The sequence below is a fragment of the Pongo abelii genome, chromosome 13 (assembly GCF_028885655.2).
Source record: "Pongo abelii isolate AG06213 chromosome 13, NHGRI_mPonAbe1-v2.0_pri, whole genome shotgun sequence".
In the NCBI taxonomy this organism is placed as follows: domain Eukaryota; kingdom Metazoa; phylum Chordata; class Mammalia; order Primates; family Hominidae; genus Pongo; species Pongo abelii.
Window position 1 is genome coordinate 75,011,609 of NC_071998.2, and position 72,089 is coordinate 75,083,697.

The 72,089-nt window shown below is 39.4% G+C and overlaps 1 long non-coding RNA gene across 1 annotated transcript; it reads left to right on the top strand.

Moving 5' to 3' along the window:
• The first annotated feature begins 5,277 nt into the window (after window positions 1-5,277).
• LOC129047896 (uncharacterized) lies at window positions 5,278-47,508 on the top strand. Its single transcript, XR_008509763.1, has 10 exons — window positions 5,278-5,436; window positions 31,295-31,363; window positions 31,464-31,602; window positions 32,372-32,493; window positions 33,019-33,075; window positions 34,017-34,106; window positions 39,238-39,410; window positions 39,718-39,859; window positions 44,123-44,209; window positions 45,530-47,508. It is a non-coding gene; the product is annotated as an uncharacterized LOC129047896 (long non-coding RNA).
• The last annotated feature ends 24,581 nt before the right edge of the window (window positions 47,509-72,089 follow it).

Consider the following 72,089-nt stretch of genomic DNA (forward strand, 5'->3'; position numbering starts at 1 on the left):
TTTTGTTTTTGAGACAGGGTCTTGTTCTGTCATTCAGGCTGGAGTGCAGTTACATGAACGTGGCTCATTGCAGCCTCAGTCTTCTGGGCTCAAGTGATCCTCCTGCCTCAGCCTCCCAAGTAGCTGGGACCACAGGCACATGCCACCATACTGGGCTGATTTTTAAATTTTTTGTAGAGACAGAATTTCATCACATTGTCCAGGATAGTCTCGAACTACTGGGCTCAAGTGATTTTCTTGCTTCAGCCTTCCAACTTGCTGGTATTACAGGTGTGAGCCACTGCATCCAGCAGTAAACTATTACTTTGAAGATTCTAACTGTATCTTAGAGGAATTAAGGAGAAAGAGTTTTGTTGCTCCTATGTCAGGAGAGCATGGAGGAATTCAGGGCAAGGGCGGGGAGGGCTTGGCCTTACAGGTTCTTGGCTTAGAGAAGGTGAGACTGGGGCTGATGGAAGAGCAGGATAACTCTTCTCTAGATCTCTTTCCTGTAGATGGTTTGTATGTACAAATAAGGCAGATTGTGAGATTTCTGTATTGGGGCAGTCATTCAGGCTGTTGAGATGAGCTGCATTTACTTCAGAGAGAATCACATTTGCAGCATTACCTGTTAAAGCTCTTCATTAATTCTCTGTCTGTCTCTGCCTCTTTTCATATGTGCTGACAAGATGCACTGTTGATATTTTAAAAAGTTAAAAGGCTGGCAGAGTGGCTCATGCCTGTAATCCCAGCATTTTTTGAGGTGAGGCAGGAGGATCACTTGAGGCCAGGAGTTCAAGACAAGTCTGGGCAACATAGCCAGACCCTGTCTCTACAAAAAAAAAAAAAAAAAAAAATTAGCCAGGCGTGGTGGGCATGGTGACACACACACCTGTAGTTCCAGCTACTTGAGAGGCTGAGGCAGGAGTATTGCATGAGCCTAGGAATTAGCGGTTATAGTGAGCTATGATCGCATCACTGCACTCCAGCCTGGGCAACAGACCAAGATCCTGTCTCTAAAAAAAAAATAAGTAAAAAAAACTTAAAAACACAACTTTCATACAAATATAGAGTAAGTATATGTAAAAGATTTAACTAATTAATGAGGGCACCAGAAGGATGACAAAGAGGATATTAAGGCAGATATGAGAAGCTGATATCTATATTGTTATTCATATCTATCTATATCCATATCTATAGCTACATGTACATACATACATATATAGTGAGGAGGAAAGATTGCTGGGATAGTGTCACACAAAGTTAATACAAAAGTAGTTAATAAAAAACTGGTTCCTATCCTGCTGGGCAATAAAGCTGTAAGTTTTGGGGTTACAGTCTCTACCAGTTAGAAATCACTTGCCATTTATCAATCTACAAGGTAACATCTAACTTTACCCAGTCTGGGACTTTATCAATCGTAAATGAGGAGTCAAAGAGAAGTTACATGCCCTAGAGCAGGATTGATGGTTGAGAGCTGGAGCCCCAGCCTGCTCTGTGGAGCCCAGGAACACAGCACGCCTATTCATCTGTGGCCGCTTTTGTGCTACTGTGGCAGAGTGAGTAGTAGTGACAGGGACCATATGTCCCACACAGCCAAAAATATTTACTATCTGGCCCTTTACAGAAACAGTTTGCTGGCCCCTGCTCTAGAGACATAAGTCAGATACTCTGTAGGTAGCCTGTAAAGAAATCCTCTAGGATAATCCCAAAGGCCTGAAGATGCTTTTGCCTTGTTTTCATGTTTGGTATAATTTTTTTCAACAATATTATGCACATGTACAAAGATGTGTGTTTAATCTTAAAAAACAGTTAAACCCTCAATGAGTGAATATTCAAACTAGAGAGAATCTCACAGCTCTGGCTAATTCTTACTGCTCTTCAACAATTACTTTGCTCCAGGAAATACTCCTTGACCTCAAGCTGCACCCCACCCTGGCTGGGGGCTCCCAGTGTTTGTTTCTTTGTTTGCACTCTCTCTTTCTTCATATTCATGTGTCCTGCAGGACTGGCTATGTAACTTGTGGGGCTGCAGTGCACAATGAAACTGCAGAGCCCTTGTTCAAAAATTATTAAGAATTTTAGGACAGTGATGTAGAGAATTAAAGCAAGCACTGTCTGAGACTGCCCAGGTCACATATCTATAGCCCTGCCCTGGACCCACTCATTGGAATTTGACCTCTCTGTAGTATTTACCTTTGCCTCTCCACTGTACAATAATAACACAGTAGGCACTGAACAAATATATTTTGTGGAATGTTATTAATTATTCAGGTGCTGTAAAAAGTGACCCCTTTGATGATTGCATTTTTGAAATTCTATTAATTTTTGAGAATTTAGTGCAAAAAATACTTGTATGCACATATTTAAATGGAAGAGCAGATTATGATGTGTATTCAGTATATTCTCTGCATATGTTCACTTTTCACTTTTCTTCAATTTTTTCTTTCTGTTTCTCAGACTCAATAATTTCAACTGTCCTGTCTTCCAGTTCACTGATTCTTTCTTTTACTTGCTTGACTCTGCTGCTGAACTCCTCTCCTGGCTATTGTTCTACTGGGTGAAGCAGGATCTTCATCCTCTGACAATGCTGTGTCAGTGTCTCTTCTGTTCTCTTGAGTCATTCTGTGTCTGGAGCTGGTTCCTTCCAGTGGGTTTGTGGTCTCGCTGACTTTGAGAATGAAGCTGTGGACCTTTGCGGTGAGTGTTACAGCTCTTAAAGGTGTGCCACCCTTAAGAGTGAGCAGCAGCAAGATTTATTGTGAAGAGTGAAAGAACAAAGCTTCCATGGTGTGGAAGGGGACCCGAGTGGGTTGCCACTGCTGGCTGGGGTGGCCAGCTTTTATTCCTTTGTCCCTGCCCATGTCCTGCTGATTGGTCCACTTTACAGAGTGCTGATTGGTCCATTTTACAGAGTGCTGATTGGTCCATTTTGCAAACCTCTAGCTAGCCACAGAGTACTGATTGGTGCATTTTTACAGAGCACTGATTGGTGCATTTTGCAAACCTCTAGCTAGCCACAGAGCACTGATTGGTGCATTTTACAAACCTCTTGTAAGACAGAAAAGTTTTTCAAGTCCCCACCCGACCCAGGAGCCCAGCTGGCTTCACCTCTCAATTCTTCCAAGCCTATCTGTGGGACAAGACTACTTTTTCTGGGTCCTTCTGCCTGGTTTTGCTAAATGCTGTCCTGCACATCACAGGCTGCCTCATGATTTCTCCCTTGCATCTGCCAGGAGCTACCCCTCATCCTGGTACAGATACTTCAAGCTGCCCAAGTGGATGTTATTGTGTGGAGGGGGGGAAAAACAGACTCCACGTCCTCATGTTAAATTTGTTAGGGATGTACGGAAGCTGAGAGCCTCATGTCTCAGTCTTTCACAATGCTTGGTAGAACAGCATTTGTAGTATTCACTTTTCTTTGATTTCCCCCCTTCAGCCCCACACTCATATGCCCACATAGAATTTGGACACAGATTAAGGTTTGGAGATACAGTTTTTATAACATAGCACTTGGCTTTTCTGCCAACTCGAGGTTGTCTCACTGTTCCTTTCTTGTAAGTCCTTTCCTGTAAACATTTTTAGGCCCTTATGGAATAGACTTTTCTGTAAGGCCACACCTGACTGGTTTATCAGATAGGATCTTACAGTCCTCCCCCAGCATGGGACATGCTGAACTATAGCTCCCCGTGTGGCTCCATTCTCCTCAGCTCCATGAATATCTGAGGACATACTTTGTTTTCTCTTAATGTTGCTTGAACCCTATTCAGACCATCTGGGAGAACCAATGACTCGTTTAGTGCAGTGGAGAGCTTGTTTGTATTGTAATTAACCAGACTTACTTAAAATGTTTTATGTATTCAAGGTTTCATATATTTGTCATGTTTGCTCAGAGTCCATATTTAGGAACGTAATATAGCTGTGTATGCATATTTGTCGTGTCTTGACGGGTCAGATTGGTCAAAATAAGAGGGAATAGCAGATCATGTTTAGGCAGAGATTTGGTTCCAGGCCATCACCCACATAGTTGTGGAAAAACAAAAAAGCCCATAAGTAAGTACGAATAGGTTGTGAGTTTTAATCCATGATGATTAATTCACAGGTTTTACATTTGAAAAGCAGAAAAGTGTTTTACATCAAAAAATAAACTTTAAATGAAACTTCTGACAAGTTTTTCAAAAGACTTTTGAAAAGAAAGTTAACAATTCTATCTTAAAGCCAACACTGCTAACAGTATTTGTATAGCATTTACTATGTGCCAGGCACTGTTTTAAGCACATTGCAAATATAACCTCAGTGAACCCACAGAACAGCCTTAGAATATAGGTCCTTTTCGTTATTATGGTTCTGTAGTTCACAGCTGGATAGGGTTCATCTGCTCTTTTGCAAATATACACTACTGTTCAGAGAAATGGGCCGTAACATACATAAGACTATTGATTTTCATTAAAATATGTGTATAATTTTAAGATGTGTCTGATGATCATCATAATTTTATCCATTAGCAATTAGTACAATATTGCCCTAATCACAATTGTCTACCTAATGGTTTATTTATATACTAGTTCTCATGAGTCTTTTAGCAGAGTTCAAACATTTTAACGAATAATTTTATATTTGTCTTAGAGAAGAGGTAATATAAGGATACATGATAATTTTGTCAGATTAACTAACCTAATGAAGATAGTTGATATGAATTAAATAAGCACCTGGAAAGAAGAACAAAATCAACATAGCAACTCAATTAGTTGACCTCTGAAAGACTGTTCATGTACATTGGCTGGTACAAAGATACTAGCCAGCCTGTACATCTATATATTATTCATGCAGATCATTCTTTATATATAGTTAATGGCATGCATGTGGCCTGGATTTTCTGGTTGGCTAACTATTCTGTCCCCATAAATATACTCCTGACTGTCAAACCAAATGTCCTGATATTTGTTTCAAAAGCTGTGGCCACTATATGATATAACAAGTACCCATAAACACTATTGGGATATCAGTGTGACTGAGTGAAACTAGAATTTTTTCCCCAGTAATCAGTAAGGTGTACCATTTTAAGAACACAAAACATGAATCAAAATCTCCTTTGAAGTCTAATCCACAGTGTGAAAATGTTTAGGGTCAGATTTTCAAAATGTGACCCTATGGGACACGAGAAGATGTTCCCTGGTGAGGGTAAGTTGGCAACAATGATAAAACGTGCACATGTAACTGCCTTCACTGAATTTCAGGCAGCGGGTATGGGGCTGCTTTTATTTTTAAAAGATAATTTGGTATTTTTTTTTCAGATCCACTTCTTTATTACCTTTTTGAAGAACAGGAACCTTTGTCTGGAAATTCCACAATATGCCTTCTGCAAGATTAAAAGTGCCACAAAGAACAAAAATGAGCCCAGGACCAGATGCATGTTAGAAGCCATCAGACACGTTAAGTTTCATTTCCATTGACCTGGTAAGCCCGCTAATATAAATATACTTTTACCTCTTTACATATTATCAGCAGTAGAAAGTACATAGCAGGTTTAGGGGAGCCAGGTGGAATGTGGGTTTGAGTTCTGACTCCACCAGCTCAACAGCCTTGTGACCTGCGTGTTAGTTAATGAGTGTTTAGAAAGTGAACGTTTACATTTTATGCTTAGGACAAGTAGCTGAGGGGAGGAGGAGTTGGAACGATGGGAGAAACTCCCCTTGAGCACTTGCCATTAGAGCCTGAGGGCCTTCATAATAATTGGAAGCTAATAGGCCGATGTGGCCATGGTGAAGCCCTGGTGCAATCCTTGCTATTGTGGGTGGGGAGACTGGGACCCACGTGGGAAATGGTAACATAACAGCAAACGTGGAGCACTTCCAGTGTTCACCTTACATACACTCATCCTCATCCGTGGCAGCAGGCTATTAAGGTAGATACTATCTTCATCATCTTTATTTTACAGATCTAGAAATGCAATCACTGCTAGGTAAAGTAATTTGCCTGAGATGATGCAGCCATGGTGACAGAGCTGGGATTCGAAGAGAGCCTGGCTTTAGCCTCTGTTTAATAAACTTCACACCAAATATTTCTCCCAGATCAGGAAGCCACAGCGTGCTGCTTTTTTGGGCTTCCTCTGCAACATGCTCTGGGGTACAGGTCCTGCTCTCTTATTAGTCCCAGACTGCTTTCTTCTGGATGAAATGGGAATGTTGATGTCTGCTTTAAATTGTTAGTGGGATGAATGTCTGCAAAGAGTTGCTGCTCAGTGAAAGAGAAAAAGGAAACAAACAAAAATCTTTTGAGCTACTTTGAGATACTTTAAGAGATATTAAAAAAAAAGTTAATAGGCTAAATAAATTTGGTAGCAAAACCCAGAAGTTTCCAAACCTAGAATTTCTTTGCTTAAACTTCATCTTTCTTGCTTTTATTCTCCTCAATATAAATTATTTTAAGTTTTTTTTCTGATTCTGTGGTATGCAAAGTCTCACTAATGCAGGTCTCCATAACAACGATTTTAGTACTGACCAAGTGGTTAAGTTAAAAGCCAGTGCCCTTATACAAAGGCTAGGATGTAACAAAAGCCAATCAAGTTTTGCCTATGCCTTTCCTGGGCCTTAGAGCATGACAAAATAACAAAGGAATTCTTAACAGGACCCATTTAGGGTTAAACAAGTTTTATTGTGGGTCTGAAGAAACTCCCCAGGCCTCCACAAAAGTTTATTGGGGGTCTGAAAGAACTCCCCAAACCTCCGTGATTTAGCAGGAGACAAGATAAGGACAATTACCCCAACACCTGGGCCCATTTAGATTAAGTAAATTTACAGAGGCTCCAGAGGAAGGTCTTCAGGACTCAGACCTTAGTTATAGCTTAAAAGAAGTTAATCACTTCTGAATGCACACTTACACGTAGACATGTAGCTTAGAAGGTATATAAGCTCTGGAAAACTTTGTAATTTTGAGTTGTTCTGGTGATAACTTCCAGGCCTTCTCCCTATTACCGGTTGCAGAAATAAAAACTCTCTTCCTCCCCAGTTCATCTGCATTTCGTTATTGGGCCATGAGAAATAGCAGCCCGACCCTCAGTTTGGTCTGGGAACAATTCCTAAAGTAAAATATTTTCATTGTAAAAAAAAATCAGATAATCAGAAAAATATAAAGAAGTGGAAATTCCCTGTAATTCTACTGCTGAGAGAAAAAGGCTGTGAAAATTTCACTGTATATCCCTTAGACTTTTCCCCATGCATTTATACATTTATAGGCATACACACACACACACACGTAAAACTGGGAGAAAATGGACAAGCTGCATTTTTCACTTAATATAATGTGGACATTTTCCCATGCCAATGAATATAGTTCTATGTCTTCTTTTTTAAAATTTTTAATTTTTATGAGTACATAGTAGGTGTATATATTTATGGGGTACATGAGATACTTTGATACAGGTATGCAATGCATAATAATCACATCAGGGTAAATGGGATATCCATTACCTCAAGCATTTATCATTTGTGTTACAAAAAATTCAATTTTACTTAGTTATTTTAAAATGTACAGTTAAATAATGATTGACTGTGGTCACCCTATTGTGCTATCAAATACTAGATCTTATTTATTTTTTCTATTTTTTTGTACCCATTAGCCATCCTCACTTTCCCTGCCCCCAACTGCCCCACTACCCTTCTCAGCCTCTGGCAACCATCATTATACTCTCTATCTCCATGGGTTCAAATATTTCAATTTTTAGCTCCCACAAATATGTGAGAACATGGAAAGTTTGTCTTTCTGTGCCTGGCTTATTTTGCTTAACATAATTACCTCCAGTTCCATCCATGTTGCTGAAAATGACAGGATCCCATTCTTTTTTATGACTGAATAGTACTCCACTGTGTGTATGTGAAAAATTTTCTTTATCCATTTATCTGTTGATGGACATTTAGGTTGCTTCCAAATCTTGGCTATTGTGAATAGCACTGTAATAAATATGGGAGTGCAGACATCTCTTCAACATACCGATTGCCTTTGTTATGGATATACACCTAGCAGTGGCACTGCTCGATCATATGATAGCTCTATTTTTAGTTTTTTTGAGGAATCTTCAAACTGTTCACTATTGTGGCTGTACTAATTTACATTCCCATTAACAGTGTACAAGGGTTCCCTTTTCTCCACATCCTTACTAGCATTTGTTATTGCCTGTCTTTTGGATAAAAGGCATTTTGACTTCGATGAAATGATATCTCATTGTAGTTTTGATTTGCATTTCTCTGATGATCTATTGATCATGTTGAGCACTTTTTCATATACCAGCCTGCCCTTTGTATATCTTTTTTTTGAGAAATGTCTATTCAGATCTTTTGTCCTTTTTTTTTTTTTTTAGATTTTTTTAAAAATTATACTTTAAGTTTTAGGGTACATGTGCACAACATGCAGGTTAGTTACATATGTATACATGTGCCATGTTGGTGTGCTGCACCCATTAACTCATCATTTAACATTAGGTATATCTCCTAATGCTATCCCTCCCCCCTCCCCCCACCCCACAACAGGCCCCATTGTGTGATGTTCCCCTTCCTGTGTCCATGTGTTCTCATTGTTCAATTCCCACCTATGAGTGAGAACATGCGGTGTTTGGATTTTGTCCTTGCAATAGTTTGCTGAGAATGATGGTTTCGGATTATTAGATTTTTTCATATAGAGTTGCTAGAGCTCCTTATATATTCTGGTTATTAATCCCTTATCAGATAGATAGTTTGCAAATATTTTCTCCCATTCTGTGGGTTGTCTCTTCACGTTGTTGATTGTTTCCTTTCCTGTGCAGAAGCTTTTTAATTTGATGTAATCCCATGTGACCATTTTTGCTTTGGTTGCCTGTGCTTGTGGGGTATTACTTAAGAACTCTTTGTCCAGTCCAATGTCCTGGAGAGTTTCTCCAATATTTTCTTTTAGTAGTTTCACAGTTTGAGGTCTCGGGTTTAAGTCTTTAGTCAATTTTGATTTGATTTTTTTATATAGCAAGAGATAGGGATCTAGTTTCATGCTTCTGCATATGTATATCCGGTTTTCCCAGCACCATCTATAAAAGAGACTGTCCCCTCCCCAATGCATGTTGTTGGCACCTTTGTTGATAATGAGTTCATTGCAGACATATGAATTTGTTTCTGGGTTCTCTATTCTGTTCCATTGGTCTGGGTGTCTGCTTTTATGCCAGTACCGTGCTATTTTGGTTACTATATCTCTGTTGTATAATTTGAAGTTAGGTAATGTGATTCCTCCAGTTTTGTTCTTTTTGCTTAGGATAGCTTTGGCTATTCTGAGTCTTTTGTGTGTTCATATAAATTTTGGAATTGTTTTTTCTATTTTTGTGAAGAATATCATTGATATTTTGATAGTGATTGCATTAAATCTGTAGCTTTCTTTGGGTATTATGGATATTTTTAAAATATTAATTATTCCAATCCATGAATATAAAATATCTTTCCAATTTTTGTGTCCTCTTCAATTTCTTACATCAATATTTTATAGTTTTCACTGTAAAGATCCTTCACTTCTTTGGTTAATTCCTAGGTATTTAATTTTATTTGTGGCTATTATGAGTGGAATTTCTCTTTAAGTTTCTTTTTCAGATTGTTCATTGCCGGCATATAGAAATGCTGCTGATTTTTGTGTGTTGCTTTTGTATCCTGCAAATTTAATTTGTTTAAGTTCTAACAGTTTTTTAGTGGAGTCTTTAGGTTTTTCCAGATGTAAGATATCATCTGCAAATAAGGATAATTTGTCTTCTTCCTTTTCAATTTGGATACGCTTTATTTCATTTTCTTTTATCATTACTCTAGCAGGATTTTGAGTACTATGTTGAATAGCAGTGGTGACAGTGTGTATCCTTGTCATGTTCCAGATCTTAGAGGAAACGATTTCAGTTTTTTCCCATTAAGTATGATACTAGCTGTTGGTTTCTCATATATGGCTTTTATTATGTTGAGGTATGTTATGTCTATACCCAGTTTTATTTCAAATCATAAAGTGATGTTGAATTTTATCAAATGCTTTTTCCACATCAGTTGAAAGGATTATATGGTTTTTGTCCTTCATTCTGTTGACATAATGTATCACATTGATTGATTTACGTATACTGAACCCTCCTTGCATCCGTGGAATAAATTCCACTTGATCATCATAAATGATCATTTTAAGGTGTTGTGGAATTTGGTTTGCTAGTATTTTGTTGAAGATTTTTGCATCAAAGTTCATCAGGGATACTGGCCTGTAGCTTTCCCTTTTTAATATGTGTTTGGTTTTGGTATCAGGGCAATACTGGCCTCTTAGAATGTATTTTGAAAGCATTAATTCTTCTTTAAATGTTTGGTAGAATTCAGCAGTGAAGCCACTGAGGTCAGGGCTTTTCTTTACTGGGAGACTTTTTATTATGTCTTCGATCTCGTTACTTGTTGCTGGTCTATTCAGGTTTGGGATTTTTTTTTTCTTTATGGTTCAGTCTTTGTAGGTTGTATGTATCTAGGGATTTATCTACTTCTTCTAGCTTTTCCAATTTATTGGCATATAGTTCCTCACAGTAGCCTCTAATGATCCTTTGAATTTCTGTGGTATCAGTTATAATGTCTCATTTTTCATCTCTGATTCTATTTATTTATTCTTTTTTTTCCCTCAGTCTGGGTAATGGTTTGCCAATTTTGTTTATCTTTTCGAAATACCAACTTTTTGTTTCACTGATCTTTTTTGTTGTTTTCTTCATTTCAATTTCATTTATTTCCACTTTGATCTTTACTATTTCTTTTGTTCTACTAATTTTGAGTTTGGTTTGCTCTTGCTTTTCTAGTTCCTTAAGATGCCTTGTTAGGTTGTTTATTTAAGGTTTTTCTACTTTTTTGATGTAGGCACTTATAGCTAAGAACTTCTCTCTTAGTACTGCTTTCATTGCATCCCATATGTTTTGGTATGTAGTGTTTTAATTATAATTTGTTTCAAGAAATTTTTCAATTTTTTTCTTCATTGACCCACTGGTCATTCAGAAGCATATTGCTTAATTCATACCTGTGGGTATGGTTTCCGAAATTTCCCGTTATTGATTTATTCCACTGTGGTCAGAGAAGACACTTACTGTTATTTCTTGGTATGTTTTAAGACTTGTTTTATGGCCTGACATATAGTCTGCCCTTGAGAATGATCCCTGTGCTTGAGAAGATCATGTATTCTGTAGCTATTGGAGGAAACGTTCTGTAAATGTCAATTTAGTCTATAGGACAGATTAAGTCTAATGTTTCTTAGTTGATTTTCTTTCTGGATGATCTGTCCAATGCTGCAAGTCTCCAGCTATTATTGTATTGGGGTCTCTCTCTCTCTTTGGCTCTAATAATATTTATTTTATATATCTGAGTGCTCCAAGGTGCATATATAGTTACAATTGTTATATCCGCTTACTGAATCGATCTCTTTATAATTATATAGAGATGCTGTCTCTTTTTATGGTTTTGTATTGAAGTCCATTTTGTCTGATGTAAGTATAGCTACTCCTGCTTTTGTTGGTTCTCATTGGTATGGAATATCTTTTTCCATCCCTTTATTTTCAGTCTCTGTGTGTCTTTATAGGTGAAGTGTGTTTTTTGTAGGCAACAGATTATTGCATCTTGTTTTTAAAATACATTCAGCCAGTCTATATCTTTTGATTGGAAAGCTTAGTTTATTTACATTCAATGTCATTATTGACAGGTAATGGCTTACTTCTCCCATTTTGTTGTTTTCTTGTTTTGTGGTCTTTTCTTGCTTTTTTTCTTTCTTCCTGTCTTCCTTTTAGTGAAGGTGATTATCTGAGATGGTGTGTTTTAATTTTCTGCTTTTTATTTGTTTTTATTTATTTTATTTTATTTTTACTATACTTTTAAGTTCTAGGGTACATGTGCACAATGTGCAGTTTTGTTACATATGTATACATGTGCCATGTTGGTGTGCTGCACCCATTAATTCGTCATTTACATTAGGTATATCTCCTAATGCTATCCCTCCCTCCTCCTCCCACCCCATGACCGGCCCCAGTGTGTGATGTTCCCCTTCCTGTGTCCAAGTGTTCTCATTGTTCAATTCCCACCTATGAGTGAGAACATGTGGTGTTTGGTTTTTTGTCCTTGTGATAGTTTGCTGAGAATGATGGTTTCCAGCTTCATCCATGTCCCTACAAAGGACATGAACTCATCATTTTTTATGGCTGCATAGTATTCCATGGTGTATATGTGCCACATTTTCTTAATCCAGTCTATCATTGATGGACATTTGGGTTGGTTCCAAGTCTTTGCTATTGTGAATAGTGCTGCAATAAACATACGTGTGCATGTGTCTTTATAGCAGCATGATTTATAATCCTTTGGATATATACCCAGTAATGGGATCGCTGGGTCAAATGGTATTTCTTGTTCTAGATCCTTGAGGAATCGCCACACTGTCTTCCACAATGGTTGAACTAGTTTACAGTCCCACCAACAGTGTAAAAGTGTTCCTGTTTCTCCACATCCTCTCCAGCACCTGTTGTTTCCTAACTTTTTAATGATCACCATTCTAACTAGTGTGAGGTGGTATCTCATTGTGCTTTTGATTTGCATTTCTCTGATGGCCAGTGATGATGAGTATTTTTTCATGTGTCTGTTTGCTGCATAAATGTCTTCTTTTGAGAAGCATCTGTTCATATCCTTTGCCCACTTTTTGATGGGGTTGTTTTTTTTTTTGCTTGTAAATTTGTTTAAGTTCTTTGTAGATTCTGGATATTAGCCCTTTGTCAGATGAGTAGATTGCAAAAATTTTCTCCCATTCTGTAGGTTGCCTGTTCACTCTGATGGTGGTTTCTTTTGCTGTGCAGAAGCTCTTTAGTTTAATTAGATCCCATTTGTCAATTTTGGCTTTTGTTGCCATTGCTTTTGGTGTTTTAGTCATGAAGTCCTTGCCCCTGCCTAGGTCCTGAATGGTATTGCCTAGGGTTTCTTCTAGGGTTTTTATGCTTTTAGATCTAACATTTAAGTCTTTAATCCATCTTGAATTAATTTTTGTATAAGGTGTAAGGAAGGAATCCAGTTTCAGTTTTCTACATGTGGCTAGCCAGTTTTCCCAGCACCATTTATTAAATAGGGAATCCTTTCCCCATTTCTTGTTTTTGTCAGTTTTGTCAAAGATCAGATGGTTGTAGATGTGTGGTATTATTTCTGAGGGCTCTGTTCTGTTCCATTGGTCTATATCTCTGTTTTGGTATCAGTACCATGCTGTTTTGCTTACTGTAGCCTTGTAGTATAGTTTGAAGTCAGGTAGCGTGATGCCTCCAGCTTTGTTCTTTTGGCTTAGGATTGTCTTGGCGATGCGGGCTCTTTTTTGGTTCCATATGAACTTTGAAGTAGTTTTTTCCAATTCTGTGAAGAATGTCATTGGTAGCTTAATGGGGATGGCACTGAATCTATTAATTACCTTGGGTGGTATGGCCATTTTCATGATATTGATTCTTCCTATCCATGAGTATGGAATGTTCTTCCATTTGTTTGGGTCCTCTTTTATTTCATTAAGCAGTGGCTTGTAGTTCTCCCTGAGAGGTCCTTCACATCCCTTGTAAGTTGGATTCCTAGGTCTTTTATTCTCTTTGAAGCAATTGTGAATGGGAGTTCACTCATGATTTGGCTCTCTGTTTGTCTGTTATTGGTGTATAGGAATGCTCGTGATTTTTGCACATTGATTTTTGTATCCTGAGACTTTGCTGAAGTTGGTTCTCAGCTTAAGGAGATTTTGGGCTGAGACGATGGGGTTTTCTAAATATACAATCATGTCATCTGCAGACAGGGACAATTTGACTTCCTCTTTTCCTAATTGAATACCTGTTATTTCTTTCTCCTGCCTGATTGCCCTGGCCAGAACTTCCAACACTATGTTGAATAGGAGTGGTGAGAGAGGGCATCCCTGTCTTGTGCCCGTTTTCAAAGGGAATGCTTCCAGTTTTTGCCCATTGAGTATGATATTGGCTGTGGGTTTGTCATAAATAGCTCTTATCATTTTGAGATACGTCCCATCAATACCTAATTTATTGAGAGTTTTTAGTATGAAGGGCTGTTGAATTTTGTTGAAGGCCTTTTCTGCATCTATTGAGATAATCATGTGGTTTTTGTTTTTGGTTTTGTTTATATGCTGGATTATATTTATTGATTTGCATGTGTTGAACCAGCCTTGCATCCCAAGGATGAAGCCCACTTGATCATGGTGGATAAGCTTTTTGATGTGCTGCTGGATTTGGTTTGCCAGTATTTTATTGAGGATTTTTCCATCGATGTTCATCAAGAATATTGGTCTAAAATTCTCTTTTTCTGTTGTGTCTCTGCCAGGCTTTGGTATCAGGATGATGTTGGCCTCATAAAATGAGTTAGGGAGGATTCCCTCTTTTTCTATTGATTGGAATAGTTTCAGAAGGAATGGTACCAGCTCCTCCTTGTACCTTTGGTAGAATTTGGCTGTGAATCCATCTGGTCCTGGGCTTTTTTTGGTTGGTAGGCTATTAATTATTGCCTCAGTTTCAGAGCCTGTTTTTGGACTATTCAGGGATTCACCTTCTTCCTGGTTTAGTCTTGGGTGGGTGTATGTGTCCAGGAATGTATCCATTTCTTCTAGATTTTCTAGTTTATTTGCATAGAGGTGTTTATAGTATTCTCTGATGGTAGTTTGTATTTCTGTGGGATCGGTGGTGATATCCCCTTTATCATTTTTTATTGTGCCTATTTGGTTCTTCTCTCTTTTCTTCTTTATTAGTCTTGCTAGTGGTCTATCAATTTTGTTGATCTTTTCAAAAAACCAGCTCCTGGATTCATTGATTTTTTGAAGGGTTTTTTATGTCTCTATCTCCTTCAGTTCTGCTCTGATTTTAGTTATTTCTTGCCTTCTGCTAGCTTTTGAATGTGTTTGCTCTTGCTTCTCTAGTTCTTTTAATTGTGATGTTAGGGTGTCAATTTTAGATCTTTCCTGCTTTCTCTTGTGGGCATTTAGGGCTATAAATTTCCCTCCACACACTGCTTTAAACGTGTCCCAGAGATTCTGGTACGTTGTGTCTTTGTTCTCGTTGGTTTCAAAGAACATCTGTATTTCTGCCTTCATTTTGTTATGTACCCAGTAGTCATTCAGGAACAGGTTGTTCAGTTTCCATGTAGTTGAGTGGTTTTGAGTGAGTTTCTTAATCCTGAGTTCTAGTTTGATTGCACTGTGGTCTGAGAGACAGTTTGTTGTAATTTCTATTATTTTACATTTGCTGAGGAGTGCTTTACTTTCAACTATGTGGTCAATTTTGGAATAAGTGCGATGTGGTGCTGAGAAGAATGTATATTCTGTTGATTTGGGGTGGAGAGTTCTGTAGATGTCTATTAGGTCCGCTTGGTGCAGAGCTGAGTTCAATTCCTGGATATCCTTGTTAACTTTCTGTCTTGTTAATCTGTCTAAAGTTGACAGTGGGGTGTTAAAGTCTCCCATTATTATTGTGTGGGAGTGTAAGTCTCTTTGTAGGTCTCTAAGGACTTGCTTTATGAATCTGGGTGCTCCTGTATTGGGTGCATATATATTTAAGATAGTTAGCTCTTCTTGTTGAATTGATCCCTTTACCATTATGTAATGGCCTTCTTTGTCTCTTTTGATCTTTGTTGGTTTAAAGTCTGTTTTATCAGAGACTAGGATTGCAATCCATGCCTTTTTTTATTTTCCATTTGCTTGGTAGGTCTTCCTCCATCTCTTTATTTTGAGCCTATGTGTGTCTCTGCACGTGAGATGGGTCTCCTGAATACAGCACACTGATGGGTCTTGATTCTTTATCCAATTTGCAAGTCTGTGTCTTTTAATTGGAGCATTTAGCCCATTTACATTTAAGGTTAATATTGTTATGTGTGAATTTGATCCTGTCATTATGACGTTGGCTGGTTATTTTGCTCATTAGTTGATGCAGTTTCTTCCTAACATCGATGGTCTTTACAATTTGGCATGTTTTTGCAGTGGCTGGTACTGGTTGTTCCTTTCCATGTTTAGTGCTTCCTTCAGGAGCTCTTTTAGGGCAGCCTGGTGGTGACAAAATCTCTCAGCATTTGCTTGTCTGTAAAGGATTTTATTTCTCCTTCACTTATGAAGCTTAGTTTGGCTGGATATGAAATTCTGGGTTGAAAATTCTTTTCTTTAAGAATGTTGAATATTGGCCCCCACTCTCTTCTGGCTTGTAGAGTTTCTGCCGAGAGATCTGCTGTTAGTCTGATGGGCTTCCCTTTGTGGGTAGCCCTACCTTTCTCTCTGGCTGCCCTTAAGATTTTTTCCTTCATTTCAACTTTGGTGAATCTGACAATTATGTGTCTTGGAGTGGCTCTTCTCGAGGAGTATCTTTGTGGCATTCTCTGTATTTCCTGAATCTGAGTGTTGGCCTGCCTTGCTAAATTGGGGAAGTTCTCCTGCATAATATCCTGCAGAGTGTTTTCCAACTTGGTTCCATTCTCCCCATCGCTTTCAGGTACACCAATCAGACGTAGATTTGGTCTTTTCACATAGTCCCATTTTTTTTTTTTTTTTTTTGAGACAGAGTCTTGCTCTATCGTCCAGGCTGGAGTGCAGTGGCATGAACTGGGCTCACTGCAAGCTCTGCCTCCTGGGTTCACGCCGTTCTTCTGCCTCAGTCTCTCGAGTAGCTGGGACTACAGGCGCCCGCCACCACGCCCAGCTAATTTTTTTGTATTTTCAGTAGGGACAGGGTTTCGCCGTGTTAGCCAGGATGGTCTCGATCTCCTGACCTCCTGATCTGCGTGCCTTGGCCTCCCAAAGTGCTGGGATTACAGGCGTGAGCCACTGTGCCCAGCCTATAGTCCCATATTTCTTGGAGGCTTTGTTCGTTTCTTTTACTCTTTTTTCTCTAAACTTCTCTTCTTGCTTCATTTCATTCATTTGATCTTCATTCACTGATACCCTTTCTTCCAGTTGATCGAATCGGCTACTGAAGCTTGTGCATTCGTCACGTAGTTCTTGTGCCATGGTTTTCAGCTCCATCAGGTCATTTAAGGACTTCTCTACACTGGTTATTCTAGTTAGCCATTCATCTAATCTTTTTTCAAGATTTTTAGCTTCTTTGCGATGGGTTCAAACTTCCTCCTTTAGCTCAGAGAAGTTTGATCGTCTGAAGCCTTCTTCTCAACTCATCAAAGTCATTCTCCGTCTAGCTTTGTTCCGTTGCTGGCGAGGAGCTGCGTTCTTTTGGAGGGGGAGAGGCACTCTGATTTTTAGAATTTTCATCTTTTCTGCTCTGTTTTTTCTCCATCTTTGTGATTTTATCTAGCTTTGGTCTTTGATGATGGTGATGTACAGAAGGGGTTTTGGTGTGGATGTCCTTTCTGTTTGTTAGTTTTCCTTCTAACAGTCAGGACCCTCAGCTGCACGTCTGTTGGAGTTTGCTGGAGGTCCAGTCCAGACACTGTTTGCCTGAGTATCAGCAGCGGAGGCTGCAGAACAGTGAATACTGCTGAACAGCCAATGTTGCTGCCTGATTGTTCCTCTGGAAGCTTCATCTCAGAGGGGTACCCGGCCATGTGAGATGTCAGTCTGCCCCTACTGGAGGGTGTCTCCCAGTTAGGCTACTCAGGGGTCAGGGACCCACTTGAGGGGGCAGTCTGTCCATTCTCAGATCTCAAGCTGCATGATGGGAGAACCACCACTCTTCAAAACTGTCAGACAGGGACATTTAAGTCTGCAGAGGTTTCTGCTGCCTTTTGTTTGGCTTTGCCCTGCCCCCAGAGGTGGAGTCTACAGAGGCAGGCAGGCCTCCTTGAGCTGTGGTGTGCCCCACCCAGTTCGAGCTTCCTGGCGGTTTTGTTTACCTACTCAAGCCTCAGCAATGGCGGGCACCCCTCCCTCAGCCTCGCTGCTGCCTTGCAGTTCGATCTGAGACTGCTGTGCTAGCAATGAGCGAGGCTCCGTGGGCGTGGGACCCTCCAAGCCAGGCGTGGGATATGATCTCCTGTGTGCCGTTTGCTAAGACCGTTGGAAAAGCGCAGTATTAGGGTGGGGGTGACCCGATTTTCCAGGTGTCTGCTTTTTATTTTTAATGAACTTGTTGTATGTTTTTTGATTTGAGGTTATCATGAGGGCTGCAAATAATATCTTATATCCATTGTTTTAAACTGATGACATGTTAACACTGATTGCATAAACAAAGAAGCAAGCAAAGAGAAAACTGATAAAAACTCTATACTTTAACTTCATCCGCCTACTCTTTAACTTTTGTTATTTCTATTTATATCTTATCATATCCTGTTATCTATGTTTTAAAAAGTTGTAGTTATTTTTGATCAGTTGATCTTTTAGTCTTCTACTCAGGATATGAGTAGTTTCCACATCATACACATCATAATGACAGTGTTATAATATTCTTTTTTTCTGTGTATTTTGAGGTGTTTTGTTTTGTTTTAACATGGAGTCTCCCTCTGTCACTCAGGAGTACAGTGGCACCATCTTAGCTCACTGCAACGTCTGCCTCCCTGGTTCAAGCAATTCTTCTGCCTCAGCCTTCCAAGTAGCTGAGATTACAGGCTGATTTTTGTATTTTTAGTAGAGATGGGGTTTCTCCATGTTGGTCAGGCTGGTCTTGAACTCCTGACCTCAGGTGATCTGCCCGCCTGGGCCTGATCCCAAGTGCTGGGATTACAGGCGTGAGCCACCATGCCTGGCCTGTACTTTGAGTTTTATAACTTCAGATGATTTCTTACTGCTCATTAATGTCTTTTCAGATTATTATTCTTTCATATTGAAGAACTCTTTTTAGCATTTCTTGACGGACGAGTCTGGTGTTGATAAAATCCCCCAGCTTTTGTTTGTGAAAATCTTTATTTTATATAGACATACTATTCTAGGGTAAAAGTTTTTTTCCTTTAGCACTTCAAATATGTCATACCCTCTCACCCGGCCTCTCACCCGAAAATCTAAGATTTCCACTGAAAAGTCTGCTGCCAGATGTACTGGAGCTCCTTTGTACATTATTTGTTTCTTTTCTCTTACTGCTTTTAGGGTCCTTTCTTTAACCTTGACCCTTGGTAATTTGATTATTAAATGCCTTGAGGTTATCTTTTTTGGGTTAAATGTGCTTGGTGTTCTATAACCTTCTTATACTTGAATATTGACGTATTTCTCTAGGCTTGGGAAGTTCTCTGTCATTATCCCTTTGAATAACCTTTCTACCCCTATTTCTTTCTCTACCTCCTCTTTAAGGCCAGCAACTCTAAGAAGATTTGCCCTTTTGAGGCTATTTTCTAGATCTTGTAGACAGGCTGCATTCTCTTAAATTCTTTTTTTTCTTTTGTCTTTGACTGTGTTTTCAAATAGCCTGTCTTCAAGCTCACTAGTTTTTTCTTCTGCTTGATCAATTCTGGTATTAAGAGACTCTGATGCATTCTTTAGTATGTCAGTTGCATTTTTCAACTCCAGAATTTCTGCTTCATCCTTTTTAATTATTTCAATCTTTTTGTTAAATTTATCTGATATGATTCTGAGTTCCTTCTCTACTATCTTGGAAATTTCATTGAGTTTCCTCAACACAGCTATTTTGAATTCTCTATCTGAAAGGTCTTTGTTTTTCTGGGGTTAGCCCCTTGTGTCTTATTTAGTTCGTTTGGTGAGGTGATGTTTTCCTGGATAGTTTTAATGCTTGTGAATGTTCTTCAGTGTTTGGGCATTAAAGAGTTAGGTATTTATTGCAGTCCTGAAAAGGTATTTATTGCAGTTTCCCAACTGTAAAGTTGGGAAAACTTTACTGGTATTCAAAGAGACTTGGGTGTTGTGATCTACATTTTTGGTCACTGCAGCCATATCTACATTTAGGGGGAACTTCAAGCCCAGTAATGCTGTGGCTGTCACAGACTTGTAGAGGTATTGCCTTGGTGGTCTTGGGTACAATTCAGAAGATTTCTCTGGATTACCAGGGAGAGACTCTTGTTCTTTTCTCTTACTTACTTCCAAATAAATAGACTCACTCTCTTTGGGCTGAGCTGCCTGGAGCAGGAGGGGTGGTACAAGCTCCCCTGTGGCCACCACCACTGGGACTGTGCCGGGTCAGACCTGAAGCCATCAGAGCACTGGATCTCAACCAAGGCTCACTGTAACTGTTACCTGACTACTGCTTATGTTCACTCAATGCCTAGGGCTCTACAGTCAGGTAGTGGTGAAGCCAGCCTGGTTTGTGTCTTTCTCTTCAGGGTGGTGAGCTCCCCCTGGCTCCAGGTGGGTCTAGAGATATTGTCTGGGAGCCAGGGTCTGGAGTTAGAAATCTTAGGAATCTACCTGCTACTCTATTCTACTGCAGCTGAGCTGGCACCCGAGCCACAAGATAAAGTCCTTCCCACTCTTCTGTACCCTTTCCTCAAGCAGAAGGGTCTCTCCCCATGGTCACCACCACCACAGGCCCATGGAGAGCACTGCCAGGCCACTACTGATGTTGATGTAAGGCCCAAGGGCTCTTTAGTCAGCTTCTGGTGAATGCTTATATGCCTGGGATTCACCCTTCAGGGCTGTGGGTTCCCCTCTGGCCCAGGGCTGGTTCAGAAGTGCTAACCAAGAGCCAAGGCTGGGAATCAGGGTCCCCAAAAGCCCACTTTGTGCTCTACCTCACTGTGGCTGAGCTGGTACCTAAGCTGCAAGACAAAGTCCCCTTTACTCTTCCCTTTGCTGTTCTCAAGCAGAAGGAATCTCTCACCACAGCCACCCCATCTATGCATGTGCTGAGTCACATGTGAAGCCAGCACATCTCAGAGTCTCACCAAAAGCTCATGGTATGTACTACCTGTCTACTGCTATTGATTATTCAGTGCCCAAGGGCTCTTTAGTCAGCAAGTCATGGGTCCTGCGAGGACTAGGTCCTTCCCTTCCTGACAGTAGGTTCCCCTTCTGGCCCAGAGTGGGTCTAAAAGTGTTGTCCAGGAGGTAGGGCCCAGAATGAGGACGTTATGACCCTGCCTAGTGCCCTATTCTACTGTGGCTGAGCTGGTATCCAAGTTGCAGGACAAAACCCCTCTCCTCTCCTCAAGTGGAATGAAAAAGTCTTTTTCAGAGTTGCAAGCTGTTCTGCCTGGGGTTGGTGGGAGAGTTGGAACAAGCACTTGTTTGGCTACCCCGACTGGTGTCTCCCTAGGTCATGTGTTCCCCGAGTCCACGGGCTTTGAGCCCAGCACAGCACTCAGACTTGTCTAGGAGTTGCAGTACTTGTGGCCTAGACTGCCCTTCAAGGTTTTTTAGACCCATAGAGCACTTTAGTCCGTGGTGGCGAGGCTTACCAGAACTCAGGTTCTGACCACTGGGATGGATGATTCCCCTCTTGCTAGGGCTTTTCTAAATGTCTCCATGGGCGACGCCCGAGTTTTGCCCAGTGTTGCTTTCTGCTGTGACAGGGCAGCACCAAGTTCCAATGCAAAGTCCCACAATCACTGTGTTCTCCCTCCCCAAGTTGCACAGATTCTCTCTCCATGCCATGTGGCCACTAACAGGAGAGAGGGGAAGGGTAGCTTTGGCAACTTAAGCCAAACTACCCTCTTTGCTGCTGCTTTCGGTGCTATGAGGTTAAAACCAAGTACTATGATTGCTCATCCGATTTTTGGTTCTTGTGAATGTGCAATTTTGTGTAGATAGTTGTTAAAGTTGGTATTCCTGTGAGAAAGATGATAGGTGGAGGCTTCTATTTAGCTATGTTGCTTTGCCTCTTTGTATGCCTTCATTTTTAATTATTCCAGAGTGCTTTATTGGGTGTGTCTCACGATTTCCTTAGAAGTTCCACTATTGAATAACACTTCCATTGTTTGATTTATAGCTATTATAAACAAGCCTGAGACGATTAAAGGTAAATTCAGGCATTCCTGCTTGATTATTTTCTTAGGATAAATCCTAGAAATGAAATTCTTTGATCGAAAAGTATTCTTGTTTTTAGGGATTTTAATATATTAATGGATTTTGTCAATTCTTTCCCCCATCCCAATTGCATTGCTCTTTCACTTTCATCACCCAGTAAAAGAGTGCTTGTTTCCCCAAATACATAGCAATGTTGGATCAGTGACATTGAGTGGTCACTCAAATTTTTACCCATGTGTTAAGTAAAATTAAAAAAAAATAAAAATAATAAATTTATATTTTATTCTTTTAATTTGCATTTCTTTGTTTACTATCAAAGTAGTACTTTTCTCAGTTGTGTTTACTAGTCATTTGTATGTCTTCCTTTGGGAAGTGACTATGCCCATTTTCCATTTTTTTTAAATTAATTCATTTTAAATTTTATTTTATTGTAGTTTCAGTGGGTACATGTAGATGTTTGTTACATGGATATATTATGTAACAGCCGAGTTGGGCTTCTAGTGTACCCATTACGCAAATAGTGACCATTGTTCCCAATAGGAAATTTTTTAACCCTTACCCTCCTCTCAGCCTCCCTCACTTTTGGAGTCCCCATTGTCTATTGTTTCCACTTTTATGTTCATGTGTACCCATTGTTTAGCTCCCACTTGAGAGCAGGTGGCATTTTGCTTTCTGCTTCTGAGTTATTTCATGTAGGATAATGGCCTCCAGCTCCATCCATGTTGCTGTAAAAAACATGATTTTTTTATGGCTGCATAGTATTCCATGGTGTATATACCACATTTTCTTTATCCAATCACCTACCGATGGACACTTAGGTTGAGTCTATGACTTTGCTATTGTGAATAGTGTTTTGACAAACTTATGAGTGCAATTGTGTTTTCTTTGTATAGTAATTTCTTTTCCTTTGGGTAGATACCCAGTAATAGGATTGCTAGGTTGAACGGTAGTTCTGTTTTTTTTTTTTTTTTTTTTTTTTTTTGAGATGGAGTCTTGCTCTGTCGCCCAGGCTGGAGAACCATGGCGTGATCTTGGCTCACTGCAACCTCCACCTCCTGGGTTCAAGCGATTCTCCTGCCTCAGCCTCCCAAGTAGCTGGGACTATAGGCACGTGCCACCATGCCTGGCTAATTTTTTGTATTTTTAGTACAGACGGGGTTTCACCATGTTAGCCAGGATGTTTTTGATCTCCTGACCTCATGATCTGCCTGCTTGGCCTCCCAAAGTGCTGGGATTACAGGCGTGAGCCACTGTGCCTGGCTAGTTCTATTTTTAGTTCTATGAGAAATGTCCATTCTGTTTTCCATAGAGATAAAACTAATTTACATTTCTACTAACAGCTTATAAGTATACTCTTTTCTGTGCATCCACAGCAACATCTGTTGTTTCTTGATTTCATAATAATGGCCATTCTGACTGGTATAAGATGATACCTCATTGTGGTTTTAATTTGCATTTTTCTGATGATTAGTGGTGAGCATTTTTTCATATGTTTGTTGGCCACTTGTATGTCTTCTTTTAAGAAATGTCTATGCATGTCCTTTACCCACTTTTTAATGGGGTTGCTTTTTTCTTGTGTTGTTTGTGTTCCTTATAGATTCTGGATATTAGTCCTTTGTCAGAGGCATAATTTGGAAATATTTTTTTCCATTCTGTAGGTTGCCTGTTTACTCTGTTGATTTTTTTTCTTTTTTTTTTGCTATGTAGACGCTTTCAAGTTTAATTAAGTACCATTTGTTTATTTTTGTTTTTCTTGCATTTTGCTTTTGAAGCCTTATTCATAAATTTTTCATTTTCTTTTTGGTTATAAGTGCTTTTTATATGTTAAAAATATGAACTGTTTGTCATAGATGTTAAAACTATTTTTTCTATTTGTTGTCTTTGATTTTATGTATGATTTTTCTAACTGTACAAATGTTTAGAATTTAATGTTTTTAAACATGTCAGTTTTTCCCTTAGATTCTTCGTTTGATCTTAAGCTTATGAAGTTCTTTTCTACATTAAGAATATAAAAGCATTTACCTATATTAATTTTATATTCAATGTTTAAATCTACCTTAAATTTATTTTGGTATAAGGTTGATTTAGCCAGTCCTAATTTTTCTCCCACATTAGGCCATATTTTCTGATGCTTCAGAAATATTTAGGATTTTTAGTGGGAATAAAAAAAACAAGATGTCGTGCTTTTCAGGTAAATATGAAATATGAGCATTCATAGCTTATAAATCATGTTTTCCTGGTAGTAGTGCTGAATTCCTGAAATGTTCATCCTGTTATTGTCAGCTTTGTCACCAAGGCCATGTTTCACTGTCATCTGGAAACACTTTTCCCTTTGACCAAAGTCTTGAGATTGGCCTTGGGGACATCATGCTTCATATAAGAATTAAATTGAAAAGTCCTTGGCACTAGTGACACAATGAAGAGTGCAGAAAATCTTTCTTCTGAGTCCCATAGAAATGAAGCAACCAAACTACACTGAACACATGTTGAAAACCTTCTAGGGAGGGGAGCCAACAAGAGTATAGAGAGCGATGAAGGCTGTCTATGTGCTATACCCCTGCACACACCTCATTAACTATCACAGCTGCATGATGGGTGGATCTTAGCTTTCTACATAGCCTGTATCAAGTTCAGGACGTCTGGAAATGTCACACGTGGAAGGAGATCACACAAACCCCTGCCTGATGCAATGGAGTGGTAACTTACTGTCGAAAAAATTCTCTCTTCTATCTAGCTGATTTATGCTCATTGAAATGTGTTGGGTCCCCTTCAAATTTTGTTGGGTCTCTTGAAAACAGCTGGTAATGCGGCCCACAAGATACTAGGCATTGCCCTCTAAGCTTCTCTTCTTTCACAAGTGAAGCCTCTTTTTATTTGGACAAAGTGACCTCATGCTCTGAAGCGATTATAAAAATTAACATGAGAGGGACAAACAGGATGTGGCATCAGATTTTCCAGACGTCCAGACAAAATCTTTTCTTTCTTTTCGAATCAGAGGATAATTAGAAACATAGAATGTGCCATATTTTTCCTTCTCTCTGTTTAAAATAGGACCTTGTGGATTAATTAAATTTATTATATATTCTGTTTGCAAAAGAATGTATATTTATCTCCACTTGGTATTCATTTATTAATTCAATTGATATTTATTAAACACACATTATGTACAAGGACTGAAACTAGTATTTGAGTTTCTGCCAAGTACTGCGCTAGGTGCTTTTACAGATTATTTCCTCCTTTAATCTGTGTGAGAGAGATATTACAATCATATAGCATATGAAGAAACCAAGGCCCAGAGAGGTTAAGTGATTTGTTCAAGGACTTTCAGCAGGCGAGTGTTAGACCTGGGATTCAACTGTCTATATCTTAGAGTGCATGGCCCATTTTTTCCTTCCTACTCTAGGGGTGATTCTTTTTGTTTTAAATTATCTTTTTATTTCTCTCTAATTTAACCGCCTTATTGTGAGAGAACATTGCTTATATGACATCTGTTCTTTGAATTTGTTGAGGTCTTCTTTGTTACCTTGTACATGGTATGTTTCCGTAAATATTCCATGTTTACTTGAAGAGATTGTATGTTTTCTGCTAGTGCAGAGTTATATATCCTTTAGATCAGGCATGTTAATTTGGTCATTTAAATTTTCTGTACCTTTAATAACCTTTGGTCTGCTGTATCTATCACAGAGTGTTAAGATCACCTACCGTGATTATATATTTGCCAAATTCTTCTTGACATTCTATTGACATTCTATTAGTTTTGCTATATATATACATATATATATGTATATATGTATATATATGTATATATGTATATATATAAAACTATGAATTTGTATGCAACTAATAGTATAGCCTAATGTGTGTGTATATGCGTGTACATATATACATATATGTACATGTATAACTAATAGCATAGCCTAATGTGTGTGTATATGTGTGTATATATGTATATACACATATATAAATGGAAAACATAAAAACTATGAATTTGTGTGCAACTAATAGCATAGCCTAATGTGTGTGCGTGTGTGTATATGTGTGTATATATGTGTATATATGTATATATATGTATATGTATGTATATACACATATACACACATAATACACACACATTAGGCTATGCTGTTAGTTGCATACAAATTCATAGTTTTTATATTTTGCTGGTAAATTGTTCTAGTCACTATTATGTAAGGTTCCTCTTTATCCCTCTCAATGCTTTTTCTCTTAACTTCTATTTATCTTATCCAAATATTGTTATATTAGCTTTATTTTGGCTAGATATTTTCTTGGAAAAATATATATTCCTTCACCTAATTTTATGCTTTTCCATGTGATTTTGTTTCAGATATGCTTTTGGTAACCAGCTCATATTTTTATTTTAAATGCATTCAGATAAATGCTGTCTTTTAATAGCAAGTTTAATTGCAAGCACTGCTGAGGCTGGACTTATTTTTTTATACTTGATTTTGTGCTTATTCACATTCTTCTAATGTGTTCCTTTTTGCTCTTTCTCTGCCTTCAGATGGACTGATAAACTTTTCTATATTCCCTTTTCACTCCTCTTCTGGTTGGCAAGTTAAAATATTACACTTCTTTTAGTGGTTACGCCTAACATTTTAACATACATATTTAACAAAATAGTTTTCTAACAATATGGCAAGTTATATAAAATTTCTATCCTTCTGCCAGAAGTGACATGAACCTCCTTGTGCTGGAAGAACTCAGTGACTGTCATTCTGTCTTGCCATTTTGTGGAGGATTCTGGTTTTTTTCTTTTGTAGCATCTCCCTACTCGCCATCCATGGCTGCAGATCTACCCCTGTCCGCTCCCTGGCTGTCCATCCGTTTTTCTCTCTCATTTTGCGCTCACCCTTCTTGCTCACTCCTTTGCCAGGGCTCTGGCTCTGCTTGTCAGTTTGTATTTTTCTTCTGTTTTTAGTCTACAGACATGTTTGTCTTGTGTTAGAATCAGGCTGTGGCTTCTTTTTACTTTTTAAAAAAGTCTATCATTGTTATGTATTTGGAGGAGCAGAAATGTGTCAGATCAGAGCTCGCAGTAAGAGAGCTGTCCTGGCTGGAATTCTCAAGAATGATTTTTACAGTGTTCTAACTAGTTTGTAGGGGTCTCAAGAGAAGCCTCCTGATTGAAAAGTGCACGTCTTTTGTTTTTGTTTATTGATCTTATATTTGAATGACTCCCATTCTACAGTCCTTTATTTATTATATATATATATATTTTTTTTTCTGAGGCAGAGTTTTGCTCTTGTTGCACAGGCTGAAGTGCAATGGCGTGCTCTCGGCTCACTGCAACCTCCACTTCCTGGGTTCAAGCGATTCTCCTGCCTCAGCCTCCTGAGTAGCTGGGATTTACAGGCACCTGCCACCACGCCTGGCTAACGTTTTGTATTTTTAGTAGAGATGGGGTTTCATCATGTTGGCCGGTCTCGAACTCCTGACCTCAGGTGATCCACCCACCTCAGCCTCCCAAAGTGCTGGGATTACAGGCATGAGCTACCGCGCCTAGGCCAGTCCTTTATTTTTAACTATAACCAAGGGCTATTTGCTATCAGGTTAGTCCTTAGTACATAACACACTTTTGTCAATTTGTGTGATACTAGGTGGCTGTAGCCTGGCAGCTTGCAAGTGGAGGGCAGATTGCACTTCAGTCCCTGCTTGCCTCTTTGGCAGGTGCACATACACCAAATCCCCCACACAGTGGCTCTGTTTACCAGCAACCTTACTAAATGAATTACTAAGGTTAACTAATGATTGCTACTTACAAACTACAATTGGCATGTTCTTAGTATTTCTCAATGACACTTTCAGAATTCTTTCCAAAACACTTCATTGTTATGCATCACTGCAGTTTTTCCTGTTCTTGTTAATGCACTAGAGCCAGGATTTCCATGGCACTTGGTCTCTGGTCAGAGAAGTTTGATATTTCTTGTACTGTGTGTTATAAGCAGCCTCCTTTAGGTGTGGATGTCTCTCTAGATAGTAGAGGTAGCCCACATCTTTTATCATAACTTTTATCCCTGCATGTTGTATCTTAAATGTAAATCTAGGTACAAGTATCAGAGCCTTAATATTTTAATGAAAACTAATATTAGCTATCAATAATCAAAAGAATTCCAGAACACTGATAGTTATTACCAGACTTATGCTGACAAGTTATTACCAGAGTCGTGCTGACAATCAATTATCTGAAAAGATAAAACCTTGATTTCTGGTGTTTGTCAATTTCTGTAGTGTAAAAACTAGCACCCCAGCTTGATTTCAAGCCATCTCTGCATTGATGTCACTGAACATGGAGTTGGGAAAACATACATACAATTGTCTTCAGTATAGCCCTGGATCACAATGTATGGCTATCACATAAAATAGGACGTTGATACTTTTATTTCACATTTCGTGATAATCTTGAAACTTGATTTTCAAAGTTCAAAGAATAAATAGTCCAAAAGAGTATCTAGTAGGCAAACAATGATCACAATCTTGAGGTCTGTCTGTAAATTATTTTTATTATAATTATTATTTTGAGACAGGGTCTCACTCTATTTCCAGGCTGGAGTGCAGTGATGTGATAATGGCTCACTGCAATCTTCATCTCCCAGGCTCAGGTGATCCTCCCACCTCAGCCTCTTGGGCAGCTGGACTACAGGTGTGCGCCACCATGCCCAGCCGATTTTTATATTTTTTGTAGGGACAGGGTTTCACCATGTTGCCCAGGCTTGTCTTGAACTCTTGGCCGCAAGTGATCTGCTTACCTTTGCCACCGGGAGTGCTGGGATTACAGCCATGAGCCACCATATCCAGCCTGTATGTTATTTTATGTGCAGTCTATGAAGATGAATGGCTCCTACTCCAGGGATGTTATTTTTTATTTTTTTGAGACAAGAGTTTTGCTCTTGTAGCCCAGACTGGTGTCCAATGGCGCGATCTCGGCTCACTGCAAACTCCACCTCCGGGTTCGAGTGAATTTCCTGCCTCAGCCTCCCAAGTAGCTGGGATTACAGGCACCCACCAACACACCTGGCTAATTGTGTGTGTGTGTGTGTGTGTGTGTGTGTGTGTGTGTGTGTGTTTAGTAGAGACGAGGTTTTACCACGTTGGCCAGGTTGGTCTTGAATTCCTGGCCTCAGGTGATCCTCCTGCCTCAGCCTTCCAAAGTGCTGGGATTACAGGCGTGAGCCACTGTGCCCGGCCCAGGGATGTTATTTTGAAAAGGATACCTTTTATTTAGAAAATAGTAAGTGGTTTTCTTAATAAAGATATCACTGTGGGCACTTGCATATTTTCCATCTTTTCAATGTGCAATGTCCTTTTTCTACTGGAATTTTGGTTATCTTTGCTACTTCCAGCTGGTATTTGCCTTTCAAGAACTGTGGTGCCAACCAAGTATATCTCATTTGTATGCTTCATATCTTGAGTATCACATTCACTCTTTGTAATCTGGAATAATACTTTGGACCTCCATGGCAGCTTTAATTTATCAGTGTATTTTTTCTGTAGTTACGATGGAATGATACATTTTACTTTTTTTCTTTTCATTTGAGAATGTGATGTTTTCCTGAACATTAAATTGATATTGTTGACAGTATTTTGTGTTATTTGACAAAGCAATAGCCTGGGAGCATGACCCAGCCTCTCATTGACTCTTTTGAGTTTTATATTTCTAATAACAATTTGGAGAAAGAAATGTAAATTCTTTTCCATCTGCTTTCCTTTAGCATGTTATTGCTGTTTACTTGAAAGGAGTAGGTAACTGGTACACATGCATTTTTACTGAACATATTTGTGAACTCATCTTTTATAATTTTATCTTGAAGATTTTAATAATTTGCTTCCACAGTTACCTTTCTCCCCCACCTCCTTTTTAATAGGTTTCCACAGTGACTGCCCTGGGGGGCTTAATTGTTTTCCTGTGTTGCAATGTTCCAGATTGAATTATGCTAAAAATATAAATATGGAATTTGCCTTTAAGCAAAGGTAAACCAGCTCCCAAATAGCAATGGTTTGTTTAAATTTCAGTGTTGACAGATGACAAATATTTTCAATGATCCCAAATACCACACTTCATACAATACACATATTCTATGAAGAATCAGAATCTAACTCAACATTTTTCCAAATGGTGGTCTTCAAAATGTTCATTTAGGGACTTCAATAGCTATAGGAAGAAAAATTTGCTCCATGATCAAATATATTTGAGAAATGCAGCATACTCTGTTTTCTTTTGAAAAGGTACAACACTTGTTTACCCACTAAAGTCAGTAGTCCAGTAGTTTTTAAAAAGCTGACAAATCCTCTCCTCTCTCTCTCTCTCTCTCTCACACACACACCCACACCCACACACACACAACTTATTTGACCCAGTGTTTAGCAAATATTTAAGAAAATTTGTTTCCACACCATATCCATAAATACCATTTGAAAGAATGTTCTGTGTAATACCAGTTTGGGAAATTTGCTGTAAACTCATTGACTCGCGATGACCATATGTGGACTCTTGTAGGTTTCATTGTTGTATTCATGATGGGAATGTGCAGCATTTTAATACTATTTAAGCAACAGACTCTAAAACTCATTCTAAGAGTAAATAAAATTATTCTTGGATTCATCCATGTACATAAATATGATTGTGTTTCCTGAAAGAAAAGTTGAGGGCCATTTTACTTCTGTTAACTTGTCACACATATGTCAGAGGAGAAAGTTTGGCATATAGATTTATCTTTTAATCAGTAAGAATTGTGGCAGTATGTCAGGAAGTCTTATCCTTATCATCGCATATTGTTGGTTATCAATGAAGTTGTAAGTATTGCAACTCTATATGTTCAACTATGCAGTGTTTTAGAGAAGACTTGGTGGAGCAGTTATAGCTTGTGAATAAACTATTCAGAAGACTGGAAATGTCTTATTAAAGGGAAGAAATTCTTTGGGAGCTAAAACATCTTTCATGATCGTTATCTGATAAAAAATAAATCAAAGATTACAGCTTGTGTAATATGGAGAAAGCCAGAAATATCACTTAAACTAATTTAATCATTTTAACGCCAAAGCAAAAGATAGTCTTTCAAAGAAATTTTGATAATAACAGAAAAGTAGACAAAAAATAAAATCCACCCACAGTTATATCACCTAAATATAAACATTGCTAATACTTTAGGGGTACTTCCTTTCAGCCCTTTTTTGTACATTAGCTTTTTTTGTGTGTTTGTTTTGCTTTGCTTTGTTTTTAAACAGAGTACAGAGACATATTTACTGTGAAAGTCATAGATCTGCAACTTCAGTGCCCCTCACTTGCAAAAAACCCTCTTAAGGCTCGGGAGAGACACTAACAATGTATTATCATGGTCACATGTTTTTATAAACTTTGCAGAAGTAAGGTCAATTAACTGAACTTGTTAAGACTGCTGTCTTTATCCACTCAGACTTTCATCCGTTATGCTTCTTCTCACATCAGGTGATAATGAAGTGGCAGCAGGCATTTTGGGTATCTGGCTAAGAGAAGATGAGTTGTGGATGCATTTCGGTAGGTTTTGTTTAAATGGTTCACAGTCGCTTCTGTGGAAATGACATCCAAGAAGACTTCTTTCTGCTGACCTGGCTAGTGTTCTGACTTGATGTTGCAGGGCCAGAAGTTGTATTGCAGTATGCACATGTCCTTTGATGCCTGGCACAGAAAATTGTGAGTAGCAAACAAGATCTGATGTTTTTGGAACCAAAAGTTAACATGGGGAAAAGTCTTTCGGTCAGCCAACATGAACAATTGTAAGTGCATGATTCAATTCTTATTTATGCCTAGTCAAATCGTCAGAGAACTGCAGAGAATTGCAATTCACCAGAATTATAATGACACTGAATATGTAATTCAAAATTCTGTCATTTTCACTTAAAAATTATATCACTAGAATTTTCCATGTTAAAGTGGCCTTTATAAATCTTTTATATGCTGCCATAATATTGAATTTAGCTTAAGTCAGCTCAGAGTTTTTTGTTGATATCCTATCTGTGTGATGAACTGTACTCCACAACATAATTCTATTCTGGACCAACTCTAACACAACTTTTCCTCTCTTGGTGCACTTTCTCTGGCTTTGCTTTTATCTCTCAAGTTCAATGATTCCCTTTTCCTAGAATACCTTTCCTTTCTGTTTCTGCCTGGTAAATTACTCTCTGTCTTTTAAGATCTAGCTCATCTCTCATCCTTTTGATCCACAAGGCTTCCTTGACTCCATGAATATTAGTGTTCCCATAACACGCATCTGTGATTGCCCTCGTAGTGCATGATGATTTTAATTTATCCATGAGTCCGACTCTCCAGTTTGTGAGTACATAAGTGAAAAAAAAAATCTTCTCTTATGCTTCACTCCACTGAAAATGTTGCCTTCCACACTGCCTGAAATATAGGGTTATAATAAAATTTTATTTAAACAAAGAAGAGGGAAAGCACCACATAAATATTACAGTTGTGTCCAAGAATATATTAAACAGCAACCATCTTCTAATAATAAGAACTTTTTTTTTTTTTTTTAATTAGGCGGAGTCTTGCTTTGTCACCTAGGCTGGAGTGCAGTGGCATGATCTTGGCTCATTGCAACCTCTGCCTCCCAGGTTGAAGAGATTCTCGTGCCTCAGCCTCCCAAGTAGCTGGAATTACAGGTGTGTGCCACCACACCTGGCTAACTTTTGTATTTTTGGTAGAGACAGGGTTTTTCCATGTTGGCTAGGCTGGTCTCGAACTCCTGGTCTCAAGCAAGGAGGCCTGCCTCGGCCTCCCAAAATGCTTGAATTACAGGCATGAGCCACTGCACCTGGCCTAATAATAGGAACATTTTAAAGATCTTACCTTGTTCTTATTTGGATAAAGATTAATTGTAAACCCTATTTTACTCTACAATTATTTCAAAGTTTCTTAGAAGAAATATAAAAGAGAAAAATATATGTTTCAAAATAACAAAAATTAGTCAGTATATTAATTTTGTTAGATTTGGCTACAAATTTCTCTTTGTCTAAACCAAATAATGATGGCTTAGACAAGATATGTTTACTTTTTGCTAAGTTCTGGTTGGCATCAGAGACCCAGGCTCTTTCTATCTGTTGTTTTACGCTTATATGCTTATGTGGCTTTCATTCCTGAGGTCACCTTATGGTCTAAGATGGCTTTTTTTTTTTTGCTTTTTCCAGCAATCATGTCCCAGGTAGTAGGAAGGAGAAAAGGGGAGGAAAAGCTACGCTGTCCCTGTAAGTGCACTTTTCAGACTTAGTTCACATTTATTTATTTATTCCAGTTGCACTTCAGTGACCAGTATTTAAATATGTGGCCGTGTCCAGCTGCAATAAAAACTAGAAACAATAGTCTTTGTTCTAGACAACTGGGTACAATTTGGGGGTTCTTTTCCTGAGGAGGAAGGGAAGAGTGAATACTGGAGGACAAATAGGCTGTTTGCATTTATGATTGGGAATTTTACTGATACATCTTCAAGCTTACTGATTCTTTTCTTGGGCTGTGTCCTGTCTATTGATAAGCCCATCACTTCATTTCTGCTGTAGTATTTTTTATTTTTAGCATTTTTTAATTCTTTCTTAGAGTTTTCATCTTGCTTATACTATTCATCTGTTCTTGCATGTTGTCCACTTTTTCCATTAGAGCCTTTAAAATATTAATGATAGTTTTTAAAAAAATTCCTGGTTTGGATAATTCTAAAATATCTGCCTATCTGAATCTGATGTGATGCTTGCTTTGTTTCTTTAGACTGTGTTTTTCTTGCCTTTTTGTATGCCTTGTAATTTTTGTTTGAAAACTTGAAATCATATATTGAGTAATAACAACTGAGTTAAGTAAACCTTTCATGTGAAATTTTATATTAACCTGGCTAGAAGTTGTGTTGCATTTAATATTGCTGTAGCTGTAGGTTTCAGAGGTTTCATTTTCCTCTAATGTCCTCATTTTGGCTCCTCTCTTGTGTTTGATATTCCCTGAAAACTCCCTAAATAGGGTTGTGTCTTGTAGCTCTTTTAGCTGTAACCCATTTTTATTATACTGGAGTCCTGTTGATATAGTGGTAAGGTGAGGGGTGAAAGGTAATGTTCTATAATCCTATCACTAAGCATCACTCTTTTATTGGGCCTGTGTCCCTGGACTGTGAACTTCACAAATGTTTCTCAACATTTTTTACCCTTAGGTGAGACAAAGAGACTAGAAGGGGTAGAGTCAGCTAATTTCTCTCCTCCTACCACTGATGAGGTTTTGGTGAATTCTCTTCCCTTGCTCAGTAAGTCATTATTATGGGGAATGCTTTGGGTTTATTCAAAATGTTTTACTTTTCCTTTCTCCCTGACAGAAACAAAAGCTTTACTTGACTCTTTACTATGAAAGCCTGGTTGGGTTCCTGAAAGTAATACTCATAAAAGTGTAGGGTCCCCTATGACTGCAGCCCTCAGGAGTTTCTCATTGTTAACAGTAATCTAAACTCTGCCCCCCATGATTTGTCAAAGTTCCTATTTAAATGTTCCCACCAGTTTATGGCTCCAACTGCTGTTGCTTCAGGTAAGTTGATCTTGATTGTGATTCTCTCTGTTCACCTGTGTCTTGTAATTTCAAGTGGTGGTTTTTCATGTGACCTCAGTTCTATAGTGGGTCCAAGAACAGTTGTTAATATTCAGTTTGCTCAGCTTTTTCTTGTTGTAGAGGTGGGAGTGATGACTTCTGAACTATTTTTTTTTTTTTGAGACTGAAGTGTCTTGCTCTGTCACCCAGGCTGGAGTGTAGTGGCATGATCTCAGAGAATAGGGTGAAGTAGTTCTCCATTTAATTTTTTTATATAGATAATTGTCCCAACACCATTTATTAAATATTCCTCCTTTTTTCCATTGATATTTCTTATATGTCTTACCACGTTCTATATAGTTGGTTTGTTTCTGGTCTCTTTATTCTGCTTTATTAACTATTTATCTACATCTGGCCAGTAACACACTTTTAAAAATTACTGTATCTGTTAAGGTCAACCCTCTCACCTAATTCTTCTTTAACACTATTAAAGAAGAAATCTTGGCCTTTTGCAATAAGGATTAATTTATGTCTATTTATCTTCCTTGCATTTAAGAGGAGTTTTCAGTCTTTTGCAATAATGTTTTTCTTTAATTTTGGAAATTTTTCTATCATTATTTCTTTGAATATTTCCTCATAAACTTTTTTTCTCAACCTTTCTCCCTGTTTGCTAGTTAGGTTATTATTTCTACATTGTCATTATTGTTGATATTTATATTATATAATGTAACAATAATTTTCACATGTATTTACACTTACTTTTACATTTATATTGATTTAGTAGTCACTGCCATACTTTATAATGATGTTCTTTATTATTTTCTTGGATGGCTGCAATTTGTACCATAATACTTCTTCCTAGAAAGGTTTATGAAACTGTCTTGTATTAAATTGTTTTCCTGGGACTTGAAAATTAATCATCATTTAAATTAATCAACAATTAAATTTATTTAAATTAATCATTAATTAATTAGTTACTTAAACTGCTGTTATGGGAGACTTCTATTTTATCTTTGAATTTTTCTGTTTGACTTTTTTTTAAATCTTCTTCAGAATACAGTGAGTGCTCTTCTTTAACTGTCTTCCATAATTAACATTTATCCTTTGTTAATTAACAAAACTAGTTTTTTCTTTCAATATGCTCAATTTTCTTAAGCTTTCTTCTACATGCCTTTGACGTTTTAGTAATTTCTGTGTCTAATGTGACTTTCACGTTTTTATGCTTTTATTTTCTCTATCACTTCATGTCCTTTATAAAAAAAAAAGTCATTTCCCCTTGAGCCTTTATGCTTTTTCTTTCTGCTCTCCTTTTTTTTCTCCCCAGTGAGGCCATGCTTCATTTAATTTCTTTGATTTTCATTAAGATGTTTGATTATAATCTGAAACTGATTTTACCATAATTTTCTGATGTATATTCTTTATTGACCTTGTTTCATTATGTTACTTTTCTCTCTGTTCCTTTAAGTATGTTTACATAAATTGCATGATTTTGCCCCTTATTGAATGCTGGAAGTTTTCATGCACCAGCTGTTGGTAGAAAAAAAGTGTAGGGAGAAGCTGAGATAAGCTGGGATATTAGGAGAATTTGCTAAATGGCCTCTGAATACCTTGTCACAGCATCCTGCTGGGTTGGTATGATTCTGTTCCCTAATAAGGAAAAATAATTCTGGCTCTTTGGTCACATACATTGGTTGACAATTTACATTTTATTTACCTTCACTTATCCAAGGTCACAGCTCTGCATGTCATCCAGGTTTATTGTAAATCCAGCCTCAGTCACACCCTATTTCTTGCAAAATTAACTGCTCTCCCTGTCTGTGGGAAGCTCCCTCTACTTGCCCACACATCCTGACCTTTTTCTGCCAGTTAAGGCATTTCAGTTTACCCCTCCAGTGGGCCATCTAGTCTGGAGAAGTTCATGTTAGTTCAAGGTTTGCAGAGCTCAAGTTTCTCTTTCTGAATCCTCCCTTCCCTGTGCACTATTTCCAGTGCAGTCAGCAGCCCTTCTTTATAGACTGTGTTTTCCTTGTTAGTTTAAAGGAAAAGAGGGAATAGATGTGTCTTGTCGGTACTATCTTAAATAAGGAATTAACATAATACATTGTTGATAAAAATAGTCAAGTTTGCCAACCATCAGTCAACAGTATTACATAGGTTAACTGATGACAGTACTTAAATAACCAGATGTACTCTTTTTTTTTCCTTACCACTTTAAAGTTTGGATTTTTTTTTCTCTTCTAATTAAATCCAACAGGTCAAAACCTAATATTAGAATTGATCAGCAAAGCTAATGCTTTATGGTGTGTCTAACGCCTACATCCGAAGAGCCTGCATCTTAACAATTCCCTTGCTTTTTTCAGGAAAAGTTTTGTTTTTATTCCAAAGACTAAATGTAAATATTAAAATTATTTTTCTTGGATTTACCTACACAGAAATAAATTGTTAGACTAAGACCTGAGTTCTGTCTAAATAATAAAAACTAATTGATATGGGGCTTTGATGCTACCTGTAGGTCTATTTAAAACATTGACCTGAAAATAAATGACTCTAAATGTTTATTTCTTCACCAATCATCAGAACCATCCAGGCTCCAGAGAATTAAATAATGTAAAAGTGGCACATTTTATAACAGCTGGTGGGATTTTTATTGACACCTTCACATGATCAATTCATGGTTGTCACCTTGCTTAAGTTGATCAACATAATGTGTACGTGCAATGTTATAATTACCTTTCCTTTTGACAAGGATGCATTAAGTGTGGCTGTAATATGGGAACTCCTTTCAGCTTTCATTAACTCAATATAAATCCAAAGCTTGCAGATTCAGCAGGGTTGTCTATAGTGGCTTAATTGGAATTGCTGGACAAGAACATTGATTCTGCTTCACTCAGGTAAAGATGAAAGTAACTGCAACAATGGATGTTGCATTTGAAGGTCATTGAGTTGTAGTCAGGCAAGGGGAGCAGATATTAAAACATACATGCACAAAATAATGGGATTTTTATTTAGCTTCTTGCAAGTCTTGAGTAACATAGTATTAATTGACCTTGAGATTTCATTCTTTTGTGACTCATTGCATTTGCTTTTGTGTTTCAGATTAATATAGAATATTTTAAAGAGTAATACAGCCAATTTTAATCTCTGGGAAGTTTATGCAAGACATAATTTATTTGTAAACTTTATAATAATATGTGAATTAAAGACCCTTGTTAGTTTGGGATGAATCTGACATAAGGGCTAAAATCACTTTTTCATTAGCCTTCTCCTGATCTCAGGTTTACACCTAAGAGATTCTTCACTCCAAAGTCTTCATTTCCAAGCACAACCTGCTGGGTGCTGCGCTTTTCTGAGGTCTCCTCCCTAGCTCTGCATCTAGCAGTGCTCATGATGCAATGATTTCCTGTCTGACTATCCCATTCCTATCCTTTGCAAAGTTCACATAGACCCATTTGAGCACACTTTTAGTGGCATACCAAGTTTAAGTGCCAAAGTTGTGTTTTAGTTCTTTCATCCAGAAAGAAAACATCAGCTGTTTCAAATTTTAGAGTCCAGCTTGGGCAACAAGAGAATTGTCATATCGTCGATTGTGTAGTAAGACACAGTGAGTGTCCAGCAATGTAAAATCAGTCTATAAATGAGAAGATTAAGACCAAAAGCATCGGGTTACAAACATCTCACTAAAGCCCATTAGCAGGCAGAGAGCTCTCTGCGGAGCTAGAAAATGAGACTTTTCCCTCCTTTCTGCCGCATACATTAATGCTGATCTCAGGAGCTCATTTTTGCACCCTTTGTGGCAGACAACCATATAATCAAAGGGTTCCCATTGCTAAATCATTTGAAAAGACAAGTAGAAATTAGCTTTAGCTAATTTAACTAGCCTTTGCCCCTCCTCCTGACCCTGAGGGTGAAGCACATTTTATCATTCATCCTTTGCGGGCTGGCTTATGCTGGCTCCCTTTCCTTTGGCAGTGATTTTAAGCAACCAAGTTCTTATTACAATTCTCAAATTTAAAATTAAGTTCTGATCACATCTTCTCAGGGCATACCTAAGAGGCACTGTTTATCCCCAGCCAAATAAATTGTTTCCTCAAGTGACTCATTCCTGAAAATGTTATTGTTTCTAATAACCAGCTCAAATATGTATTTTCATTAATCTTTTCTTTTACCTCCATTTCACACGTGTTGCTGCATGTCAGGCAGTTTCCACAAGGATCTGCCATGACATCATTGTGTGAGGTATGAAATTTTTTTTTTTTTTTTTCTAATTTAAGAATTACTTTTACTCAGATGGTGGCTGGGCTGGGAAATGTTCCCCGTTGCCCTGGGAGTTTTAAGCCAAGGCTTGTGTGTGTGTGTGTGTGTGTGTGTGTGTGTGTGTGTGTGTGTGTGTTGGAAGGGTCTCTCATTGCCTGTTTCTGCTTATATAACACACACTGGTTTAGGTAGGTGGAGTCAGAATGGGAAGAGGAAGTTCCCTAAGTGTTTCTTGCATGCAAAGGTAAGCGGAGAATGCCCATCTGGGCACACAGGGCAAGGATGCAGTGGAGTGACCTCTCCTTTCCCCTCCAACTCACATGCTGGAGTTTAAAAACTGTATCAGGATGACAGAAACCAAGGGGCAAGACCACAGCTTCCTCCGGGGATCTTCTATAAACTGTAAGAACAAACACAGGTATTTTGTAGTTCTTTATCACAACGGGTCCTTTGCTGATGATTCTAGGTTTTATGACTGCTGTTTTATGTCCTACAAATAGTAACAGGCATTTCCCTTTGCCCTACACCACAGTAAGCCACTGGCCTAGACAAGAAGCAACTCTGCACTGCTTTTCAAACATCATCCTCCCTCTCGACCACAGGGACTATTTGGTTTCTATTCTACTTCTGGCCTTTCATATTCCTGATGGTGCGTTGGATGAAACCCAGCAGCCAGGCGTGTGAACGTGGTTGAAAAGACCCATGGAGGACCAGCAACGCTTCCCCACAGCATGGGATGGTCCCCTCCTGAGATGGCCCACTGTCAGCGGGACTGGTACATGAGTTGTTTTCCCAGCTGAGGGGATGGGTCATAAGACCCACTTATACTTTTTGTCCTGGTCTCTTTTTAACTAACTACACAATTGTACAATCCCTGGCCAGGGTCCACGACTGAGGACAGAGTTTCCCTGTGTAGATTTTTTTTCTGCAGCAAACATTTGCACTGAGCTGTAGGAATAGACCGGGCTTGGCCACCATTTTTCCAATTCCAGTGGGATTATCCAGGCAAAAACTTCAGAAAACATGTGTGGGATTCTAGAGTAGGCCGAACAGGCTCATGACACATTCCCTGTCCTTACCAGATGCCAAGCACTGCATCCTGTCTGCTTCTTGAACAGCCCCTTCATTGTTTGTTCAGCTATTCTGCTGCATCTGCAGATAGCCCCGCCTGAGAAACAGCCTCAAACCAGAGGGAGAGGATGACGGCAAGCCTTAGAGAAACATGTAAGTCAAGGGTGGTGGTGGATGACTGTGAGGCATTTTCTTTTGCAAAAAATACCCAAACCAAAACAAGCAAAAAAACTACCAAATAACAATGATAGGTATTCATTACTAGGTTAAAAAATTGACTTATTGCAAATTCAAAGCACTATAAACAATCCCCATGTTTCTGTCTCTTTGGCTATAGTCAATATAGTTTGAAATGAGTCTGCTGAGACAAATGCTGATTTGGTGAATAAAAAAGATAATCTGAGTTTTAGAAGTGGGGATATTCAGCCACATAGGGCACGGAAAATAAGGAAGATTGAACTTGACATGTATCATCATCATGATCAAGACCAGGGAGATGCTGTCTCAAGGTCTTTCCAGCTTTTTAATCTATGCAAAAGTGTATACGATTTTTAGGGGGAGATGTTGGTCAAAGGATACAATATTTCAGTTAGACAGGAGGGATAAGTTCAAGAGATCTATTGTGCAATATGGTGACTATAGTTAATAACAATACATTGTATTTTTGAAAAAAACGCTGAGTAGATTTTAAATGTTCTCACCACAAAAATGATAACTTTGTGAGGTAATGCATGTGTTAATTAGCTAGATTTAGCCATTTCTTCACTCTGCAAAGTGAGGGGCATCATTGCAATTTGGGAGCCAGGACTTTGAGAGGCTAGTAAAGGGCAGAACTTGGATTTGGATCAGGAGCCACCTTCTATCAGCCTTGCTTGGGCTACTGTCCTGCCTTGAGTGGCTGCAGGTGGGAGCCTGGACCTCATGGATGAGGCATTTGTATCCAAGCAGAACTTGGTGGAAAGGTAGAAGGAAAGAAGTGAACCTTCTATGGCCTTAAACTTAAGATAGTACATGGGCAGGAATTCTATCTACTCTCTCCCACTTTTTTAATAATTGGAGGAGAGAGAATAGAGAAGCTGTAACTAGGTGCCCATGTGGTAAAACAGCATGTTGAAATGGACATTTTGGCTAAGGCCCTAGGATGACAGATGTAAGAGACCAAATAATGTGCCAGATGGAGAAGCAGATGTCGAAAGCAGGTAGCTGAGCACCAGTTAAAAGCCTACCTTCCACCCCCACATTGAGCAGTGAAGAAGGAAGGAATTAAGAAAGAGATTTCTTTGGCAAGAATCATTGGTATACTATGAATCCTAGTGCTACCCCCCAACAGAAAGGGGAGATACAGGCGCAACAAGTCCAATCAGTGAGCTTGATGTAGAGCCCCCACAGCTGGCTAGACAAGTGCCTGATTTATACCCAAAGAAAACAAAGCTTGCTGCCTGCCCTGGTGGTGGGAGTGACGGAGGGGCTGCTGGTGCCCTGGGCATGTCCTCCTAGAATTTATGGTGGTGAAGGGTACATGAGTCCTCAGGACCAGATGTAGCCACACCAGAGACAGGGCTGGCATTTTAGACCTTGTCCAAGAGGGCCATTAAAAAGGAAAACAGACTAATTGTTGATTTAGGTGGTAGTCACAGAGGCTTACTCACTTGAGACATTTCTAGTAACACGCTTATGATTTCTGCATTTAGAAGTTTGTTATATTTCAGCAAAATTTGCTATTAAGAAAATAGTGAAGAAGTGTCATGAGAGAGAAGTTAAAAGCATACATAGTGGATTCCTTGGGGCTGCAGAAAGAGTAGCAAAAAGTTGGAGAAGACATCAACTACACCAAAGGAATTTTAGGAGCTTGGTCCCCAGCAAAGCTCACGGAATCTCTCTCTGCGAGGAAGAGTCAGTTTTAAAAGCCCCCAGCCTGCTCTCAATGGGTCCTGCCTCCTTCCCTGCCTGCACCCCAACACTGGGGAAAGGAGAAACCTCTGTTAGCAAGTTGGAGAAAAGGAGTTGAGAAAGGAAGAGGATAGCCCGGCCCCCTTGCTGACTGCAGGTTTTTCTTTTTCTTTTTCTTTTTAACAGTAGATTCTAGCGAGGGGAGGGCAAATCCCTGAAACCTTGAATGAAGTTGGAAGCTTTTACTAGTTTGTGTGTTTGGAATTCTAAGTAGAAATTGAGACTGTGTTTTGTGACTCAAATGACTCTAAGATTTTCTATTACCTACGAGTGGCCAAAATGTCAAATCTTCATCCGGGGGCAGGGTGAAAACTAGACCTACTGAGAAAGTTAAAAGACAAGGGGAAAACACAATAAACCTGCTGTATTTTTACCTCCAAAATGTCCATTTATTCAATTTACTGGCTGTAGTAGTTTGAAAGCAAGGTTCTGTGATATCATTCCAGAGTTGAGAGTAACAAAAGCTGATAATTGTAAATGCAGCACTATCCAATGGAAATATAATGCAAATTATATGCGTGACTTAACAATTTTTTCTGGTAGATTCATTTAAAAAGTAAAATAAACAGATAAAATTAATTTTAATAATCTATTTTATTTAACCTAATAATATATTTTCATTTCACATTGTAATCAATATAAATGTTTTTAATGAAATATATTACATTCACTTTTTATTTTTTGTGCTTACCTTTTGAAATCTGGGGGAAATTTTATACTTTCAGCACATCTCAGTTGGACTAGCCACACATAAGGAACTCAGTAGCCTCGTGTGGCTGATGGCTGCCATATTGGACAGTGCACTTAGAGGGTTTGGATGGGGTGGAAAATTATCTCAGATTATGATAGGATTTCATGCTTGACAAACATTGAGGCAGTATCTCCAAAGTGAGCAAGAGGATGAGCTAAGATTTAGTCTTCACCTGTATTGGGTCTGATGAGTATACATCCAGATGGCTATTGGGCAGAAAAATAATGGGTGATGGAGGAGAGCTGAGAAGAGTCTTCATGAGCTGTGATGCCACCTTACACATTGCCACTGGAAACTGACCCTAAGCTAAACAGGAAGAGAAGAAATTGAAAGAAGACCTGATCCAAGGGAGTAAAAATAAATTCAGGACACTTTTCTGCAGAAATAACTACTGAGTTTAAGCATACATTAAAATGAACACAATATGCCCTCAAGGAGTTGTTACGGTCTGCACAAACCAGCATGCTTATCTGAAATAAGTGTCCTGTACTGGGCTTAGCATTATAAACAGAGTAAGTCCTACTGTTGTTCTGGTTTTGCTGATGAGGAAATTGAGACTGAGATAATATGAACCAAACAACCAACTTCTTGTTGATTAAAACATTATCCCTGAGGAAACCCTGAGAATCACTGGGTACAAGAGTCCCCCTGCACAGACGAGGAATCTGGGCTGCAGAGAGGAGAAGCAGTTGCCCAAAGGTTATACATAATCAGAGAGAGCTTCCTATGTTGTGTGTTAAGATTTCAGGGGCACCAAGATAGATTATTTGTCTCTTTAAAAAACTTACTAGAAAACAGAAGAACATGTTTTGTGTGTCAGTAACCTCCCTATAACTGGACCTTGACTACGGACAAGTAACCTGGACAGTGCATCCAGATTACTACAAAGAAGTTCACAGAATTGGGTTCAGGTTGAGCTAGAAGATTTCTGAGCTTTTTTTTTTTTTTTTCCAACATAAGGATTGATGGTTTGATGGTATGAAGTTTTTAGCATTATGTGATCTCCGACTTGTACTATAGATCTAACTACAGGTGATGGTGAGAGTTGTGAGAATATTATATAGGCAAGGAAAATCGAGGCAGAGGCCAGAAGAATGGAGGTCTCAGCCTGACCCTCAGCAAGCTCTGAGGGTAATTTGGGCTTTAATTGGGTTCTTAATCCCTGATTCCCATGTACAAGGAAAATTCCAATGACAAGGAAAACTCCAATATGTGGGATCATCCTAAGCCCATCCCAAAGGCTTCATGATTCATCATGGCTAAATGGAGTTTGAACACTTTAAAATAAATGAAAATACTTCATTACATCTGAGCAAGTGGTATTTGAGTCAGGTATATGAGGGAGTAAAGAGATCACTTTTCATTTGTTTTTCTTTTTGCCTTTTTTTCTGAATCTGATTTTTATAAAATGGCTTTGAAGATAAATGATTTCTAAGGACTATTGCCCTCATGTGGGCTATGCAAATGCGTTAATAATTTGATCCTCTGTTTCCTCTCTATAAAATCGTAGAATGCGATGAGATGAGCTTGAAATCACTTCTTGATTTAGTACAGTATGAACTTTCTATGCACATATGAATGCAAAGAATGGAAACATCTTACAAAATGCAAAAATAAAGATGAAATTTTTTTCAGAAAAAAATAATTTGCTAGAGAACAGAAGTGACAATGAGGCTTTTTGGTTTACCTTTTGTTCTGTTTTGCTTTGTTTTAAGATGTCAAGCCTTTTTTTGTATGGAGAGTGAAAAGTCTTGTTGGGATGGTGATGTGGCTGTGACTGATACTGCCGTGATCTCGCACACGTGAGCCAAAGTCTCGGGATGGTTTTGATGAGAAAATTGGGTGAAGGTTGGGGAGCAAGACCCGAGGTGCAGGAACACAGGTGTGCTGTGGCCAGAAGTGAGGCACGAGGAAAGAAGGGAAGGTGGAGGAATTGGAGGGTGAGAACACTGGTCATTTGCCAAGGGCATTGAGAAATTGGTACATATTCATTTTGGTTGATGGGTAGGGAGTTTTAAGAGAGAAATGTAGGGGTGTGAGAGGTGCTTTGTAAGGTGAGGAATTAGACTAAGAGGAGTTACTCAAAATGGAACCAAAATACAACAACAGGAAAATAATTGGCTTGAAATAGAGGTCCAATAATTCTCAAATGTTGTTTAAAATTGCAGTTCTGTAGGAATTTTGAATACCAAAAATTCAGAAAGGTTGCATACCAGAGCTGTCCAATAAGGATATAGTATGAGCCACGTGTATAACTTAAAATTTTCTAGAAGCCACTATTAAAAAGTAAAAAAAAAAAAAAGTTGGAATTAATATTAATAGTATATTTAATTGAAAATAATATATAAAAATACTATTATCTAAATACATCATCTACATACAAGTATTAATGAGATATTTTACATTCCTTTTCTTATAGTAAAATATGTCTTCAAAATCTGGTGTGCACTTTGTACTTACAGCTCATCTTAATTTGTACTGGACACATTTCAAGTTCTCAATAGCTACATGTGGTTGGTGGCTGTTACATTGAACAGTGTAATTCTAGACAGCTTCCTCTGCATCATCACATTTTTGTCCTTTATTTAATAAACTTTAAAACAAAATATGATTACCTCTATGTAAAATTTCAAAATGGGCAATGCTAAACAGTTGCTTGCTTAGGGATGTATAAGTAGGTGGTAGAATCAGAACAAAATGCAAGGAAACAATGATCACAAAGGTAAGGAGAGTGTTTCCTTTATTCCATGGAAGTAAAGAAGAAGAAAATTAAAATCTTCCCCAAATCTCATCAAGTAGAGACAACAACTGCTAACTTCCACTTGCACCTTTTTAGGAAGGGAAGAGCCTGGAAGGAAATGATGAGCAGGTTGCATAGAGGGTGACAGTGTGGTGCCTGCTGCGCTGGGGGCCCTGGGCATTGCCCATTGAATGGAGTTTTTCGAAGTCAGACTTGTACTACATCAAGGTCTCAGACAAAAGAAAGTGGGAGCATTTGAAATAGGAGAGAAAGGCAGACAATAACAGACCCTTGGCCAAATCTGATGATGAGCATTCCCATGGGACAACACCCTAAAAGAAAATAAAACAATTAAAGACATTGACTTTTTTTTCTCTTTCAGACATGAACTTAACTAATTTCCTGGAATTTTCAAAAGAATTTACTGGAAAAGAAAAGCAACAAAACAAGCCAATAACCTCACAAAACCATTAGGTACTCAGGGTTTCTGGAAGGGCAGCTCTAAGTGCACAGTCTATATCCAATTTGCGCTGTCATCTTGGAATGGGAAGAACGTTGGAATGACAAGTTAGATTGAAAAGCTGTTAAAAGCCAGAAAAATAACGAGTGTCTAATCCATAAATGGAAAACTGTCAGTCCCTTATGTCTTTCTAAGACTTGGCTTCATGGTAATTCAAGCACAACTCCTGAGTTTTCAACCACCCCTTAATTGCAAAGAAAATAAACCATTCAGAGAAGAGGAACAATGGACCTCACTTTGGTGTCTGCAGTGGGTAAATTTGGATAATATAATTTATTTAGGAGATCTGTACAGAGGTATGCATCTACAGATGTAAAACCTGGCTGGTGATTTTGGAAGTTAAATCCCTTTGCTTTATGATGATGACCTTCAATGACCTTGCTCTGGGCATCACACTGGAACGTGTATCCCTGGATAACAAAAAGATCCCTGGGAAAATTATCACTCTGCTGCCTGTATCCCACCCTCCCCTGCTTACTATCAAGGATTTGTGTCTGAGTAGTTGGCCTCCTAGGCTAAGAGAGCTGTCTCAAAGCTTGGGGTTTCCATGGCTTCTCTTTCTCCATGCTGAGATCTGGGAACCCCAATGAAGTCTAAATGGCAGCTGGTGGTTGTTGGTTACGTTAAGGGAAAGCCTCAGAGAAACGTGGAATGTATAAAAGCTACTACAGCATGGAAGCCAGCGGATCCCCTCTGATTCTGGACTCAAACACTGTAGGAGCCCTCTGTCATGCCATAAAAACAGCTGTGAGCAGCAAGCCTGGGGACACAGATTTGCATCGACAACTCACGCACTCACAGCAGTCTTAGGAACGCCGGCTTTTGATATCTCGGTAAAGGCTTCTTGCTGAGAAGTTTCCAGTGCTATGCCAAGTAGATCAGAGAGGTGTTTTCTTCTCTGCCTATCTCACTGCAGCCTTGACCATGTAGCTGAGGATGGTTAGACCTCAGAAATGAGGTCTGCTCCATCAAGTCTCCATCAATGCCCTGCTCTATTTATCCTCCCCCTGCTGGGCATCCTGGCTTCTTTTATTGCTGCCCATGTAGATGCACTCAGAAAGGCACACACTATTGCCTGCTGCAGAAATATTCACAGTTCCTGGAAAACCAAGTCAACAGAGCATGCAGTGGGGATGTCAAAAGAGCATCAGGGAGGACTTAGAGCTTGGACTCTGACCTTGACTCTGGCATGACCTCACTGAATGACCTTGGGCAAGACTCATCACCTCTCAAGGGTTCAGAGAAACTGGGGTGAACTAGTATGATGGCTTCAAAACTGGGCTCTTGGGGAACATAGTGGCATGTGACTGTGGTCCCAGCTACTTGGAGGCTGAAGCAGGAGGATTGCTTGAGCCCGGGAGTTTGAGGCTGCAGTGAGCTATGATTGCACCACTGCGTTCTAGCCTGGGTGACAAAGTGAGACCCTGTCTCAAAAAAAACCAAAACACAAAAACAAAAGCAAAAACAACCCCTGGTCTCTTGGCTCTTTGGAGTCTGCTCAGGGGGCTGCTGGGAAGTGGAGACAGGGCAGAGAGAGGGGCATTCTAGCATCTTTAAACCATCCCAAGCAGAGCAAGTCCACTTTGGTGTGTTCACTGTTTTACTTGCTGGGGTTCCTGAAAAGCTTTTATTTGAGGAAAGGGTTACAAGGCTTAAACGTTTTCAAAACCACTTAAGTAGATGATCTCCCACTTACCAAGTTCTGATTATATGATTTTCCCTGATTGTTAGTTTTGGGACATTTTGCAAAGTGTTTTGTTGATGGCTGATGTAGCAGGCTCTTGAATGAATTTTGCATTCAATAATTATTTTTCATTAATAGCATATATTAAAGACTATAAAGAGACAGATAATGACTTTTTGTCACTTCTTCTAGAAGATGGCTGTTGTCTTAGGGATGATATTAGTGGCCAGCTCACTAATGGTTGGAACATATAATTAGAACTCGAGAATCTGGTGCTTGTCATGACTGTGCCACTAACCATGGCTTTGAACACATCATTCACTGTTTTGGGAGGGAGGAAGTATATGGTATGATTAAGAACTTGAGACATGAACCTAGATTGCCTGGGTTCAAATCCCAGCTCCGTCACTTATGAGCTGTATATTTTTGGACAAGTTACTTCATTTCCATGCTTCAGTGTTTTGTTTTTTTTTTCTGTAAGATGGAGATGATAATACTGCTTACATCATTGGGCTGTCATGAGAGTTGAGTTAACTCATGCAAAATGATTAATGGAGAGCCTAGAAGAAATTGCATTCCTCATAAACATTAGCCATGGTTATCTTTTGGGTCTTTTTTTTGGTCATGTATAATATGAAGGGTTGGGTTGGGTACCTGATGGATAAAGTCAATGACTTCATTAGACTGCAGACCTCTAGGTTCAGAATTATATTCTTAGGGTCTGGAACAGGGCCTGGCAAACAGCAGGTGCTTAGTATATTCTTGTTGACTAAATGACTAAAATTCTGCTTTTCTCATAAAAACTGTGTAAGAACCTATTTGCAGAAATGTTACCTCATAAAATTAAAAACATTCAGAGTGCTAAGATGAATAAATTGAGAGCATAAAACTTTTAGCCAGGGTCCAGTCATAAAAATGGAAAAGCTCAAGCCACAAATAGTTCAATGGACACAATTGAATATGGGGAGCTAGTTATAAAGAGGCCAGGAGAGCTAGAAAGCCATGGTGAGGCTGCCCAGAGATTAGCCACTACCACCCCTAGGTGGGTGGAGGAAAAGTGAGGAACGGTGCTCCCGGGACTGTGGAGGGAGGTGCGCTCTAGCCCTGCTGGATTTGCAGGCTGACCACAGAGCTCTCCCACCTCCAGACTCCCACTGGTGCCTCCTATTGGCTAAATCCATCTCCTAAATCCATCCAGTAGAGCATCATGGCCTTAAAAACAAAAGATGTCAGTTACAAGGAGTGGGTCAGGAGTATTGTTTTCACTGAGGCAAGAGAAGATGGGAATTGTGGTTTGCAGGTGTCAGCCTCCCTGCTCCACTCCAACAGTTATCCAGAGAGGTGCACGGGAGGACAAGGAATGGATCTGGGGACAATGGGCCCAGGCCCAGGACCCCAACCAGGGGGTGTGTAGTAGTCACGTTCTAGATGAGGTGGTTGGCAAACTATGGCCCTTGGGTGGCATCCAGCCTGCTGCCCATTTTTATAAATAAAGTTTTATTGGAACACAGCCACACCCACTCATTTCCATACTGTCTATGGCTGCTTTTGTGCTACAATAGCATAGTTTAGTTGTAACAGAGACCACGTATCCCCCCTAACCCTAAAACATTTAGTATCTGGCCCTTTACAGAAAACATTTGCCAATCTCTGTTCTAGATCACGTCTGATCCTCACAACCACCTGCTAGGTAAGTATTTTTACCCTTCTTTTACAAATAAGGAATAGGCTCAGAGATGTATCTGACTTGTCTGAGGATGAGCACACTAGGCCAGAATGGAATCTGCATTTCATCTTCATCGGATCTTTTACCAATTTCCAACTCCTTCCATTGCACCCCTCTGCCTTCCTAATTTAAGGAATCTGGTCATGGTGACAGGTGCCCCACATATCTTCCTGCACCTTCTGAGCCATCCTCGGCCCCTGCACCTCTGCTGAAACAAAAGTATACCTTGGTTTGCTATCTCTCCGTGACATGTCTATGTCCCCTCATCTCACTGTCAAATTCACAGAATACGCAGGAATTGAAGATTGTCTGAATTGGTAGCAGCCTTGGGTCATTTCCTAGGAGTGACTTAGAAATGTTCTGCAGCTTGAAGCTGCTTGTTAGACTGTCCTTTCCAGGTAGGCAGCTGATCCTTAAGAAACTCACTTTTTTCCTTTCTCCTTGTTTGCACAGTCATCACAACTAAGCAATAATAGCAAAAGATTTGGGAGAACGTCTCTGACATAATGGAAATCAATGTTAAAATGAGATTGGCTTTACAAAATAAACAGTATAGTCAACTCTTTAGGAATGCTTCTCCTGTAAAGCTAAGTACACCTGGCTGATGGAAAAACAATCCCTTCAGAATGGAATATTATTGCCAACACTTCCCTGCATTGCTTGGAGATTCATCTTAGGCAACAGTATTTATGAGTCAATCTGTGTAGTCTTTGTATAACAACAATAGCAGCAGGAAAAAGCTCTTAGAATCCATGTGAATTTATGTTTACTGGAAATTCCGAGTACTGTAAGCTAGACACTGCTTGCATTTGCTTTGTTCACACAGATGGCAAAAATTGCAGCTCTGGGAAGGACTTAGAGAGGTAAATAGAATGCTTGTGAGATTAATAAAATGAGGATTTACATGTGATGACACAAAAAAGGCAGCACCATGGCTATAGTATTATTTGACTTAGCATTTAGACGACACAGGTATTTTTATAATGTATAATGTGCTCTCTTGCCTCAGTGAAAACAGTACGCCTGACCCGCTCCTCGTAGGGTAACTGACACCATTTGTGTTTTTAAGGCTGTGATGAAGCTGTACTGGCCACCCAGTCCCTCTTCCCATGACCATTAGAGGTTTGGAATGACTTAGCCTGCACTGCAGGGAGCTGGCAGATGGCTGTGGCCACAGGAGGGACTGCGGGGGTGCCTGTAACCTCAGGGCAGGCAGCAAGCACTTGCTTCTAAGGGGCTCTGGAGTTCAGGAATCTATTTCCATTTTGGGGATCCTGGGTAAATGTCTAAACCCCTAGATACAGAAGTTCACAACTATTTCATAAGAAGCAATATGGTGGTGTAGGAAAAGCTTGGGCTTCAGAGGCCAAAAGACATGAGTTTGAATCCTGCCGTGGTTAGCCAATCCTCTCATGAATCTGATCCCCTTTCCAGGCCTGAGAGGGAGGTGGGGAGGCCTATATGACAACTGAATAATAGCCCTCAAAGATAACTAAGTCCTAATCTCTGGGATCTCGGAATGTTACCTTATATGGAAGAAGGTCCTGTGTGGATGTGGTTAAGTGAAAGGTTTTGACATGGGGAGATTATCCTGGGTGATCTGAACGGGCACTAAATAAAATCACAAGAATCCTTCTAAGAAGGAAGTGGAGGGATATTTGACACAGAAGAGGAAGAAGACACTGTGACCACAATGGAAGCAGGAGGAGACGTGAAGATGCCACACAATTGCTTTTGAAGATGGAGGAAAGGACCACGGAGCCCAGGAGCACAAGGAATGCAGCAGCCTCCAAGTGAGAAAAGGCAGAGAAACAGGTTCTCTGCCCACCAGACTCTGGAGAGACTGTGGCGCTACTGACGTCATGATTTTAGGTCAGTGAATTTGACTTCTGACTTCTGTCCTCCAGAACTGTAAGTGAGTAACTGTGAGCTGCTGTAAGCCACCAAATTCATGGTAATAATTTGTTATAGCAGCCACAGGAAGCTGATACAGTCTCCCCTCATGATTGTGTGCATAAGAATCATGCCTAAGAAAATATGCCAAATCGATCCCCCAGATCATGCCCCACGCAAGGGGACAGGACCTGAGGTCAGTCATCTGAGGTGATTTTGAGGGCAGCATGTTATAACTGAGAATAAACTCACTGGCGCTCCCAAGTTTATGCTAGAATGTAAGAAGCTGCTCCCAGCAGGGGCACTTAGTGTCTGGCATGGATCAGCCCACCTTCCCCTGTGTTCCATCTCCCTGCTGTCCTCCTTGGACCTTCCTGGTCTTCCACCCGACCTTCTTGTCTGTTCAGCCCACTTGGTCTGCAGCCATCTCTTTCCTGCCAACCTGCACCTCAGGTTCCAGGATGGTGGGGAGAGCACACCCGAGTCCCTGGTCAGGAACTGACCCTCTTCCATTCTGTCCTGTCTTTGGCTTGGGAGTAAGGGTCAGAGCAGGTGGGTGGGAAATGGCTGGATGGTTTTCAGGGAGGAGGCCAATCAGAAGAACCTGAGGACTCGGGGAGGAAAAAGAAGATGGGTTGGAGGCAAAAGCTGTGTGCCCAACCCATGTGACCCCAACCTCAGGATAGTACTTTTGAGCTCAGGAGAGCTACTGCTCCTCTCCTCCTCACCTCAAGGGATTGAAAGGAGTTCCCATAGCACTTAAGGAGGCTTGGCTAGGACAATGGCTTCACTGCCTAAGGAGCAAGGGTGGCAGTAGGAAGTCCCTGTGGGGCTTCTGATTCTCATGTGGGAGGTCTAGACATAGGGCTGAGATTAAGAATGACCCACAGAGAGGCTGGGCACGGTGGCCCATGCCTGTAATCCCAGCACTTTGGGAAGCTGAGGCAGGTAGATCAACTGAAGTCAAGAGTTCAAGACCAGCCTGGCCAACATGGCAAAAACCTGTCTCTACTAGAAATACAAAAATTAGCCTGGATGTGGTGGTAGGCACTTGTAATCCCAGCTACTCGAGAGACTGAGGCAGGTGACTTGCTTGAACCTGGGAGGCAGAAGTTGTAGTGGGTTGAAATCATGCCATTGCAATCCATCCTGGGCCACGAGTGAAACTCTGTCTCCAAAAACAAACAAACAAAAATAATCACCCAAAGAGTTCTTTATTTCAGTGCTGAAAAAAGGTCACACACACACACCCCTCAGGGCTGCTTAGTGTAGAAACAGTATCCCTGGGAACAGAGCCCTGGAGAACCATTAGAGTGGTTAAAAACAACAGTCCCCACTAATGCAGCAATAACCACAACAAAAGGTTTATTTCTCTACCTTCCAAGAAGTGCAAGTTTAAAGACCTTTACAAGAAACTTCAAAGCTTTACTGATGTGCTCAAGGCCTCTGGCCATCTGTTTGCTCAGGAGATAGGAACTTCCACCTGGAGAGAGCACAGCCTCAGGTTAGAAGGAATCAGGCAGACAAGTCTGTCCCAGAACTGAGGGCCCCACCTCACGGCAGCATGATGTTTGCAGCTCAATTGTCTCCTGGCCCAGCCTGCAAGGAGGAGCTGGAGGAAGGGTGCATTAGGATGAACTGCAGAGCCTCTTTCCTGTCCCTCAACTGCGCTTCTCCTACAGAATCAAAGGTTGTGTCATGTTACTTCTCCAAGATGTCCATGGAAATCCATTATATTAATAGTGGACCTAGTGGTTCTTCTACATTAGACCTGGGACAGTGCCAAATGATCCTCAGCCCAAGGATGAAAGGGTGGTTTACTATGAATAGTCACAGCCCTGCTGTCAGGAGAAAGTCCTCCCTCATATCGGGCTAGGCAGTGCTGAATCTAGGAATGACTATACTCTCCTTGGTGAGCTAAACCAGTGGAGAAGTCACCTACAGCCTATACTGGTGGAGAGATTGGGCTGAAATTCAACACCAATACTTTTGTCTTCATCCCGTGGCCAGGCCTCACAGATGTCCTCTCCAGGTTCAGCAGTGACTGAGCAGAGAAAGGCTTCAGCATTCAGTTTGCAGGTTGATAGCAAGGAGGAATAGGGAGAGGCAGAGAGTCCCAAGCGAGGGAGCCCCAGATCCATGGGGACTTGGAAGAGAGGATCACATGGAAGGGTGGTAGGGTTGGCTAGAAGGTGGGAGAGAGGGAACCCCAGCATTGGGCTCTCACCTTTGGGAGATGTGATGCTAAAAGGCCTTTCCCTGAAAGTTCCAAAATAATAGCAAGTTCAATAAAGCTCCAATGTTTGTTCTTCCCATTCTGAGATCTCTTAGACTTTTTAGTAAAGAATTCCACATATTGCACATGACTGGTCAAGATAAGATGGGTAAGGTGGAAGGTATGGACAGTGATGACAGCCCCACTTTTCTTTAGAGGGCTTTGGCTGGACAGGAGTAGAGAAGGGAATATTCATAGGCCAGTAGGAACAGAGAGGGACTGAATTCCCTGCATTTTGCCCTGGCCTGATAAGGCACAAACTTTAAGTCTGCAAAGGTGGGTCCTTGGCATGCTCCCGCTACTATTGCTTCATGGAAAATGCCACAGAACACTGGGCACAGCCCCTTGCTTCGGCAGGAGACCATACCACGGAGTAGTTAGGAGCACTGACTCTGAATTAAGTTGCCCTGGGTGTGTGGCCAGCAGCAGACAGAGAGACTGGACAATTAACCTGATTTTCCATGGATCAGTTTTCTCTTTTATAAAGTGATGTTAATTGTGCTACTTCCCTCATGGGGCTCCTCAGAGGATTGAGTGACAGAATACATGTAAGGTGCTTGGCCCAGAACTGGGCTGTATTAGTTTCCCGTGGCTGCTATAACAATTACCACAAACTTTGTGGTTCAACACAACATACATTTGGTATCTTACGGTTTTGGAGGTTGGAAATCTGAAATTCCAAGCCAGCAGTATATCATCTTCAGATCTCTCTATGATTCAGATTCTCCTGCCTCCAGATAGCACTTATAAAATTCTTTTTATTACATCAGGCCCACCCACATAATCCAAGATAATCTCCCCATCTGAAACTCACATCAGCAATGTCCTTTTTTTCCCAGGTAAGATAACATATTCTCAGGTTCTGGGGATTAGGATGTGGTTACCTCTGGGAGGGAGCCAGTATTGTACGGGCAGCACATTGGCTTACATTAAAAACTCAGTATATATTGGCCACTATTATTTTTCTTGTACCTCCAGCCAAATGGAAAATCATAAATAGGAAAAGGAATGCTTTCTTCTTTGGTCTGGACACCACCATGCTTTGTTGCCTTTAGTCTAACAGTACACCACAGAGGTGGTAGAAATGGCAGTGGCACTATGTGAGGGCTGGTCTCCAGCAGAGATGTTCATGGTACCTCACTGGATAGTGCTTCTTCCTAGGTGGAGAGAGAAGTAGTCTCTGATAGAAACAGTGATATCTAGTGGGTGTTCCAGAGACATCAATACTCAGCAGAAGGACTGATGCTTAGAGAACCTGCCAGGTGCTGGTTGGGCTTGGTGGGAAACAGCATGATGGTGGACCCCAGAAGCAATGATCAAGTGTGGTGCCCATGTCTTCCCATAGCTTTGTAAACATTTTTTTTTTTTCCCACACTGATTAGACAAAAAGAGAAAGAAAACGGCAGTTGCTGTAAGGTGAATGCCAGGACTTGTTGTTAAGCACATGCTTGACCCCACTGGGCATAGCAAAAATAATATGGAAGCCTTTATAGGGGGCTGGAACTCCTACAATAACAAGTAGGGGCAAGATCAGGTTAAATGTAGGTTCTCTCTGTCAACATGTGCCCACTTTAAACCATCCACTGGTGTGGTCTGGGAAACCCAGGTTGCATAAGTCAAGTTTGCAGCTCAGTGCTGAGCACTCTGGAGGGGCTCTGGAAATGCCTGACCTCATTCCTCCCCTTCTCTCCTTTTCCTTGACTATGACCTCATTGACTTGCTCTAGATGCTCTAATCTTTCCCAGCAGCCTTATTGCTTATACCTCTCAGCTTATGCTGGCATCGTTCCTCTTCCCAGAGAGCTGCCTAAGCACTCTTCTCCTCTTGCTGCCCCACTTTGAGGCTGAGGGTGAGGTCACAGGGTGGCTGTGCATCAGCATTTGCATTGCTAAAGCAGCACTGTCAGAGCCTGAGCTTGCATTCTCTCCATGCATCCATGCTCACTGACCTGTCAATACTCTCATCCGGGAAGCAGCATATTCCTCTCCTTGAACTTGGCCCAGACATTGCACATATGAACTCTTATGGGCCAATTTACAGCCCCTTCATTGAGGCAGCTCTCCAGGTGATTTCCCAAGTTTCTTATTTTAGTTATCCGTCCCTACTTCACCTCCCCATCCCCTCTATTCAACCTAGTACTTACTTTTTGGGTATGTCACTCCTCATTAGCACCTCTTCCAGAAAAGATGCTCGTGATGGAGAATTGTCTTAGTCTGGTTTCCTCTAAAAGCATAGCCTGAGACAGGTAGTTTATTTGGGAGTGATTCCTGGAAGCCAGAATGTGTTAGAAGTGAGATGGAGAGCAAGGGAAAAAACCAATAAAGAGTATGCAATTGAGCTGATTACCACTGCAGGCAACCGAGGCTCAGTTCCCTGGGATCCCTGAGGAGCTGTGTAGAATAAACCTTAGAATTGTCTTTCTGAATGTCAGAAGCCTGGGACATTTATCCACAAACTCCTGCGACCAATTGGCAGAGTATTAACACCACTTGACTTCTGGGATGAGCCTGGGCATGGCTCAGTGGTCCTCCAAGGCTTAGGAGAGGCTTGGGGCAGACCAACAGGGAGCCTTGACTCTTGAGATGGGAAGCTAGATGTGTGCTTAGAACTGTCCATCTCAGGTGTGCTAAAACCAAGTGGGCTTAAAAAGTGTCCCTCGGGGTGAAATTTACATGAGGCAGAAGTAACTTTAGAGAAGGCTTAAGAATGTAATCGTTCAAAATTGATGACCTAAACTGGTCATTCCTAAATTATCTATAGATTTTATATGCCTAGGCTGTTCCCGTTGCTCCTGCTATGTTCACGAGAGGAGTTGATCTGTTTGCCACTATGATTCCTTTAGGATATATGATTGACACTGTTGGTGACTTATACTCCCTCTGCCTAGATGCCTTAGCATTATCATTCATTCTCTAATTTAGCCAATCAATTAGTAAACATAGTCAACCCCAAAGAGAGACTGGTTAATATATGGAGGTGCATATTCATGTATTTATAATTCCTTCCTTTACATTCCTCCCATTCAAATAGGGAGATTACATGGACTTCATTGCCTCAGAGAAAATTCCTTTTAGGGCTGAAGGCAGAGAAAGTCAGCATGGATTTCTGGCCTAAGCTCTTGGGAGTTTAGAGGGTTTGTCAAGGAGCCAAAAGAGGCAAAGGGACTTGAAGATTTGGACAGCATATCTTGGAGAAGTAGCCCCACTCCTAGAGGAGATGACATTTGGCTTGGGGGAGAAAGAGGTGAGCAAGAGCTGTGGTCCTGGAGTAGAAGGGATCCAGGCCCTGCTCTCTGTAAGGGCTCCCCAGGATGAGAAAAAAATCTTCAGGGTGGAATGGTTGGGTGATACATCTAATTCGTACCTCCCAAGCCTGCTGCAGAAGTACTAGAGAGGCTGCATAGACAGAGACAGGGAAAGTCTTAGCAGTAATATGAGCAGACCAGTGACTGAGCCCCCTATGCATAGCACTTTGATGCAGTGTGAAATCTTGGACTTTTGAAATGACCCCCAGGAAGAGGGAAGACAAACTAAGAAAGGGAGACGGTAAATTTCCTGCCAGCCTGGTGAAGTGGGAGCTTAAAGTTGGTAATTATATTGACTTATTCAAAATACACAGTTAGGGGGCTTAGATGCATACCCACCACATAAACATTTATTGCATGTTTACTTTGTGGCAGGCATTGTGCTTGACATTAAAAATGTAAATATGACAAAGACATAGCCCCTTGCTTCAGTGGGGCTCACATCCAGTCAAGGAGGCATATATCTAAGGTGATGATCATTGAAACATACGTGTAATGATAGATACCTATACATACTATGGAGCCTAAGGAGAGGGTTTGGGGAGAGTTAAGAGAAGGATTCTTGGAAGAGGCGATGTTTGAACTGAGCCTTAAAGGGTGGAAGACTTCATCTATCTAGAGAGAAGAGGAAAGGGATGGGAGGCTGTATAGGCAGTGAGAACAGTGTGAAGTGAGAGGTACAGGGGTGGTATTAGTTTTATATTGCTGCATAACAAATTACCACAAATCCAGCAGCTTAAAAGAGCACACATATTTATTAGTTTACAGCTTCTGTGGAGCAGGACTCCAGGAATAGCTTAAGTAACTTCTCTGGTGCAGTGTCTCACTTGACTCTAAACGTCCAATAATTCACATTTAGGTTTCAGTGGTGAGACTGTAGTCAAGAAAACAACAATTCTCCTATAATACATAATCTCTAGGCCTCCTTTTGATAAATGTGGTCATTAATTTACTCCTCCCACCTCCCACCAGAAACTGTAGTTCAATGGCACTTTTTGTTTTGGAAGGAGGTAGATTTTTATTGAAATGCATGACTCTGACCTTGGAAACCGCATTATCATTAATTTTGCCTTTCATGAGTTTTTAAATGTTTCCATCTGAACAATAATCATATGAACATGAGGTTGACACTTTCCCAAGAAATTGCCGATACTAACAATAATTCAGAAATGCATATTTTGACAAGGCTAGATTTGATGAGTTGCACATCTTGAGAAACTGTTAGAATGTTTGAGTGAGACCTTGAAACCAAGAAGGCTCAGCCTTCTGGATTTACCTGAAGCTTATTTATCACCTGTCATGAATACTGATTCTAAGGGGACTCAACGTCCTCATAGAGTGTTATCTTCTCAGCATCTTCCAATTAATCTGTCCCAGAGCAGGTTCTGGAATCCAGGACTCCCAATAAGATTCAATGTGGTGTTGCAATCTTGGACCTGATTATCCTAATGTTGAATTTATAGTGTTTAAGAGGAGAGTGTTGGGGTCACTACTCTTCTAGAGTGGTTTACTTTGGAATCACTCTGAAGCCTCTGTGCATTCTTCAGCACTAAAAGTTGCTTTGAAAGTTGCTTTCTGAAAGGACCTTAATCATCTTCCTTAGTTCTTCTATTTTAACTGCTCTAATCAGTGTTCTATTGAAATTTTGCTAGAAAATGAAAACTCGTTGCCATCAATTTGCACAGAATATTCTCTTATGATAAATTTGATCTCCTCTGTATCTGTGGTTATGTCTTATTTCTAACCTTAAATATATTTTCTCTTTTTCCTTCTAAGAGCTTACCTTTTTATTGGTCTTTTCAAAGAACAAAGTTTTGGTTTTATTTATCCTTTCTCCTTTTTTTTTAGATCCAGTTAATTTTATTTCTCCTTTTCTAGTTTATTAACATGAATCTTAAGTATATTTTAGCCTTTGAAAGTTTTTAAGGCTATAATTTTTTTCTAAGTATGCTTTTGCTGTGTCCCATAGATTTTGTTATAATTATTCTAATTTCAATGACTTGCTAGGGAACTTGAAGTTTCAGTTTTAATTAATCTTTGATTCAAAGGTAGACAGGTATGTTTATTAATTTATAAGTAGTTAAAATTATCATTAAGCTTATGATTGAATATATGATCACTACAATTCCTAGTTTTAAAAATTTATGGCCTGGTGCAGTGGCTAATGTGTGTAATCCCAGCACTTTGAGGGGCTGAGGGTGGTGGATTACCTGAGGTCAGGAGTTCAAGGCCAGCCTGGCCTACATGGTGAAACCCCATCTCTACTAAAAATACAGAATTAGCTGGGTGTGGTGGCACACACTTGAAGTCCCAGCTACTCTGGAGGCTGAGATAGGAGTATCGCTTCAACCCAGGAGGTGGAGGCTGCAGTGAGCCGAGACTGCACCACTGCACCCCAGCCTGGGCAAGACAGAGCAAGACTCCATCTCAAAAAGAAAAAAAAAAAAAAATTAGAAGGTTTTCTTTGTGGCCAAATACGTGATTGATTTTGGACATACAAATAAACATATTTTTCTATTCTGGTATGTAGGTTCTTATATATGTACTAATTACTCTACATCCTTACTTATTTTTTGACTTCAGGTTAAGTCCTGCAAGAAGTATATATTAAAATATCCCACTGTTTGCATTTCTGATAATTTGTATTTATCTAGCATGTATGTTGTGTGTGTTCTGAAAAACTTCATGCAAACAAATTATATAAGAGCGGCCAGGAATTTGTTGTAATCTTAAATATCTGGCAGAATCAGATGTAAATCTTCTCTGGGCTATCATATTTTCAACTCAGGCCTCAAAGATTTCACATATGTAAGTCCAAGGAACTTGAGCTCACAGTCAGACATCATAAAACACACAAGGAAAGAAGGCCTCGTGAATAAAAGCAGGAACCAATATTATTAGACACAACAGATAAAGTAAGTGTATTTAATATTTACTCATAAATTCTTACATGTTTCCGCTCTGTGTTAGGTATTATTCTAGGTACTGGAGATACAACAATGAAAAACAACAGAAAATATCCCTGTCTTTAAACATTTACATTCGAGTTAAAAAAATAACTGTATAGACTTAGAAGGAAAAAGGGCTACAGGGAAAAATAAAGCAGGAAGTGGGTATATGAAATGTACATGAGCAATTTATATTTGAACAAAAACTTGAAGGAAGTGAGGAAATGAGGCATGTGCATCTGGGGGGTTAGATGGAAACATTCTACAGAGGAATCAGCAAGGGTAAAAGCTTGAAGGTAGAAGTATGCCTGACAGAAGGTCAGAGTGGCTGAGGTGGTGTTACTAAGTGGGAGAGGTAGAATTTAAGGTCAGAGTGGCAATTAAAAAGGATTGAAATATGATTATGGGAAAATATACTATTAAAATAACTAAGCAGGTATAAGAATAAGTCAAAACTTGTAAGACTAGAAAAATATCACAGTTGATATTTGAGAAATATTGGATGGATTAAATATCAGATCAGACATAACTGAAAGAATAAGTGAACTGAGAAATAGGGCTGAAGAAATTCTATACAACACAGCAAGGAAAGACAAGTAGATAGGAAATGTAAAACAGAGATTTAACATATTTAGCAGGAATTACAGAAGGAAAAAATGGAGAGAATAAAGGAAAAGCAATGTTGAAAGTCAAAAATGGTTTAGTATCTCAAGAATGGAAAAACACCAACTCTCAGTTTCAGGAAGCTCCGTAAGTCCCAAATAGGATAAATACAGAAAAAGCCACACCTAGAAACAACATAGGGAAATTGCCCAACATTACATACAAATAAAAAAATTCAGTGAAGCTGGTGAGAAAAGACAAATACCTACAAAGAATGACAATTAGATTTATAGCTGACCTCTTAATAGTACTAATGGAAACCAAAAGACTATAAACTAATATTTAAAAGTTCTGAAACTATATCTAGTGAATATATATAGTGAATTTACTATATTTTATAGGTAATGAACTGTCTTCCAAAGTTAAAGAAGACATTTTCAGACAAATAAAAATTTTGTTTACCACCCACAGATGACTGTAAAGAAAATTTGGGAATGTGTATTTCAGGGAAAACGAAAATGATCCCAATAAAGATCGGAGATGCAGGAAGGAAGGAAAACACAGAAATTGGTAAATATGAAATTCAATATAAACACACATTGATTAGATAAAACACTGATGAAGATAGATGTCTAATTTGTGGATTAAAAAATAGAACAAAAACATCAATTAAGAGTGGCATATAAATCATTGTAGAGGTGATGAAAGTCAAATTGTTCTGTAGTTCTTAGACTCTTTCTTACAAAGGTAAACATGGTGAGCAATTTTAGATTTCTTAGATAAGTTTTCATGTTTAAATTTCTAGAGAAACCACTTCTTCTGCCCCCAGAAAAAGAAAAAAAATAGTGTGTAATTTCTATTTACTTGAGGAAAAAATTGGAATGAGAAAAAAATGGAGTCTGTATAAGAACAGGTCAAGAAAGGAAGGAAAGAGAGAAAATAGAAAAATTAGAACAAATATAGAGCACAAAACAAGCAATCCAAATACCAGTAATCCCAATCAATGGAAATGAAAAATCAATCCCGATAAAATGGAAAGGTTATCAAACTGGATTAAAAATATTTGTGCTATATATTAATAAAAATGAGAACAAAGAAATGTTGAAAACAAAAGAATGAAAAAGACATGTACTAGGCAAATAGCAACAAAAAAGCTGACATATTTATATTAATAAAATAGACCTAAAACAATATTTAGCAGAGAGGAAATGAGTCACTACATAAACATAAAACATTCAGTTTACCAGGGAAGACATACAATTCTAAACTTGTATACTTTAATAAAATAACCACAACATATTTAAACTAAAAGTTGATAAAAGTATGAGGAGTTAAAGACAAGTCCACTGTCATGGTGAAAAGGTAATACATACCAATTTTAGTAATGAACAGATCAAACAGATAAAGTCAATAAACATATAGAATATTTGAGTACTGTAATTAAATTTTATAAAATGAATATGTTTATAATTAACTCTAAAATCCACATTCTTTTATGCACATGTGGATAATTTATGAAAAATGGTCACCTTTTAGGCTACCAAGCAAGTCTTAACAAATTTCAAAGGATTTTGACAACATATAGAGCATGTTATCTGACTACAAAATAAGTGTTTTTATTCTCTGTTTCTACTAAAAAAAAAGTAGACAAAATCATATTTGTGGAACTTTAAAAGCCATATTTACTAAATAACCCATGAGTTAAAATGGTATCACAATACAAATAAAAATATCTGTGTAACTAAACCTTAATGAAAATATCAGAACTTGTGAGATGCAGCTAAACTAGGATTTGGAAGTTAATTTAAATTCATATATTTGTACTTAAGAAAAAAAGGCTGAAAACTAATGATGTCAGCATCCTATTTAAGAAATAAAAGAACAATAGAATAAACTCAACGGCAGTAGATATATAAATTGAAAACAAAGAGAATCAACAAGGCCAAATGAGGGCTCTTTGTAAATATTAATTAGATTGACAAAACCGTGGTATGAGGAATAAGAAAGAAATATATATGCCAAATAAAATATGTAGATAAATACAGAAGGGTCAGAGATTTAAAAGATAATGAAAAAATATTATGAACCAACTTTATGACAAAAGGAGTTAAAAGTTAGATGAAGTGCAAAAATTGCTAAAAATATATTGACTCAAGAAGAAATGGAAAACTAGTATAATCTTAGAAGCATTAATCAGTAGTTCAAAAATCTTCCCCTTAAAGAAAGTAGGATGCGTAGATAATTATACAGGTAAATTCTTGCTAACACTCAAGGAACAGATAATTTCAACGTTACATAAACACTTCCAAAAAATATGAAAATGAGAACACTTCTTACTCCTTTAAAGAGGCTAGTATAACTTTCATGCCAAATCAGAAAAGGAAATAAAATGAAAGACAAATTACCGGCCAATTTTACTTTTGAAAAAAGAAATTCTTTGGAAAATATTAATAAATTGAATTTAACACACATAAGAAATAGCATATCTCATTATCTAATTTGGTCTATGATAGGTATGAAAGTTTGGTGTAACATTAGAAAATTGATTAGTGTAATTCACTACAATAATGGAAGAAAGGGCAAAACAATATGATTATGGATGTAGAAAAGAAACTACTTGATAAAATTTAACGTCCATTCATGATTTAAAAGTAAAAACTCTTTAGCAAATAAGAAATAGACTTTAAGTTTCTCTATCTGATAAAAAGTAACTGCAAAAAAGTTTTCAGCAAATATTATTCTTTATGGTAAAGAAAGGGAAGAAGAAAGTATGTATGCAGTTATTACTTTTTTCTGTACTGTCCATGATGACCTAGCCATTGCAGTAATGCAATTTAAAGGCATTACATGTATAACGATTAGAAAGGAAGGGCAGAATTTTAGGATTGTCTTCATAGTAAACTCAAAGAAAGATACAGATAGATCAATTATTAGAATTAAGAAGATATATTAGCAAGGTTGCTAGATATGAAATCAACATAAAATAATTGCTATTCTATATGTCAGCAACAAACAGAAAAACCAATTTTAAAACATAGCATTGAAAAATATCAAGTAACTAAGAACAAAGCTACCATAATATGTGCAATAATTAGGGAGAAAATGGAAGCTTTATTGAAAAAAAAACCCCTTAAATTAATGAAGAGATATATTGTCATGAGTCAGGGCACTTAACATTGTAAAATATCTCTCCAAATTGATCTATAGATTCAACCTGATTCCTGTGAAGTGCAAAGGGTTTTCTTTTGTTGTTGTTGCTGCTGCTGCTGTTTTCTTCCCCCAACCCCCGTGGAACTTGACAGCCTACGGCCAGTTCTAAAGTGAATGTGGAAGTTCACAGGGCAAGAATAGCAAGAGCATTCTTAAAAAGAAAGGGGGGGATCTAGCTCTGTGGAAGATCGGCATTTGCTATAAAGCTATAGAAATGAAGGCAATGTGATATTGGCACAGAGATCAACAATGCGATGTTGAAACAGGAAGAGAACCCTGGAGTAGAGAAACACACATATGAACACTAGACATGTGATAGAGGTAGTATTGCAGTTCAGTGGGTAAAGGGTGGATTTTTTGTTACTTGGTACTGGGATATTTGGTTATCCATATGGTTAAAAATGAAGCTGGAGTCCTTCCTCATACAAAATAATAAACCAATTCCAGGTGGTCTAAATGTAAAAATGAAAGACAACATTATAAACATTTGTAAGACAAAATAGGAGACTATGTCTGTTCTCCCACAGAGATATTCCCAGAGATTGAGAATGATTTCCTGAAACGTAAATGAAAAGATTGATAAATTCCACAACATTAAAATTTAGAATTTCCATTTATTGAGAGAGAAAGAGAGAAATTGAGAGAGTTAAAGACAAGCCACAGCAGGGAAGATGGCTGCTGCACAAATAATCAACATGGCATGCTTACCCAGAACACATAAAGAAATTCCATGATTAAGTAAGAAAAAGACAACCAAATAAAAGAAAAGAAATTTCACAGAAAAGGAAACATAAGTGGCCTATACACATGTGAAAGTTATTACAAAAATTTCAACTCTTGGAGCAGTTGAGGAGCAGTGGACACTTTCATCCTCTGCTGCTTTGTGTGTAAATTGCTTCTACCACTTTGAAAAACAGGCATGGTATAGTAAATTATAAAAAGTGCACAATCAAAGATTCAGCAATTTCACTTCTAAGACATATGCTCTGGAAAAAACTTTTACAAATGTGTACCAACAGAGGTGTATAAAAAACATAGCAGTGATAGTACAACACTGGAATTAATTGCAGTATATCCATGCACTGGAATATTATACTGCAGTAAAAATGAATTAACTACAACTGCATGTAACATAAATGTAATGTTTAGCACAAAATGCAAGCAGCAGGAGACTGAACATAGTATAATTCCATTTGGGTAAGTTTCAAAACATGCAAAATGAAACAATATGTTTTTGGGGGAATCTATCAAATGAGGTAACATTTTCACAAAGAGACAGAATGATGATAGTTTTTACTAAAGGGTATGACAGGGTATGGGGCCTAAGGGGGCCCAAAGATGGCTAAATCTGCTGGGTAGAGAACACCTGAGTGTTTTGTCTTTTTGTTTCCTCTACCTAGGCATATAAGTGTTCATCTGGAAGTGTTTAATAATTAATAAAAAACTATTTTAAAATAAATGAATAAAATATCTACCACATCCAACAGCTCTGCCTACAGGTAAACACATGGGAGTTTATGAGATTAAATGACTTGCTTGGTTTCCTTGTTTGGTTATTTCAGAGCCAGTTGGAGTGTGAGGCTTCAGAATCGCCTTCCAACTCTCTGTGCACTGCACCAGCTGCTTCCCATAGACTCCTGGTAAAATATGTAAGTATTAAAATGTTTTCATACACATGAGTGGATAGGCAATTCCAATATACTGAAGCAGCCTCTTTTTCCTAGCATCTTCCTTTCTGTTTCTCCCTTATCAGAATGTAAGGTAGAACTAACACCCCCACTATGAATTTCTAAAATTCACTTGATAAAGTACCTTGAATTGTTCAGGTCAAAGGCAAATGTGGACTAGAACTTTTCAAAACCTTGTCATGATAATACAGGAAAAAATAATACTGTTTTCAGTCATTCAAATTCTGGGTAGCTTTAATCAGTCATTCAATATGTTTGTCATAAGCACCTAGTAACTAATCAGCAATCTGATAGACAACATGCTTATTGTCCTCAAGGACCTCAAAGCCTAGGTAGGAAAACAAAACAAATACACAGGAGAGAGAAAGATCATGGATAAGCTAAACTGCAATACTAGTATCTAATATCTGCAATTAGATTATGGAAAAGGGAGGTGTCATTGGAGGCTGTTTTAGATGGATCAGACTCCCATTGAAGACCAGGGGAGGATAAAGATAAGTGTATGGGGGTAGGAAGAATTACTTCTTGACATTTGTTCATGGTATCAGAAGTAATGAATTTCAAGTTTACCCAATGAGCACATCAGTTTTTGCAGATGTTTATTTCTCACAAGCCCCAAGCTGACCTCTATTGAATGGTATACTAGGTAGGTGGTTAGATTGTGATCCTTTGTGTGCTGAGGACGGCTTTGTTTTACACCCTGATGACTTATGTCCTTCTTGGCCCTAACTCCTTCCTCATTCTTTGCTTTGTGGCTTACAAGAGAGCGGAAGGAAGAAGAGCCAGTACCCATAACATCAGTGGCTAACTAAGGAGTGTTTTGACATGCTGGTACAGCCTATCTTCAGCTTTCCAGAGGGTGGAATCTTGTGGTAGTGGAAAGAAGTAGAAGAGATGAAGGTAGGCCAGTAACCAGCGATGGCCAGCTGGCTCTGCTAGGATTACTTACAGCCTGTATTTGTTCTGATTGGTGAGGGTCTGTGCCATGGTTGGTTATTATTTGAAAACCATTTCTGGCTACACACCAGTTATAAAAAATAAGCCACACTGTTGCCTTTTCTCGAATAACGTAAGATAACAAATTTGTTATAAAGCTAGAAAATGAAAGTAAAAAAAAATATGAGCACTGGTAAATCTGACTGTTTATAACAATTCAATTGAGCCATTTACATCTTATTTTATTTAAAAAATATGCAACCAAAAATAAAAGTACTCAATCTTTTGGAAAAATTTTAATATGATTTTTTTTCTCACTTGTTTAATTAAAGGCTTAACCTTATAGCAGAGTTTCTCAAGCTCAACACTGTTGGCATTTGGAGCTGGGGGTAATTCTTTGTTGTTGGGGGCTTTTGTGTATTTTAGGATGTACAGTAGCACCCCTGGCTTTTATCCACCAGATGCCAGTAACACCCCTACTCCCAGCTGTGAGAACCAAAAAGGTCTCCAGACTTTGTCAAATGTCCTCTATGGAACAAAATCAACCCCCTAGGGAACCACTGCCTGAGACATTCCACTATGATTTTCAAGTAGAATCTGCCCCAGACATTTTATTCACGTGGTGTCAGTGGAGTCAGTCACCTATCTATATCCTTCACACTTAATGAAACACAGCTTTCATTTAAGCCATCTATCAAAAAAAATTTCTTAAGTATTTTCTATTTATTTCTTAAGTTTATGCTCTTGAGTTTATGCTCAGCTGCCACTGAGCCCTTTATTTGTAATTGTAAGTTGGGAAACTCAGCTGAAGTGGAGAGAAATGGTAAGGGTATCTAGTTTGTGTTGGAGATAGGTTTAGTGTGGGTCATGAGTATTGAGAACCAGATTTAAGATGATGTTGTCCTACAAGAGTCCCAGATCATGCCATCCCAGCTTCCAGGAAACCTGATGTAAATTTCTCAGTAGCTATACAAGAAAACAATTGCAATAAATTGCTTATTAATGTCTACCATGTGCCAAACCTTTGAAGAATCACTTGGTTCCTCAAAAGCAGTTAGGATTCTTGTTGCAAGCAATAGAACTCTCAAGTGATTTAAGTCATAGGGAATTTATTAACTCATGTAATTGTGAAGTCCAAAAGCAGGGTGAGTTGGTTTGTTCTCAAGGCTCATGGTGCCATCAGTCTGTGGCTCGGTTTCCCTGTATAAAACCGAGTTTTGCCCTTAGTTTCGCCCTCATCTCGGTGACTGCATCATCCTCAAGCCGGCAGCCAAATCTCTGCCATCAGTTCCTGGGGTCACATGTTTCCCCAGCCCATAGGTTCTCTTTCCTCCATTTGCAGAACAAAAGCCCATTTAGGACACAGGTTGAACCCACCTAAGACACAGGTTCTGCCCCTGGATCAGTCACTACCATGAGGGTGATGTTTTGCTCTGACCTGTCCAGGCTGGTCTCATGTGCCCATTTCTGAACCAGTCACTGTGGGTGAGGGGCACTTAGGCAGAACCAAACGAGTCCTAACCTTGGAGTGGAGGGTGGGGACAATCCCATCCAGACCATATGACTTCTCCATAGAGGGTGAATTAAGTAAGTGCTGGGGAGTTAATCACGATACCCACCACCCCACAGTCTGTTTGGTGTTGAAAGTACTGTAGCATATGGGGGAGCAGCAACTTAAGAGATTAAAAGAGCTGCCACACTGGGGCGGGGCGGGAGGTGACACAACCCTCTCTAAGCTTTGGTAACTCTTAGCAAAGGGTCTGTATTGGGGCTGGAAGCAGGGGTTGGAGCAGCCTAGCTCAAGAAGACAGACACTGGACAGAATAGGAATGTGATTTTAGTTTCTGCTGCCTCCGGGCCATTTGTCCTCACACCGTTTCCTCATCCTTTTCCAGCTCTACTCTGTGCCACAGTGGGACACATGGCCATAGACTGCATTTCCCAGGCTCTCAGGTCAGTTGGCCTCTTAGCTGGATCTGACCCATGAGAGGCACTCGCAGGAATTAGGAGGGTAGAGGAAAGGGAGACACAAGGCATTTGTCCCACTCCTGTGCCTCAGGCAGCATCTCCAGCAGTGATAATGTCTCTTCTGAGTACATGACTCCAAATCCCATTGGACAGATCTGGTTTGCTTCCAAAATCCTCCCAGAATCTGTGGTCTATGGGTCCTCACACAACTTCATCTTCCCTCTGTCCCTCCAGCCAAGGTGTGGTAACAGTTCCCTGCAGTTGCCAATCTCTGGGTGGCACCACCATCTCCTGTTTGGCTTCTCAGCCTTTCCAGTCACATCCACTCCCCACACCACCAATTCCTACCACTAAACTTCCTCTAGTTTAAATACTTAGAGTAGTTTCTCTTTCCCTGGCTGTTCCTAACCTAGTCCTTAAATTTTTCCCAGTGTAGTGTGGCCTGGAGAAGCAAGGGTTACATGTTGAACTACATTAAGCTGAGACCTCCAGGGTGTTACTGACCCAGCCTCTACACTTCAGTAAGCAGCTCTCCGTTGGAAATTAAAATGCATCTTCTTTATTTTTTCCTCCTATCTCTAGAGTCAGGGATTGAGGGGATGCGGTCCTTGGGGATGAGGTATTGTGATTGTCAGTAGCAGTAATGACAACTGATGGAACGTTTAGGTTTGATTTACAAGGACTGCTGGATTTGCATTAGTGTGGTGGGTTTAAAATAACATACATGCATTAGATGATATTCAGATTTAATGGAAAAATAATGACTGCATTAAATCAGGTTTTATTGTTATGGAGGGTTTTAATTTGGCAGGACCACTTTCCTTTTGTGATCTAGAAAGGATTCAATTGAGGAAGGTGGGGCCTTCATGCTGGTTCTTGACCTATATCCATTTTGTACTCACCCAGAAATGATTGCACCTTTTAAACAGGTTAACCTTTTTCTTTCCTTTTTTTCCCCCTTAGAAGATGGTTTTTACTTTTTAAAACCTCACAGATTAATTTAAAAGTAATAAAAATTAAACAGAAGTCATTGTTCTTCCTTGCTTTATGAAATGGAGTTTCCATTGTGGGTTTTTTAAAGAGGAAATGCATCATTAAAGTCATTGCATTATTTATCAGAGAAGCTAATGAAATCATAACTACAGTAACTGAACACACGTAACACAACACTTGTTTGAAACACTGCCTATAAAACCCTAGTTAATCACTGTAGGACCAGTGCTTTTTATACTTCATCTCATGAAACAAAAATCATTGCAGTGTTTGTGTAAAGGCTTCCAAATACTTGACTTTTACCAAGTTTCTATAGTTACAGTTATGGGGTGACCATGAAATTTGGTCAGAATTCACTAGTAGAGGCAGGCTCGACCATAGATTTTAATGGGACTTCAAAAGATTTTTAAAAGATTGCCTCCCATCTTACTTGTCTCTTGTTTCAATGTTGCCTGTTAATTTATTAATCTTTCCACCTGCCTAGGTCAGCTATTTTTACAGGGATAAAAGCTATCACTGTAGAGAGAGAAGAAACCATGCCAATACATAGTACAGTCCATGATTTTACAAAGGAGGAGTTGAAGTCAAGGATGTAAGTGACTTGCTAAAAGCAGACAAGACCCAGATCCTTCCTGGTTGCCTCACTACCTGCCTTGTGGCAGCTTGGAAACCAGGGGGGCTGGGTTTGGAGGTTCTGAAAAGGTCTCAGAGTCCCAGGCTAATAAAAACCTCAAGAGGTGATCTGTTCTAGGGACAGCCTGCTCCTGGGCCAGCTGCAATGCTGCCCCTCTGTCTTCCATGCCAACACCCCACTGCATCCACCACCCCTCCTGATCCATGTCCCTGCATCTGTAGTTTGCTTTCTCTTCAATCCTTGTCTCTTTTCCCCAACCTCTCCTCCCACTGAGGAGCTTGCAACCTGGCAGGTGGACTTTTTTTTTTTTTTTTTTTTGAGATGGAGTTTCTCTCTTGTTGCCCAGGCTGGAGTGCAATGGCACAATCTTGGCTCACTGCAACCTTTGCCTCCCGGGTTCAAGCAATTCTCTTGCCTCAGCCTCCCGAGTAGCTGGGAATACAGTCATGTGCCACCATGCCCGGCTAATTTTGTATTTTTAGTAGAGATGGGGTTTCTCCATGTTGGTCAGGCTGGTCTCAAACTCCCGACCTCAGCTAATCCTCCCGCCTTGGCCTCCCAAAGTGCTGGGATTACAGGTGTGAGCTGCCGTGCCTGGCCTGGCAGGTGGACTTTTATGGGCATGAGAGCAAACCTGCATCACCAGACTTATGGGAAGACCCATTAGGCAAGTACTGGAGGATTCTGCAGTATCCCAGTGAGGCTATCTGAGGGCCAGGGCTGTGCAGTGACCTAGAGTTTGGTGTCTTCCATCTAGCATTAGTGGCAGCTTTACAGAAGTGACAAAGACAAGATCAAGCCACTGATGTTTTGACACGACCAGAATATTAGGCTAAAATACACCAAATCTTACATAAGCTTGTAGCCTTCATTTAGTTCATTTTAACTCTATGCTTACTCCTCCAGTTAACTCCTGACTTTTGGGACTGTACACCTAGCAACTTCCTCCATCCTGTCTCTCTCCTTCTCACCCACCTGGAAACTGCTTCATGTCATGACTGAGAGAGGGGTCTCCATATGACACCAACCATCCACCCCAGAGCTCCAGTTGATTGGTCCTGGGAGAGACACCTGACCTGAGCCACGTCAAGGAGGACCTTCCTGGATCAGTCAGACTTGGGACTCATTTTAGGATCAGTTTCTGCAGATGATGAATAAACTGTAGGCCTAACATTTAGGAGCTATTGTAGACAATGTCTAGAAAGTCAACAAAAAGAGGAAGAATGCAGCTGATAGGTGGAGAAAAAGTAAGCTGAGAGTTGGTTAGCGTGTGCTTGGTCCTCTTTGCTCCTGAAGCCCAGCTGCACACACCCTGCCTTCAATGCAGCCTGGGCAGGTGACTTTTTCTATGAGCCAATCATTTCCTCTTAAGCTCTAGATCTAATTGTGTATCTGATGCTGCAACCACAGACAGCCTATTGATTGACTGATCTCTTTCTTCATTCATGGGTGTGTGCACACATTCAAAGATGGTTGTCAAGCACCAAGTGTCACACCTTTCTGGGCTTTCCCGTCCCATCTTGCTCACATTATCCACCCATCTTTTCATAATTTCCTCTTTATTGTCCGCTTTTGTTCATGTCACACAAACAAGGAAAAAAAATCCCTATGTTTAATAGCTATTTTAGTTTAAATGAATTGGAAAAAATTGATGAGAAGGGGCCTGAAGTATGAGTTTATGACAGGCCTGAGGAGGTAGGACACTGCTAAGGATTTGTGAGCATGTGATTAAGTAATCTGTCACCAAACTTTATGGCACATTTCTTATTCACTGGAAGCTACCAAAGACAGGGAAGTTATACTGTTTGTTCTTGAGATGCTTACAGTGAGAGAAGTGGGAAAGGATTAAGATAAATGTGGAGTATTTGTAAATAAGGAAGGGAGATCTATGCAAGGGGAAGTGATTTGGACTGCCTGACACCTAAGGAATGCTCATCTGCTCTTTCTGAGATCAATTTGTACTGTTACAGCACTTCTCATTCAGAGCTCTCAAGGTGTATGATAAATACTAGCTTATCATGGCTCACTATCCCTTTGGGCATAAGAGATTTAGAATAAGGCATAACCATGGGCCGGAAGGGATAGGAAACATACTTAATAGATGTTCTATGGGGATTTTGGTACGCAGAATGTAATTACCTGTACTGGAACTTGGCCAGAATACCAGAAGTGAATGACCTATCTGACTTGTGATCCAAGGAAATAATTATATCACTCTGTCAGCTCAAATGCAAGGGAGAATTGAGGTTAGTGTCATTACCCATTTTCACTGCATATATTTCTTTCACTGTGATCCATGAAAATATTTTATTCTTGAATTCCTCAAACTCACTCTGTCCAAGCTGGATGCTTCCCACAAAGCCTGCATCCAGTGCATCTCTCCCACATCATCTGCAGTCATCTTTTCACTTTTCCTTCCTGCCCCACCCCAGAGCCTGCATAAGTGATGAGCAAGGGAATATGTCCCGGGTGGGATTTCAGAGAAGACAGATGATGATACATTCTTTGTGTACTTCCCATTTCCCTCCTTCCCTCATTTCCGACTTGGACTTCTCATGAC